The 72,089-nt window shown below is 35.7% G+C and overlaps 2 protein-coding genes across 2 annotated transcripts; both read right to left on the bottom strand.

Moving 5' to 3' along the window:
- Nucleotides 1-21,007: 21,007 nt before the first annotated feature.
- Nucleotides 21,008-23,159, bottom strand: LOC139870947 (phospholipase A1-IIgamma-like). The gene is made up of 2 exons (XM_071858707.1): nt 22,557-23,159; nt 21,008-21,805 (listed from the first exon to the last, which is right to left on the bottom strand). Exons 1-2 carry the CDS (start codon nt 23,157-23,159, stop codon nt 21,008-21,010), a joined length of 1,401 nt encoding a protein of 466 aa, XP_071714808.1.
- An 8,201-nt stretch (nt 23,160-31,360) lies between these two features.
- LOC139873639 (protein trichome birefringence-like 39) lies at nt 31,361-38,399 on the bottom strand. Its single transcript, XM_071861578.1, has 5 exons — nt 38,086-38,399; nt 37,752-37,926; nt 33,241-33,416; nt 32,985-33,143; nt 31,361-31,995 (listed from the first exon to the last, which is right to left on the bottom strand). Exons 1-5 carry the CDS (start codon nt 38,358-38,360, stop codon nt 31,704-31,706), a joined length of 1,077 nt encoding a protein of 358 aa, XP_071717679.1. The 5' UTR covers nt 38,361-38,399; the 3' UTR covers nt 31,361-31,703.
- Between the last annotated feature and the right edge of the window lie 33,690 nt (nt 38,400-72,089).

The following is a 72,089-nucleotide window of genomic DNA, read 5'->3' as shown; positions in this document are numbered from 1 at the left end:
CTTTGTAATTTATTCAGAGTCTCCTTCATGGTTTGCTCAATCCGGTTTCCAGTTCCAACTTTTCTGAGCTTTGCCAATATACTATTCTTTATCTTTATACCTTCGACGGTTAAGGTCGTGTACAGTTTTTGCTGCTGTATTCAGCTTGTACAGTTTTTGGAGTATTGATTTGTAGACTGGGTGCTTTTCAGAATTTCAGAATGGAAGATCATAATTCTAAGAGATAAGGGTTATATGTATACTTATAACTGTTGATGTGGATATGCTGTGAGATTTTAAAATGCTAATTTGCTAATTCCCGGTAGTTGGTATAGTAGTTCTCGTTATAAGATGTAAATGAGTAAGTGATAGGGTTTCACTGAATATAGTGATTTTTCCGAAAGTCAAAGATCAACGGACTTGTTGGTAAATTTACTGCTAATGTGGTAAGATATAAACGGTTTTCCGGTAACATTGATGAAGGAATAATTTTTATAGTAAGGTTGATTCGTATTAAACAAATGAAGTTGATTTGCTGGAGCTGTCACAAAATTGGCTAATTTGAAAAGAAATTGCGTTGTGATTTTCGGAAATAACAATGCCAATAAACTAGCACAGATACATGTTAAACATTTATATAGATTCCGAGAATTTTTCAGGTGCATAACTATATGCGTAAATCTTCTCTTCCGTAGATGAAGTGCGGTTAATTCATCCTCCCGATTGAGGTGTTTTCAAGAATGATGAAAGGTTTGAACGCAGATTGTAATCGTCAAGATACAAATGAGGTTTAAGATGAAAAACAAGTGGCAAACTTGAAGAATTATTTAGTTTCATATGTTATAATCAATATTTTAATTCATTTTAATTGTCCACTGTTGGTAGTCCTCAGTTGATTAGTCCACAGTTAGCTAGGAACAGTTAGCTAGGATTTTGTTAGCGTGGATTCTTAACAAAATTTCTCATATTTAATTTGTTTGTTTCTAACAAATTTTATTCCGTCAAATGTTTTCTTCATTATGCCACTTGTTGGATTCTGATAGATCAAAATCCAAATATGAAATTTGAATTGAAATGGTTATTCTGTGGTGAACGGATTCATCTATCTGTGGATGTAAGTAAGATAGTAAATGACCGTTGAATCAGATTCGAAGAATGTACAGTGTAACTTATTAATGTGAAATCTTAAATATTCCTCGGGTATTACCTACCCGTTAAAATATTTCCAACATTAATAGTTTGTACGAAAGAATTTTTAATCACAATCCCTATGAAAATATATATACATATATATTTTCTTTAGATGTAATCATGGATTTAATGAGTCAATATAATATTAGACTCATTTGATTTTTGATTGGAGCTAGAATAAGTAATCTCTAAAACTATTAGGATCCACATATTCTTCGCAGAATATTGATGAAGTTATGGATCAATACTTCATCGTTAATTATTAGGATCCACATATTCTTCGCAGAATATTAATGAAGTTATGGATCGATACTTCATTGTTCATTACTGTTGGTACTCCTTGGTATCTATGGTGAGTATGATGTTGATATCCGAGGTACAGATTGTGATGTTGAGGTGTGTGATGCGGATATGATTGTTGGTGGTGGTAATGATACTGTTGATGTTGATGATGGTGGTACCGTTGATGCCGGTGATGCTGCTGGTGCTTAGGGTATTTAGCCTTGCGATGTTGATGTTACTGGTGGTACGGGTTATGCTGCTGGTGCTGCTGATGGTGTTTGTAATCCTTGCACCATAATCTCCAAAGCCGTCACGCGAGCGCGAAGTTCGTTAACTTCTGCTAGTACCCCGGGATGATTGGCGGTTGGAGCGAGCGGATGAATAAGATTCATAATATGGGATAGTATATAATCGTGACGAGATACCCTGGGGGTGAGAGAAAAAATGGTGTTTCAAACAGGTTCGCCGGTAAGTGCTTCAAGTTCGTCGCTAAGAGGTGATTGTGGTGGATGGAAGGGATCTCCTTCTTCTTGTCTCCAATGATTTAGTATATTACGAACCCATCCCCAATTCATCCAGAATAGATGATGGGAAATTGGTTGATCCATTCCGGTTACACTGCTTTCGGAACTTGTGTGGAAGTCCATATCGGCATAGCTGTCGGTATCTGAGGAGTTTGAACTGGTTGAGGGATCCATCCCATATGATCAGGGAAAGAAATTTTGGTATGAAATAGATTATAGAATTTAGATTTGGTATTCTTCAATTACATAATTTGAAAATGTACATATAATACCAAAATCCCATAAATTACGGAGAATCTTTGAAAGATGTTAGTCAAAGTTCACAGTAATAGATATGCTAGGATATTAATTAGCAGATATGTTAAGATATGAATTTTGTCTATACACTATTCATGCAATTAATGCAGTAAGATGTGTCGAGACTAAGAATGATAAGCAGGTAATTTTCGACAAGAATGATAAGCAAAACTTTTGACATGCGTACCAGGTTAAAGTCCAGACTCATTAATATAACCTAACAACTACTAGGTCAAAGTCCAGACTTCACTAATGCATCCTAACAACTCCTAATTAGACACACTAATGTTGCCTGGTTCGCTACGACCACCGCTCTGATACCACCTGTAGATCATGTGGGGACAACCACCGTCCCACCCAGTGCCTTCCCAGCTAACCGCCTGGTGACCACTGAGTGTACCTCAGATACTGATTTTAGGGTCTGCCTCTCGGCTACTGCCAACCCTCGTAATGGATCGCAAGGAGTAAGAGCCAATGCTTCGTCACAGGTAACACTGTGAGAACCTCCTTTATGACTAACCTGCCACACATGGACGGCGTTATACCAGCTCTGATGCCACCTGTAGTTCCCTGACCAAATCCATATGGACGAGAACATTACATATGATTACATCGCGAGGTATTTGACCTCTATATGATACATGTTACAAACATTGCATTCGTTTTTAAAAGACAACCTTTCATTTCATCCAAAGTTGACAGGTATGCATACTATTTCATAATATCCAAACTCTAAATGACCTAATCCGTCATTTACTTAATAATCTCTAATGAACTTCAACGACTCGAATGCAACGTCTTTTGAAATATGTCATGAATGACTCCAAGTAATATCCTTAAAATGAGCTAATGCACAGCGAAAGATTTCTTTCAAACATGCGAATAAACATGCTTTCAAGTGTCAACCAAAAGGTTGGTGAGTTCATTAGTTTATAGTAATAATTTTATTTTCATCATTTTAATAGACCACAAGATTTTAAATATTATAAAACGTGCAGAAGTCCCATTCCAACTGCACAAAAAATATCTTTCATATGAAGAACACCTGGTGAGGATTCAAAATATAATAGTAACCATCTGTGCCGGTCTTTCACCCCACGGCTGAATACACGTGCCTTCAAAATATAGAACCTCTGTGCCGGTCTTTACACCCCACGGCTGAACACATGTTTATAAAATATAGGACAACCGGTGCCAAAATGTCATGAATAATAAACCATCCACCCGGCTCGGGAGCTCATACGCTCTAACGGAAATAGGGGGCTAATGCGTGTCATAATAATCAACCCCAATCCCAGATAATTCTATCATAGAATGCAGTTAAGGTACTTATGTCTATTGCGTCAAACATTTATAAAAGCGCATGTATTCTCAGTCCCAAAAATATAAAGAGTAAAAAGGGAATCAAATGAAACTCACCGTATTGTATTTTGTAGTAAAAATACATAGAACGACATTGAACAAGTATAGAATTGGCCTCGGATTCACGAACCTATATCCATTATATATATTAACACATATAATTGTAATCGAACAAATTATATATGTATTATATCTTAAATTATATATTATACTTATCTAGTTTGTGTATATATATTCAAAATGTTTAATATTTAAATAGATATATTGATATATATTTGATTAGTATTTTAATAAAAATATCTTACATGTTATATATGAATGTTTATATAAACTTTGTTATTTTGATTAAAAACATACTTACAACCTTAATAATATCTTTAAAACTTCTATTTTCATAAATGTAATTAGTTTTGATGATATTAATATAGATAATACTGATACTAATAATAATAATAGTTTTAATGAAAATAAAATAATAATGTTTGTAAAAAAAATCATAGTACTAGTAATAATAACTATTTTAATAATGATAATATCAGTAATTTTTAATAGAATGGATAATTTAATAATAATAATGATAATGTTACTAATAATACTTATAATAATATAATTAAAATAACCCTAACTAATAACGATAATAACCGTAATAATAATAGTCTTGATAATAATAACAATAATAATAATAATAATAATAATGATAATAATAATAATAATAATAAAAACTACCTTTAAAGCTTTCCTAAAAATAAAATGCCTCAAGCAGGGCTCGAACCCGCGACCTCCCGTTCATCTACTAACACCTATGACCGTCGCTCTATTTAAGTCTTTCTGATTTAATTTGAACCCATATGTATTTATCCTATTCTACTCGGCCCAACATTGTACATTAATCTCGGCCCAACAGTTCTCAAATCACGGCCCAACATCAATAAATCGTTCCTGGCCCAACTTAGAAGAATATGGCCCAACATAAAATGAATTTGGATCTCGGCATTAACCAGCTGAATGTGGGATTCGGTAAAAATGAAAAGGAACACGAATGGGTGGGGTTCGACTTTATTTCATCACTACTTGCACATCATCATCTTTAATCATACTCGCATCATCTAACATAATCAACCTCATGTATCATCATCTATCTTAACATCATTACTTCCATTACATTTTCGTTTCTTTAAATCATCATCTTCTTTATAGTATGTGGGTCGTGACCAAGCAAACCACTATCATTACATCTAATATTGAAATCCACAAAAAAAATAAAACGCGTACTATTATGGAATAGTGGATCAATTGGCCCGTCACCTTTTCTTTGATTATGTGTTACCACTTTCTATTAATTGTATTCCTACCACTAACGAAAATAGATTGGCATGTGGGGTTTCGGTTTGTGAAAAAAAATATGAGAAGCAATCGATATTACCCAACTCCACTGGTCGGCCCAACCGAAAAGCAAAGAACTCGGCTAAAAAAAAAATTTGTGGCTGTCTAGATTAACAATCAAATTCCAAGTGTACCAATCTCATGTATATTCCCATGTCATTTTTAGGTGTCAATTTGTCTGCCATTTTCTTTTGTCCCACACCTCATTAATAATAACTAAAAGAAAATGTGTCTCCTTCTATAATACACCTGTTCCCACTACCTCTTTATCATCATCAATATTGGTGTCTTTCTATCCTACTCTTTTATCTTCTTTTGGTTGAAACAGAAATATAAAGACTGCAGTAGCCACGCTATTTACAAACGATGATGTTTACATGGAATTATGTAACAAGAAGAATAATGAATCAAGGTGGTGGTTGCAGTGGGAGTTTACGACTGGTTACACAGAAACATGAAGCAAGAACTGCAACAGTAGCAAGGAGCTGCCACCGGAACAGTATGGGACTGCAACAGCAGCCTGTGGTGATCATGTGTGGTGTCTAGTGGGTTTACGAATAAGAGAGGGAGGAGAGATGAAGAGAGAGAGAAAAGATGAGAGAGAGATGGTGGTTACTGGTTATTTATCATGGTGATGGGAGTGATCGTCATTATTTTAACAGAAAACAGCAGTTAGATTGTCATGGTGGCGAATATGGTGGAGATGATGGTTGTTACGGTTTGTTGATGGTAGTCGGAGGTGGTTCATGGTGGAAATGAGATTGGTTAACTGAGTCGTGGTCATGGTTCTTGATCAAACCAAAAATAATACGAAAGGGTGATGATGTTTCACTATGGCGAGTTGGTTTATGAGTTTGTTGAGTTCTTGAAAGAAGGGAAAGGAAATGGTTGATCGTCCATTGATACCTATGTCTGTATGTGTATAATATGTAATATATCTATAGATTAAAGATAGTTAGATGTTAAATAATATTATTACACTTAATTTGACCTAATTGAAACTTGTTTCTTAGCTTGGTTCGTTAGACAAGCATATATTGTGTCAGAAGGGAAAATAACAAAAAGATAAACTCAACTTTAACAACTCTTGTTTGTTATTGAGATAATTGGAATCATTTTGTACGAATGATAGGTAAGTTAAACTAATTCATATTCTTAATTGATTCATATGAGGTCATATTTTAATTAATAGTTAAATTTCTAATACTTTTAATAATAGAACTTATAATAACTAATATCATCAAAAAAAAATATGATTTCAATAAATTGTATTATTTTCTATAACTGTAAGAATTATAGTGATATTGTTAATACTGATAATAATATTGTAAAAGATAATACTAATAATAATGTAGCAAGTTACATATGTAACAACTTTTAATAATATTTATAAGACATATATTAATATCAATATTAACATTAGTAACAGTAATGAAAGTAGAAATTATAATATTAATGTTAATATATTATTTATATACTTGATTTATATTAATTGTGTATAGAATTCATATATATATATATATATATATATATATATATATATATATATATATATATATATATATATATATATATCTTGATTATTTTATATATTACTCTACATATTTAATTCGAATGATTAAATGGTATAATATTAATTCAACTTAATATATACACTTATACATATATAAATTTATGTAATTATTTATTTATACACAATTGTTCGTGAATCGTCGGGAATGGTCAAAAGGGCAAATGCATTTATGTAAGATGTTCTAAAGTTTTCGAGACTCAACATTATAAACTTTGCTTATCGTGTCAGAATCATGTAAAGATTAAAGTTTAAATTTGGTCAGAAATTCCCGGGTCATCACAGAATTGCTTCGCGGTAAGAAGAGAAAACGGTCTTGATTACTTCAAACACGCCATCGATTTCATGTAACATCCCGTTTCCCTGTACACATCTAAAGGTACATACTTAATCATTTGTACGTTTATAACTCGTTAGCTTATGCATAAATGTATGAATATATTAGTGTATATATATATATGTATACTTGATAATGTGTGCACGTATAAGTTTATACATGAGTTTTGATAGCGTTAAGTCTTGTGAGACTATTGTTGAGGGTTAGGCGAATATATGAAGCGGGAATGGAGTGTACAATTAAATAAAATCGAAAATTATTTAAGTTGGTCGAGCTGTTCAGATCCAGCCTTAGGCCGCGCCGCGACAATTGGGTCCGCGCCGCGGCATATCAAACAAACCAGGATCAGAAAGTGGGTTAAGAAAGGTTGATTTTCCCGTTGTACGTCGCGCCGCGACAAATTAAGCCGCACCGCGGCAATACTGCTGGACAGACTCCGATTTTAGCTCAAATTAAATAAATTTAAGGGGAAAATTGGTAATTTAATATGTAGATCTGATGGGAGCATTAAATCTCCACCACTTGTTCATTTAATTCATTTCTTTTCTCTTTTCATTCCATTTTCTCTCCCAAAACACAAAACCCATTTAGATTAAATTTAAGATTTGGAGTTGGAGAATTGTGAATCAAACCTTGGAGCAAGATTTAAAGTTGTTCCTTGCATCTCTAGCTACACGTTGATAGTCTCGGTAAGTTCTAACTCTAAGTTTTGAGTTTTAATTGGTTAATGGCTAGGGTTTTGGTTACTAGAGACTTGTATTAACCATTTGAGGGTAAAATGGGTGAATTTGGGTTATGTTGTTGTAATGAAACCCTAATAGCCACAAACTAGGGTTTTGGTCTTGTGATTTGGGGTTGTAAGTGTCAAATGGTGTTGCTAGTCACTAATACACTTTTAGATTTATGAAAGAAGTGTTAATGGGTAAGTTTGGCTTGATTGTGAGGCTAAGTAATTTATAATGGGTCAAAATGTACTAGTTGACCTAGTTTGGGTGAAATGGGTATGAATTACCCTAAGTTTGTGTTAATTGAGGTTAGTAGACTTTAATGCACTAGCTTTAGTGATTAAAGTCGGGTCTTGGCCATTTAAGGGCGGTATTGGTGTGGTTGAGTCATTTAATGCGAATTGGGTCATTAAATGCTCAAGTAGGTGTAATGTGGTTAATTCCACTAGTTTGTGTATTGAAATTGTACTTAATGTATTAGGTACATTGCTTTGAAGTCGGAAGTGCATAATCACCATCCTTGTGTCAAGGTGAGTGGAATAATTATGCGTGTACGTATATAATGTATTTATTTGTGTGTATGAATGTGGAATTGTCGCGCTGTTTAAGACACCACATTCTAAGTAACGGGTAGTATTGTCGCGGTGTTTAAGACACTACTCATTGTTTGATTGACATGTGGATTCATCGCAGTGTTTAAGACGCCACATTGTCATGAGGGTGAGTTAGTCGCGGTGTTCAAGACATCACCCGGGGGATTAGTGATTACGCGGTGGTTAAGTAACACTAGTGGATGTTATGAACTCTGACGGGCTTTCATGTATCGTTCCCTTGTATGATTGGTTAACCATGGTTGTGTGAATGTGTACTTAGCATATTAACTTATGAACTATATGCTATTGTTGGTTGCTAGCTTCTTGTGAATTGCGGATCTTGGTTTATGCTTAATGTTTGCATAGTTGTCGAATTGCTAGCTTGTGTACGGTATTGTGTAAGTGATGCAAGTAAGTAGGTTATATATGAACATGTATAATTATTGCATTCACTAAGCGTTAGCTTACCCCTCTCGTTGTTTATCTTTTTAGTCGCAGGTACGGATAAGGGCAAAGGGGTTATCGGGCATTAGGTGGCCCTTGATGATGTTTTGTTGAAGCTTGGGAGTTGGCCTAACGTTTTGGGTAGTTTAGTCCCAAACCATGCTCAAGTGTCGTTTAGATTATAAACTATCATTTGTAGTGGGTCAAACTTGTATTGAACTTAATTAATGGCCTTCGTGCCTTTTGTAAACATTTAAATTGTTGTACGTTTAAATGGACCTTGTGAAATGGTTTACATATTTAATTGGCGCGTAAATGTGTATTAAAAACAAAAGTTTATCGTATGGAATACGGGTTGGGATGTTTCAAGTGGTATCAGAGCATGGTCTAAGGGATTTAGGCGACTTGAGATAGGTGCCTAGACTTAGACTTTATTGTGCATGCGCTTTTATGCGGGACTTGTTGGACTTTGGGTCTAATCAGGAATTGTTAGTGCTTTGGTTATGTGAACTAACCTCGTTCTAATTGAATTGTGTTGTGTTTAGCAATCATCAAGCGAGATGGACGTTGTACTAGCAAGTTAATGCGACGTGCTCGCGTAACAATGATTAGCTACCATTGTTACGGGTGCAAATCGTATCAAACAAGTAATGTACGACGATTGTTGAGTAAGATGGAGTAGTGTGGGGTATACGTATATGCATACGTGTTATGTCCTTTTGTTTCGTTCGTTGTTTAATCTTTTCCGTTTTATAGAATGAAGATGAGAAACGGACACGACACCGAAAATGGGGGCACTAGTGAGGACGCCGAGTTGACGGCCAAGATTGAGGCCATTCTTAAAAGTCAAAAGGCGGAGTACCTTGTGGATATCAAGAAGATGTTCCTAGACTCAATTGACGAGCAATTGGTCAATGTAGTCAAAGAACAAGTTAAGGCCGTCCTACATGAAGATAATGTGGGAAGATGTGACTTTTTCTATAAGAACTTTAAGAATGCTCAACCACCTACTTTTGAGGGCGAAAGAGACCCGTTAAAGAGTGCCCGGTGGATCTCTGATATGGAGGGGGCTTTTCGTACGTGTGAATGCCCTCTCGATAAAAAGACGAGATATGGTTGTAGCATGTTAAAAGGTGATGCTAAATTGTGGTGGGACGCGAAAGTTCCGACTTTATGGCGAAGAACAATGCATGGAGTTCACCTGGGATGAATTCAAGAAAGAGTTTTTCGACGAATACCGAACTTCGGCCGATCTTACAAGGCTTAAGGATGAATTATGTTCCCTGAGGCAAGGGTCGATGGATTTGAACACTCTCAAATTCGTGTTTTTGTCCAAGACCCAATTTTGCCCGGAGTATGTCGGGAATGATAAGATGTTGAAAGAAGATTTCTATCGGATCTTGAATGATAGTTATCAAGAGAAGATAAGTGTGAATGTAGTGAAAAGCTTTGATGAGTTGTTTAACCTGGCCAAAGGTTTTGAGGCACTTGTGTTGAGAAAAAGTGGCTTTACCTTGGGCAAAAAGAAGTTTGAAGCTACTAGTCAATCGAATTTTTCTAACAAGAAACAGAAGAAGGGCTCCGAGAGTGTTGGTAGCATGAAGAAAGGTGCTTCGAGGGATTTTCCTTATTCTTGTCACAATTGTGGGTGAAGGGGGCATATGGCCCGTGATTGCACCAAACCATCTTCCACAACCAAACTCACTTGTTATAATTGTGGTAAGGAAGGGCACAAGAAGTCGGAATGTCCCGATTTGAATAATGATAATGTTAAGAGGTTAGAGAAGGCGGCGGGTACGGCCCGGGGGCGAAACTACTTGATGACAATGAAGAAGCCAAACAATCAAACGAAGTTGTCTCAGGTACTTTCATGGTTAACTCTAATCCGGCAAGGATTCTATTTGATAGTGGTGCAAATTTATCTTTTGTGTCACCTTGATTTGTACCTAAACTTAACAAGCCGTTAGCTAAGTTAAGTCGTCCGGTAGAAGTCGAAATAACGGACGGCAAGACGGTGCTAGTGGTTGACGTATGTAAAAATTGTGATGTTGTGTTTGGTGCCGAAAACTTTAAAATTGATCTCATTCCTATGACTTTGGGTGATTTTGATATCGTTGTGGGTATGGATTGGCTCGATCGAAATAGAGCCAATATTGCATGCCATGAGAAGTCTATTCGTGTGAAGACCCAAGTGGGGGAGAGTTAATTATTCACGGCGATAAACGAAGAAGGCTTATACCGATATGTTCTTATGCACGGGCACGTCGTTTCCTCGTTAGTGGTGGCATGGCGTTTCTTGCCCATGTTGTTGATACTCGTGATGAGCCACCACCTATACGTGAAATTCCGGTGGTGAGTGATTTCGAATATGTTTTTTCGGATGAGTTACCGGGGGTTCCGGAGGAAAGGCAAGTAGAATTTCGCATTGAGTTGGTTCCGGGAGCTACTCCCATTGCTAAAACTCCTTATCGTTTAGCGCCAACGGAAATGCAAGAGTTGTTAAATCAAACCCAAGAGTTGCTTGAAAAGGGTTTCATTCGACCGAGTTCCTCGCCATGGGGTGCTCCGGTTTTGTTTGTAAAAAAGAAAGATGGAAGTATACGGATATGCATCGATTATAGGGAGTTGAATAAAGTGACGATCAAGAATCGTTATCTATTGCCACGAATTGACGATTTGTTTGATCAACTCCAAGGTGCGACGTATTTTTCTAAGATCGACTTACGGTCCGGCTATCATCAAGTGCGGGTCCGTGAGGAAGACATAGAGAAAACGGCTTTTCGAACGCGTTATGGGCATTTTGAATTTGTAGTTATGCCTTTTGGTCTTACGAATGCACCGGCGGCATTCATGGACCTTATGAACCGAGTGTGCCAACCTATGTTGGACAAGTCAGTAATAGTGTTCATTGACGACATACTTGTCTATTCTAAGAGTATGAAGGAACATGAGCACCATTTGCGTGAAGTGTTGAAGACATTGCGGAAGGAGAAGTTGTATGCAAAATTCTCCAAATGTGAATTTTGGCTAAGGGAAGTTCAATTCCTTGGCCATATTGTGAATCAAGAAGGTATTCAAGTAGATCCGGGGAAGATAGAAACGGTGAAGAGTTGGGGACGACCGACTACGCCTACGGAAATTCGAAGTTTTCTAGGGTTGGCCGGTTATTATCGTCGGTTTATCCAAGACTTTTCTAAGGTTGCTTCTCCTTTGACGAAGTTGACGTGGAAGAACATAAGGTTCAATTGGGAAAACGAGCAAGAAATTACTTTTCAATTGTTAAAAGAGAAGTTGTGTCAAGCTCCGGTGTTAGTGTTGCCGGAAGGAGTGGAAGACATGACGGTTTATTGTGATGCTTCGTTAAATGGACTCATTTGTGTTCTAATGCAAAGGGGTAAAGTCATCACTTATGCCTCTCGACAATTAAAGGAACACGAAACGAGATATTTGACTCATGATCTTGAGTTGGCGGCGGTTGTTCATGCGTTGAAAATTTGGCGCCATTACTTGTATGGTGTCAAGTGCACGATTTATTCGGATCACAAGAATTTGAAACATCTTTTTGATCAAAGAGATTTGAATTATCGTCAACGTAGATGGATGGATGGATGTGGTGAAAGACTACGATTGTGAAATACTTTATCATCCGGGCAAGGCAAATGTGGTCTCGGATGCATTAAGTCGAAAGAGTCAACATCCGGCTTTACGATTGGGATTGTTACGTATGATTATTACTAACGATTTTCTTGAAAAACTTGGTGTGATTCAAATAGAGGCTTATGTTCACAACAAGCATGCGGAACGAATTGTGGGGCAATCGGAATTCATTACTATGGGTTCGCGTGGGTTGTTGTCTTTTCAAGGAAGAGTGTGGGTGCCTAAGATGGGTGATTATCGACAAGTACTACTTGATGAAGCACATAAGTCAAAGTATTCCATTCATCCGGGCGCAACGAAAATGTATCTTGATTTAAGGAAATATTATTGGTGGCCGGGCATGAAACGTGATGTTGCGAAGTATGTTGAGCAATGCGTCACGTGTTTGCAAGTTAAAGCCGAGCACCAAAAGCCGTATGGTAAGTTACAACCGTTAGAAATTCCGAAATGGAAATGGGAGCACATTACCATGGATTTCATCACAAAGTTACCTAAAACAGCGAGAACCCAGTTTGATTCGATTTGGGTTATAGTTGATCTACTGACGAAGAGTGCTTTGTTTCTTCCCATTAAGGAAGCGATATCGTCAGAGACCTTGGCTAAGTTGTTTATCATGGAAGTTGTCTCTCGACACGGTGTTCCTATATCTATTATTTCGGATCGAGATACCCGTTTTACATCTCGGTTTTGGGAGAAATTTTATGAAGATATGGGTACGCAATTAAAATTAAGCACGGCGTATCATCCTCAAACGGACGGTCAAACCGAACGTACAAATCAAACTTTGGAAGATATGTTACGAGCGTGCATTATTGATTTCGGTGGTAGTTGGGATGAGCATTTGCCTTTGGTGGAATTCTCGTACAATAATAGTTATCATACTAGTATCGGGATGCCGCCATATGAGATGCTTTATGGGCGTAGATGTCGAACCCCGATTTGTTGGAGTGACGTGGGACAAAAGGAAATCGGGAGTACCGATTTGGTTTTAGAAACGAATAGCAAGATTGATATGATTCGAGAGCATTTAAAAAAGGCTCAAGATAGGCAAAAGTCGTATGCCGACAAACGTAGACGAACGATCGAATTCCAAGAAGGTGATATGGTGATGCTTAAGGTTTCGCCATGGAAATGTATTATTCGATTTTGAAAACGGGGAAAGTTAGCTCCTCGGTTTATTGGACCATTTAAGGTTTTAGCTCGTGTGGGTGAAGTCGCGTATCGTTTGGAATTACCCGAAGAGCTTGCGGGGATCCATAATACATTCCATGTTTTCCATCTCCGTAAGTGTCTTGCGGATGATTCATCTTGGGTGCCATTAGACGAGATCGAGCTAAACAATAAGTTAGAGTACATTGAGGAACCGATTGCCATACTTGATGAGAAGGTCAAAAGGTTGAGACATAAAGAGGTTAGGACTTTTAAAGTTCAATGGCGTCGTAGTAAGGGTTCCGAGTTTACTTGGGAGCCCGAAGAGTTCGTATTGGTTTATCTTCCAGCTTGTCATGCGGCTTGGATCGCGAGGACGCGCTCCGATTCAAGTGGGAGAGAGTTGTAACATCCCGTTTCCCCGTACACGTCTAAAGGTACATACTTAATCATTTGTACGTTTATAACTCGTTAGCTTATGCGTAAATGTATGAATATATGAGTATATATATATATATATATATATATATATATATATATATATATATATATATATATATATATATATATATATATATATATACATACATACATACATATATGTATACTTGATAATGTGTGCATGTATAAGTTTATACATGAGTGTTGATAGCGTTAAGTCTTGTGAGACTATTGTTGAGGGTTAGGCGAATATATGAAGCGGGAATGGAGTGTACAATTAAATAAAATCGAAAATTGTTTAAGTTGGTTGAGCTGTTCAGATCTAACCTTAGGCCACGCCGCGACAATTGGGTCCGCGCCGCGGCATATCAAACAAACCAGGATCAGAAAGTGGGTTAAGAAAGGTTGATTTTCCCGTTGTACGTCGCGCCGCGGCAATACTGCTGGACAGACTCCGATTTTAGCTCAAATTAAATAAATTTAAGGGGTAAATTGGTAATTTAACGTGTAGATCTGATGGGAGCATTAAATCTCCACCACTTGTTCATTTAATTCATTTCTTTTCTCTTTTCATTCCATTTTCTCTCCCAAAAAACAAAACCCATTTAGATTAAATTTAAGATTTGGAGTTGGAAAATTGTGAATCAAACCTTGGAGCAAGATTTAAAGTTGTTCCTTGCATCTCTAGCTACACGTTGATAGTCTCGGTAAGTTCTAACTCTAAGTTTTGAGTTTTAATTGGTTAATGGCTAGGGTTTTGGTTACTAGAGACTTGTATGAACCATTTGAGGGTAAAATGGGTGAATTTGGGTTATGTTGTTGTAATGAAACTCTAATAGCCACAAACTAGGGTTTTGGTCTTGTGATTTGGGGTTGTAAGTGTTAAATGGTGTTGCTAGTCACTAATACACTTTTAGATTTATGAAAGAAGTGTTAATGGATAAGTTTGGCTTGATTGTGAGGCTAAGTAATTTAAAATGGGTCAAAATGTACTAGTTGACCTAGTTTGGGTGAAATGGGTATGAATTACCCTAAGTTTGTGTTAATTAAGGTTAGTAGACTTTAATGCACTAGCTTTAGTGATTAAAGTCGGGTCTTGGCCATTTAAGGGCGGTATTGGTGTGGTTGAGTCATTTAATGCGAATTGGGTCATTAAATGCTCAAGTAGGTGTAATGTGGTTAATTCCACTAGTTTGTGTATTGAAATTGTACTTAATGTATTAGGTACATTGCTTTGAAGTCGGAAGTGCATAATCACCATCCTTAAGTCAAGGTGAGTGGAATAATTATGCGTGTACGTATATAATGTATTTATTTGTGTGTATGAATGTGGAATTGTCGCGGTGTTTAAGACACCACATTCTAAGTAACGGGTAGTATTGTCGCGGTGTTTAAGACACTACTCATTATTTGATTGACATGTGGATTCGTCGCAGTGTTTAAGATGCCACATTGTCATGAGGGTGAGTTAGTCGCGGTGTTCAAGACATCACCCGGGGGATTAGTGATTACGCGGTGGTTAAGTAACACTAGTGGATGTTATGAACTCTGACGGGCTTTCATGTACCGTTCCCTTGTATGATTGGTTAACCATGGTTGTGTGAATGTGTACTTAGCATATTAACTTATGAACTATATGCTATTGTTGGTTGCTAGCTTCTTGTGAATTGCGGATCTTGGTTTATGCTTAATGTTTGCATAGTTGTCGAATTGCTAGCTTGTGTACGGTATTGTGTAAGTGATGCAAGTAAGTAGGTTATATATGAACATGTATAATTATTGCATTCACTAAGCATTAGCTTACCCCTCTCGTTGTTTATCTTTTTAGTCGCAGGTGCGGATAAGGGCAAAGGGGTTATCGGGCATTAGGTGGCCCTTGATGATGTTTTGTTGAAGCTTGGGAGTTGGCCTAACGTTTTGGGTAGTTTAGTCCCAAACCATGCTCAAGTGTCGTTTGGATTATAAACTATCATTTGTAGTGGGTCAAACTTGTATTGAACTTAATTAATGGCCTTCGTGCCTTTTGTAAACATTTAAATTGTTGTACGTTTAAATGGACCTTGTGAAATGGTTTACATATTTAATTGGCGCGTAAATATGTATTAAAAAAAAAGTTTATCGTATGGAATACGGGTTGGGATGTTTCATTTCAAAACGCTACTGTACTTTGAGATGAAGGAACTTGCACGCTTATCGTTGTTATACTGGGAAACAGATAGTTGGGGTGAGTGGATGCATTTTAAGATTAAGAAAGAATTCAAATTACGGTTGGTCGGTGTTAGAACCGCAGTTTTTGAAGATTTCGTATCGAATTGATCAAGAAACTGGAAGGAGAATAAAGGTTGTGAAGTATAAACGGGCGAAGACAATGAAATATGCTTCGGTTCGCAAGATGCCGCAGAACTTTGGTAAAAGATTCAAATGGTGGTATTATGATGGGCGAATTGAGGAAGCTGTGATTTTGTTGGAATCTGGTGGTACTTTGGACCAGATTATAATTATTGATCCGAGTTGGATCAGGAATCTTTGCAGGGCGGATATCAAAATGTTACGACGACACCCGACTTTTCACGATTTGCACAACATGGAACATGCCATTCAGTTCAACATGGCCGTTCACATTTGTTATGCATATGATCTTTGCACTTAATGTCTTTCTTTAGATCATAAACTTTGGAACTCTGGACTTGAACGTTTATTTTGTTTAAATTTCGATTTGGTTGTAATAACGTGACGTGAATGTATGAACTATTTGTTATTTGATTCGATAGAATGCTTGTTTGTTTGTCAATTGCATGTAAATGTCGATTTCATTGGTTAAGATAATGAACTGGGTCATATGGGGAGTTTTTTGGTGCATAATGTTAGTCCCCGAGTTCATTATATTAGACGGTGTGTAATAGTCTACGAGTTAATATGAATTAACGTTTAATTTACACACTTGGAGTGCAACCGCATGGATGCAAAATGAATCCGTACGGGTCCATTGGGCAACCGCACGGTTGCAAGCTGCAATCGCACGGTTGCACGTGCTGAATGTATATAGAGGCCAATTCGGGTTCATTGTTACATGTATCCTAAACCTCTCTAAGTGTCATAACCGAATCCATGGTCGTCTAGCACTCTTATGGGTTGATCTTAATCATCATAAAGTCGATTAACAACATAAGATCATTGTTTGCTTTATTGTTTTTGATATAAAATCCAATATCGAGTTCTTCCGCACTAGATATTGAAGTCTAGATAGTTTAATCCTGTTTACACGATCCTACAAGAATTAACATTTATTATCTGGCATATGTATTGTTTGAATCATTTAATCATGTATATTTCGTAACTTTGTACGAATCTTAGCGAAAAACAAAAGTGTAGTTAAAATGAGTACAAATAGTTACGAGTAATTAAGATATAGATCGAGATAGACATTAGTCAATCTGTTTGACAAAATCAAACGTTCCATTTGATACAAACTCTTAAACAGGATCCCATCAATATTACACATATACTACACATACACAAACCAATACGATTGACTTTTAACAATAATCATGTTTGTAACTTCGCATTCCCTAAATGTCCATCTAAAATAAAACGCATGCTTGCAATTGCTGACGAATATGATGAAAACAGGACGACAAAGTACGAAAAAAGTAGTCGATGTGAAACCAATAAACTAGCCATATGAAAATCCCGAAGCAACTGACGCCTTTAAACTACCAACAAGCACCACCGACAACCCTAAATCGGCATAAGAAGCCGAAAGTCGCTTACAACAACCACCACAAACAACAACAGAACCAAGACATGAATCACTCCATAACAATATCAAATCGTTAATTCCATAACCAAAACCCAGACATCAAATCAAAACAAGCATTTAACTTCTTCTAGCCAGGGTCAACCCGGAATTCACCATTGAAGGTGACCTTTAACAAAAGAAAACTCACCAAAGCAAATTACCAATGACATAACGTGATGGTGACAACAACGAGAATGACTATATGTACATGAATAAGATTAGTGAATAGACAATGTTGAAGATGCGCTATCCGACACCAAATGTAAACAACAATCATGTAATGTAAAGTTAAAACAGAATACAAAAAAGTGAAACCGAGCTCACCAGAGGACAGGAGCTACAACCACTCAACACCTAATGAACTAGAACTTTTTGTATTGTAAACATGAAACTTCTAGTAATATACGACAAATAAAAAAGTTACTATGCCCGGAGGAAAAAACGTTTCGTCTGCACAAACTGACCCGGAAAAATTGACAAAGAACTTAGGTGAGTTTAGTCAGCAAAAAAATTTATGTAAACTTACCTAAACGTCAACAACTCCGGCGACAGGAAAAACAGGTGAGCCATCAACCAAAACCTTGAACAAACCGATACAAGTTGGACATCCGTCACTTAAGGTAAAAACACTGCCATTGAAGAACCAAGCGACTTAAATCGTGAACCACCAAACCACTATAAAGCAACAACTAATATCTTGGTTGAAGTCCGGTGATCAACATTGCCGGTTGAGTAATTTGCTACCTACTCCAACAACGGCAATACTTAAACCTCATCATTAACGAATACACACCCCCATAAGACATAATACTCTGACAAAAAAAGGGGAAGTATTCGTCGCATGTTATTTGACTGGAGAGGAAGAAAGGTGGCTCGAAACACCAAATCGATCGAATAGGAAAGTGAATATATGATCTCGAAGGTGGAAATCGAGTCACTGGCGGCGTCGGTGGTCAGAGAAGAAATAAAAAGCTTGGGATGTATAATTTGACTTCTTAGGTATCGAGCTCTAACACAACTTCACTTGATTGACCACTTTGAGTTACCATGATGGTTAATACGTAACTTTGTATGTTTTGTTAGAGTATAGATTAGAATCAAGCCCGGCCCATTTGTGAGTTTAGGGTTTCCTAGGGTTTTATGTACTCTATATATAGCGTCAAATGTAATGAATAATAATACGGGGTTTACATTCATTAACATGATATCAGGCTAGGTTTTCTAACTTTCTGACCTATCACTTCCTCTTCAAGTTTGTTATCCTCCGGTCACCGACTACTCGTTGGTGAACCGGAGGGATCCATATTTTCTAATTCATCTTTAATAGCCGTCGAACAACAATTTTTTTCTAGTTTATGAAAACAAGCGTCTCAAGTTGATCTCCTTTTAGCCACTTATTTTATGTTTTTTCAGCCACCCCTTTTATGATGTTTTGCCATGTGTTTCTACCCACAAGCCTTCGCCGCATGTTAGTATTTTGTTAGCAACTGTTATTTTAATCGTATCTACTCATGTTTATTTCCAATAATTTTCCAGTCCTTTGTAGGCGTATTTCCATCGCAACTATTTATTTTAATTTGGTTTTACTATAATAATCGGCGTGGGGCTGAGCCGCCTAGTATGACTAGGTTCCAAACCCCGAAAAAAAAAAGAAGATTTTGTCAAAAATTCTTATTTGCAGCATTGAAGAATATTGTCATCGTCGACAAAAGTAGCATATCTAAGCGGTACTTGATCCTTAGGCACAGCAAGCCACGGCGTAAAAAGAAAAGAAAAAAACGCTACGGAAAAGGAGAAGCCGTCAAGAAATCTGCACTCAATCAACGAATATCAGGCTATTCGGTGCAACGAATGAGAACAAAAAAAAAAGTTTCGTTTTATGTCTTTATTTAATGTTTATTGATTTGTTCCAGTCCGAACTTTCGCGATTTCGCCGTTCGGACTGCGGGGGAGTGTTAGAGTATAGATTAGAATCAAGCCCGGCCCATTTGTGGGTTTAGGGTTTCCTAGAGTTTTATGTACTCTATATATAGCGTCAAATGTAATGAATAATAATACGGGGTTTACATTCATTAACAAAAAAATGTTTTTAATGAAATTTTAATTTTATTTGTATTTTGGTTGAATTTGTTTCCATTTCAACATATACATTTGATTTGCTACGGAATTTTGATTTTCATTGAACTTCAAAAATGAAAGGTGATACTTACACACCAGCTTTTGATCCATACATATTTTTCATCATAAAACTTACAATTAGAACTTTAAGTTTATTTTAGGACTTGAATCTTTATTATTGTAATAAATAAAAACATAACCGTCAATTAAGTGTGTATGGATGAATATTAATATTGTGTCATAATTGATATTGAGTGTGTGACTATACCCTTCAAAAATTAAACAAACTTAACCGATTAAACTGAACAAAAAACCTACGCGATGAACACCAAACATCACCCCTCATTTTGTTTACTTATTCAAACTGATATCCCTTTCATTTTCCTCCATTCTCACCACTTGAACAACGACAACATCCATTATGGATTTATGGTCCTCTCCTGAAACCTGGAGGGCACACTTCTATTAAGCACAATCGCTTCCCGGCACCTTCTAATTCCCATTCCCAACCCTAACCCACAAAATCATTACTTTCTCTATCTTGCTTACACTGAATCTGAATGGCGCACAAATAACCTCCCTACTGAAACCACCTCCTACACCTGCTCCGCCCCCAAACCACAATTGGTTCGTTTCTTATTCGTTTTTGATATTTTTTGTTTAATTTAAAATGGAGTTTAATTAAGATTGAATTTTTGTGATTCGGGTAACCCTTTTCTACTTGTTAGATATGTGGGTTGTGTGTATTTATTAATTTTAGCCCAAATTTATAACACACTGATGATTTGTAGGAATTGGGATTATTCATTGATCATTGCTGTGCCTGTGAATTTTGATTAATGTGAATATAAGGTTCTTTTTATCATAGCTTAAGCTAAAAGTGAATGGATTCCTGGTTAGTGGGTAACTCACAAAACAGATGGATCACATTGTCATTATCTATATGCATATCCAAACATGAAGGGGGTGTTTGGTTAGGGGGTTTAGTAGTAATGGTAAGCTTATAGGCTGTTAGGAAGGCTATAATAGTGTGACCCATTTGCTCAAAGTGAGTAGTGAAACAATACAACAAAGAATGTACAAATCATCACTTGAAATCCTTTGTTAAAATCCTATGTGCGTCGCGGGACGTAATTTAGCATAAAATTTCGAGACGTTAATGGTATTCATTTTCGTCATCCAACACACTTGGGTTTGATTTGACTCTATGTATAGCGTCTTCATCCTCGAACTCGTGCTCGTTTTCCTCCCCAAACTCGTCCTCGTCCTCGTCCTCGTCCTCATCTACAAACTCATCTTCATTTTTGTCCTCATACTCATATTCGTCTCGATCATCATTCTTCTTTATAGGGTAACCCTTAAGCTCGAACAACTTCCACGACCCATTAGCTCGTTGACTCATTCCCTTATTTTCTTGAATCCACCAATTCGAGGGTATCATATACTCTTCTTTCAACAAATCCGAACGCTTATTTATAAGCGCAAGGTCTCTATCAACCACCAACTTAAACTCACCGTCGATTCCATGTGCCCCCGCAAGTCCATGCAAATAAGACGCTTCCATATTATGTCTTTTCGCGTATTTTTCAGTAGCATTCATGTACTGAGATTTTTTAGTACTAAAGAATAATTCGGTACCAACATGTACGTAACCTATAAGTGGTGGTAACAAAGGTATATAGTCTATTATGTTCACAGTTCGTAAGATACGAAGATTTTCTTGCTTTTCAAGAAGTTCGCGAAGACATAAGTTTCCAAGTTTAGGGTTTCCGTAAGCAAAAACCGTTACGGGAACTGTTATTATGGGTTCCGATATCGTCTTGTTGTAGCCGTTGACTGCTATATCGCCTCCGGTTAGTGTCGCTAGGGCCCCGCCTAGACTGTGTCCAACTACAGTTATGCTCGTTTCTTCGTCCTTGTATTTTTCAACCAGATTCTGGACTGTAGTCATAACCTGAAAGTTTTTTCATAATAAGTGACCATAGTTTTTGTGAAGGTAAGAAGAACATTTTGGGTCAAAAAAGTACTTGCTTGAATGTAATATGTATCATGGGTTCAGGTTGACCTGTAAACACCTTTTTTATTTAAGAAATTTTAAAATTTGGTAATCCGGATGATTCATGTCATGATAATGTAAATAGATAAATTAGATTACCTGATAATATAAAAATAGTCAAACGGATTAAATTTTATCTATTCAGGTTATCCGGAAAAGGGGTATATGTTACTCAGATGTACACAATGTAATCAAGTTATTTCGTGACCGTTTCTAACCCTCTTAGCTAATAATATATGAAGTTTTCATTTTTATATTTCTAATAAAATAACGCATAAGGTTTTATGGTTTTATAATATAACCAGATAATTTCTAACACATTTGACTCATTTGACATGTATCTCTTTAGATTTAAAACCTTCATGGGGATACCAGTGAGAACTGTTATCCACATTCGTGAGGAGTATCTGTTACTCAGATGTACGCGGTCTAACCGGTTATCCCGTGTCCGTTTCGGACCCTTTTACCAGATGATATAAAGTTTTCATTTTTATGTTTCTAATAAAATGATTCATAAGGTTTTATGCTTTTACAATATACCCACTTGATTTTTGACCCATTTGATCCATTTTGACATGCACCTCTTTATTTTTTAAACTTTTCACTTTAATGAGAGTGAGACCTGATTTTACTTATGCACTAGACTAACCTGATCTCGAGCACTAGTTTTATTAAATCTAGAATTCGCATGACTCGAAGTATATATCGCGAAATACCCCGAATGCACTTGCACACACGTTGCGTCCTTAAATACCTTGGACGCCGATACCAACGGGAAATCAAAATTCTCGACCCATTCGGCTATCTGTATAGTTCCTCTCCAAGAAACCACAATATCTCTCCTTCCTAACAAATGTTTCGACTTGTTCGTAGATACTGCAACGTACCCCATCCAATTTGACTGCCCTAACCATGGGTCCTTTGCAAGAGATTTCAAAAGGAACGATTGAGGAGCATCTGGAGAAGTCGAAGTTGCGTAAATGTACTTAACGACGTTATACTTTATAGGGTTTCCTTTATCTATACCGACACCTGAAAACAGTTGTCTTCGTGAAAATTTGCTTGCACCGGCGTATCTTGAGCGGCGGTCAACGCAAAAAGTGTCGTAATTAGCTTGAACTCTCTCGCCGTAATGAATTAGGTAACGTCTTAAGTCGAGATCGAGAGGTTCTAATAGGGTTTTCCAGTTATCTTCTCCACTTAATTTTCGCCATTTTTTCGAGAAATTGTGTTCTTTTACCTTGTTCTCCATGTCTTGATTCTTGAAATGGAAGAATTTTGCTAGTATGAATGGATATTTAAACTCAAGGATCCAAGTAATGTAGCACTGAATCACACCAATGCTGTGTGATGGACAATTTTGTCACATAAAACTAGATTAGAATGAGAGTTGTATGACACGTAACGTAAGAACATGATTAACCTGATTTAGTTATGAAATAACATAACATTGAACACTAACCTAAGATAAAGCTTATACAAAAAAAAAAAGAACAGTGAAACTTTAATTCAGGAATGTACGTAATAATAACATGAATGAGATTATGAGAAACAATACAAGAAATAGTAACAACTGATTTCATTATTTATCTCAATATTTACAATAAAAACATACAACAGGCAAAATTACAACCAACACAACATTACAACATTGCACACTTACTTTACTACTGATCTCATTTATTCACCAAACTAGTTGCCGTTACTCGTAACACATCGCGTATTCTAACCTAGCTATACCAGCGCTTCTCGGTCACCCGTGTCACACCAGTAACACCTTTATTATCTACGCCAACTCGAGCTTGCATTGCAGCACCATTACCTCGACACTCGATACAACGTTCTATGATCAAAACCCCTTGAGGTTTAACGCCACCTTTCTCGATCACACCTCCCGTCCCTTGACGTTCATAATCTTGTTCTTGTATGCGCTTACCACAAGTTTTACAGCTGCCTTGTGCTTGATTCTTGATATCCATCCCAACGTCTCCTACGGTCTGCGTCCCTGATTTGTACCCACGGCCTGATTCGCCTTTAACCTAGAAGTTCACAAATAGACACTTGATTAGAATTCGCGTTAACAAGAAAGTTTTAAATCTGAAATTACGTAAGTTTAAAAAGTAGTTAATACTTTATATTCACCAGCTTGCGATTGTTTCCCCATTTCGGTTGCTGCACTAGCTACGACATCCCTAGTCGCACCAGCAGCTTCACTAGCAAATTCAGCTGCATTGTACCCGGCTGATTTCGCTACATCCGTTGCCATACCTGCCGCCTTTCCGACATACCCGGCGGTAGCTTTTCCCGTTTCCAAAGCGATATCAGTTCCCGCAACAACAGTGTCCCCAAGATATCTCGCCCCTTTTTGCCCTACATCCGCCGTTGTATCTACTACTCCCACTGCTGCATCCTTTACCAAACCAGCCGCCTTTCCCGCATACCCGGCGGTAGCTTTTCCCGTTTCCAACGCGATATCGGTTCCTGCAGCAACCGCTTCTCCTAGATATCTCGCCCCCTTTTGACCTACATCCGCCGTTGTATCTACTAATCCCACAGTTGCATCCTTCACCAAAGCAGCCGCCTTTCCAGCGTACCCGACCGTTGCCTTTCCAGTTTCCAAAGCGATATCTGTTCCGGCCACAACCGTGTCTCCTAGATAACGCGCACCCTTTTGGCTCACATCTGCCGCTCCCACAACGGCATCTTTCGCTACATCCTTCGCCATACCGGCCGCCTTTCCCGCATACCCTAAGGTGGCTTTTCCAGTTTCCACCGCAACGTCTTTTCCTGCCACAGCCGCCTCTCCCAAATAACTCGCCCCCTTTTCGGTCGCACCTGCCGTCCTGTCTATTACTCCCCCAACCGCACCTTCTGCTTGACCCGACAAATTTTTGATATTATCTTTCACGCCCGTCGCCGTATCACTAGTTAACTCAGCCGCCTTCCACCCCGCTACAACACCTACGTCCTTCAAAACACCCGCCGCCTTACCAACATACTCCGCCGTTTTTCTTCCCGCTTCCACCGTAACATCTTTTCCTGAAACAGCCGTTTCCCCAACGTAATTCGCCCCTCGTTTACTCATATCCACAGTCGTACCAATCAACCCGGTCGTGTTATCAACAACCACATCTCTAGCTTGACTGGACACCTCTTGCAACGTATCCGACGCACGTGCCGCCTTATTAGTAGCAAACTCAGCCGCTTCCCACCCCGCAACTACACCCACATCTTTTGCAACTCCGGCCGCCTTACCAACATACTCCGCCGCCGTTCTTCCCGTTTGAACCGTAACATCTTTTCCCGCCACCGCCGTTTCTCCTGCATATCTCGCGCCCTTTTCACCCACATCCACCGTCACATCTATCACTCCCCCAGCCACATTTTGCGCTTCACCGGTAACATTTTCTAAATTCTGTTTTACACCCGTTGCCGCACCGCTTGCCAACTCAGCCGCCTTCCACCCGGCTACCATCGCAACATCTTCCAACACACCCGCCGCCTTCCCTAAATAACCGACCGCAGCCTTCCCCGTCTCCAAAGCTGCCTTACCCGTCTCCACCGCCACATCCTTCCCCGTAACCGCCGTTTCTCCTACATAACTCGCGCCTTTCTTCCCAACGTCCACCGCCGAACCGATCAATCCCGCTGCGTTTTCCGCCACCACGTCCGTCGCTCGATTTGACACGTCCTCCAAAGTCTCCGTCACACCGGTCGCTGTATTACTCGCCAACTCAGCCGCCTTCCAACCGCCTACCACGCCTATATCTCTCGCTACACCGGCCGCCTTTCCGGCATACTCAGCCGCAGTTCGTCCCGTTTCAAACGCAACATCTTTACCCGCAACAGCCGTTTCGCCAACATAACTCGCCCCTTTTTTGGTTGTATCTACAGTCGTATCCATTAAACTTGTAGCTACATTTTTCGCTTGACTTGATACATCTTGTAATGTATCTGTCACACCTGATGCCGTATCACTAGCCAGCTCAGCCGCCTTCCAACCGCCTACTACGCCTACATCTCTTGCTACACCAGCCGCCTTTCCAGCGTACTCCGCCGCCGTTTTTCCAGTCTCCATGGCAATATCTCTGCCTGCAACAGCCGTTTGGCGGACAATGTTGGCGCCTTTTTTACCAACATTCATTGCTGTATCTGCTAACCCAGTTGTCTGACCAGAACGATAACCTTGTGCCCCTGTCATTGCAGTTGGTTGGGTTCCTGTTTTCATGTGCTCACTAATTTGTTGTGCACTTCTTCTCTCTGCTGAAGTTTGCTGACCCTGTTTCGTTTGTTGACCAGTTTGTTGTTGACTTCTTTGTTTGACTTGTTGACCACTTTGTTGACTAATTTGTTTAGCCTTTTGGTGCGACTTTTCTTCAGCAGCTCTAATGGCTTCCATTGAGTTCTGTTGTGCAGTTCCTCTTAGCTTTGAGATCTCTTCAAGAGAAGGACCTCTGTATTCACCACCTTTTTTCTGCTGCATGTGTTGTGCAGTAGTACTTGTACCTTTCTGTTGGTGGCCTTGAAGTGTTGTACCTTCAATGGTTTCAACAACCTGGTGAACTACACCTGGTGGTTGATCTACAACAGTAAATGACTCAAAATGGCTAGTCACTTTAGGGTTCTGATCCACTTGATTCTTTTTCTCCTCACTTTTGTTTTCTCTCCTCAGTTGCTGTTGTGATGCCATGATTTAACGTTTCTGTTTGTATTTGTTGATTGATGTTTTTTTTCTGATAGTGATGGTACGAATATACAAATAGTGTGTGGGAATTTTTTATATGATAGTTGTAGATTTGATAGATATATGTTTGAATATCACGTTTGTTTGGTTGATGATGAATTGCATTTTGAGTTGACGGGTTTTAAAGGAGAGAGGTGTCGGTTTTAGTGAAATGACGTGGAGAGAAATGAAACAAGGAATGGATGAGTCAGCAATCTGACGGTTTGTCGTTGTTACATATGTTTGGGTCAAGCTGATCGGTAAATAGCATCTGCTTAATTAACTGGAAAAATAATTATCCTTAATTGTGTAGTTTGGTTATATTAAAGTTACGGTATTGTATACAACACTTGATTATGAAAATAGTCTCCTTGAGACGACGGTATTGTGTATCACATATAAGATTATAAAGGTGATTCACATACTTCATTCTTGATCCATAGACACATAATACTTGATTGATTTATTTATATAACCTTACTCCAATCAAGTGTTTTCCTGTTTTAACTTTCTTTAACTACTAAACTTCTATCATTCACATTCACATTCACATCTTTAACATTATCTAACTTAACTCTCCATATCTTAACATTTTCTCGTACCCAACTTTAAACTACTCCGTATTTTGATAATTAATAATTAAAAAAATAATACAACAATAAACTTAAAATAATCACATTAAAAATAACATTACATTATTATGATTGCATTTTTAGAAGATAAATAATATAATTAAATAATACATTACTAAAAATAAAATACAATAGACTAAGCAAATTTCGAGAGCATGAAACTTTTTCGAGAAGTTTCAAATATGTTCGATCAAATTTATGCGATCATTAAGTTTTAAATCTGAATTTTCCGTGCATAAGAGGTTATTTGTGGTCTGATAATCTATTCATAATGATATCGTAATCATAACTTCGCATGCCTTCCGGGTTTTAACCTTTAATGTTTGATTTTGTTTTTCGCAAATATTATAAAAAAAGTTGATTGAATACGGTGAATTCATAATGTACGTAGAAACGTGGAGGGCACACAGGCATGCACCGGGGTGAGTCAGCAGTCGGCGAGTGGTTGTTATTCACAAGACATGGATATATCGGTGCATCATCTTAGTCCATATTTCTAACACTATCGTAAAAATCCGTACCCTTGTATATGTTATTTTTTTGTCAGTCTGTATTGAATTGAATCCATGCAATTGGAAAGTTTACACGTATTTAAAACTGATAAGATATCGATCCACATTCCAATTCGAAATCGTGAATATAAAGTAATACGTAGTATAAAGAAATACAGTGTTATCGTGAATATAAAGTAATACGTAGTATGAAGAAATACAGTGTTTGGGTACGTGTCACAAGCTTGTGATTTGGATATAAAAATGAACTTGACTACTCGTTAAGTTTCACATTTTTACAAGATTATTATATATTCATATAAATGTCATTCTATCGTGTGAGAAAATAGAACTACAAAATATATATAAATTAATATCACATTCACATTGTAAATTGTAGTGGAGTGAGGGTGAACCTGGATTATCGTATATCTCAATTAAATCCTACAAATTTTGTTCGTTGTATGAGATTTATTTTTTAGTAACTAAATAAAATATTGTAAAGCTGTTTACATATGAAAAAATGATGATGTAATCGCTTTTCTTTGAAAATGCCCGGCGATAGCTTTTTGTGGCACTACAACTAAGGATAAGGTGATGCCATTTGGTCTAGAAGTCTCTCAATATAACCATGTCAATATGTCATCGATCCTAATTATTTAGTTTCATTAGTAAAAGCTATATTTTTCCATTATCTTGTTTTCGAAGTAGGTTCCAATTTCCAAATATAAAAGTTGTGTAATGTCTTGACAGAAATTAGATGATCTTGAAATAGTAACTCACTATATGTTTGTCAAAACCACAAAGACAGATATATGTTAATTGGACTTATGTTGGAATCCTCAAACCCGCCCATTAAAAAGTATTTAAACTGGCTTTTCGATCAAGTTGGGCGTTTCAGGCCTAAATTAGGGCAGTCTTCACCAGCACTGTTTGGACTTAAAATGACACCAAAGTAAACTACGCTCCCAACCCAAGTGCTTTCTTTCATAATCGTCTTATTAATGAGAAATTCATCAACCAAGATCATACGGGGTAACCCGGTTACATTGCGTACTTCAAAGACAAATTTTAGTGAGGGCATTGGATCACAAAACAAAAATGAAATTCGTAGTCTTTTGAGTTATGAACGTTTGGACTTTTGAATCAATTTAATCGGAGTTCGTATGAAGAAAGAGTGGTGAAAGTGGCGACAACTCGTTTTTTGGAAAATAATGGTGACATCTCGCAGATTCAACGAGCCTTCATCAACAACAACAACAACAACAAAACTCAATACCACCTGAGTGGTGTATGTGGGAGGTGAGATGTAGACAATTCTTCCCCTACCCGAGAATAAAAACAAGTCATTTCTCCATCCAGAGTGAAAACACTTTCAAAAGTAGAGAAAGTCACCCCTTTCTTTATTCGGCGGATAAAGAGATTGCTTTCGAGTGGACCTCCGACCAATAAGTAGAGAATTTTTTTAAATAAAAATAGTAAAATAAAAATAAAAATAAAATTAAGACGCCATGAAAATGGTATAATCAGATTTTCATAGGTTTAAAAGCCTGCCTGAAAATCAATTTAGGCTCTAAGCGGCAGTCAAGACGCCACTTAATCGACGCTTGATGTTGCTTCAATAAATAGAGCCAAGGGACCTTGTAAACAGAACTCGAAAGGCATGCCAGGTGGGAGTTGTTGCTCAAGCAAAGAGCCAACCACCCGTAACAAACCAAACACCACTCATGCGTCTTTACGGTAGACATCCCCGAAGACACACAGCTAAATGAATATCAATCAAGCTCAGGAGCAAAGAATGTCGTCCTCAGCCATAATGATCCCATGATGCACCGAACTATACGAGACGCACATACACACACCCACACCCACCACAAACATACGCACCCACCCATACACAACCACCCACCCACACACACACACATAAGTACATAAACCTATATACATGCCAACAAACATCCGTACATAAACATAGCTACATACCTACATGAAAACATACCTACGTACATAGATACACCTACAAAACAAACAAAAACCTACATACATACCTACAAAAACAACCTAACATACATACATAGAAAAAACATACATACACAGACATAAATACCTACACTACAAAACCTACATACATACATCCATAAACATACGTACATACCATGCATACATACATACAAACAAACATGCATACATACAATAAATACAAAAGATACTCGTCTACTAGTAATAGTGGTTGTACATAATAATAATAATAATAATAATAATAATAATAATAATAATAATAATAATAATAGTAAATAATAGTTAATAGTATAGTATTAATATTAATAATTAATAATTAATAATAATAATAATAATAATAATAATAATAATAATAATAATAATAATAATAAAATAATAGTAATAGTAATAGTAAATAATAATAGTACTGCTAAGAGTAATATAGTAGTAGTAGTACTAATAATAATACTAATACTAATAGTAATAATAATATCTATAATAATAATAATAATAATAATAATAATAATAATAATAATAATAATAATAATAATAATAATAATAATAATAACGCTAACGCTAACATTAACTAATACTAATACTAATATACAACAGTATTATTTTTCATACCGACTTTGACTTTGAATGATTTTAAATTGAAAACTTTCTTAATAGTGATCTTACCCCCAATGAACAAGTTCAAAAAGCTTGTATTTATATTCGTAATTCAAAAAGCTTTTATATTCGTATTCATAATCTCTTTTAAAAATTTAATTAAATATAATAGTGGTCTTACCCCCAATGAACAAGTTCAAACCCTAAGTGAAGTGCATAGCAGGCTATAAAACTAAACCAAATAAGAAAACGTTTCTGTTATAACTTCTAACCACACTTTGATGCTTTTTGGTGATATTTTGAGCCAGTTCCTAGATCAGGCTCATAACTGGTCCATCCTTCTTCATTAGGCAAGGGGTCGGGACCATGTGGTTAAAGTACAACTGTACAATCCATTGCAAACACTGATTATGTGTATAAATAACAAAGTGGTGATGCAATATGACATATGGAAATGAGGAAAATAAACAATTAGAAAAATAACATGCTCATTTAGATATTATAGCCACCAAATATCCTTTCAAAGATGGCGTCTATGAGTATCAGTTGCCTTCATCTATGTTACTTTTGTGGTCCATTCTACATCATAGCACATATCCCCACCACTATACCATATGTTTGTAAAAGTTGTCACCAATTTCAAAATGGACAAATTGCATATGCAATGTAACAAACATATTGGTAATTTCAAAGCCAGTATCATTTAGTTTTTTCTAATTTGACGGTGTCTGATTTATTTTGTGAGCCGAATAATCTGGTGACACCCACTTTAGTGGCAGCTTGAATCGTCGCAAGCAAACTTCGATGGCCACAACTGGGTATATTTTTTTCTCATTGGATTCGAACATGAGACGGTAAAATTTTCACGCATAGAAATTAAGTTTTACTGCTAGGCTACCACCTATATAGTGAAACAAGTAAATAATTAAATCAGTTAGGACGTTGTTCTAATGAAAATACGCAATTAATTATCAAGAACATTACTCTTATACGGAGTAATTCTTTATATATCGTAAAATATAAATACAATCAAATATCAAGCTTTACAAATGAATCATCAGTGTGCTTTCCTTATTTGACAAACAATTATGACCCAAAATGTGTAAAAATTAAAACTAATGAATAAGTCATTTAGACTATGACAAAGAATAATTCAAAATAAATCACAAACACTTACTTGAAGAAACCTAAGCAAACAAACGAATCATACTTTGTCCAAGACTAACATACCATGTTTTTGCATTATACAAACATGTTATGTTAGTTGACGGCCGGACGTATATGTATTATTTGATTGTATACCAATAAATTTTACTTTGAAATCAATCAGTCTGTACGATTTAGCCGGAAAGAGCTGCATTAAGAAGTATGTTCCAAGTATCAGGTAAACCAGGTAGACACCAATGACTACAATCTAGACCAATGTGGTTGCCACTATAGTATACCGGATGAGCATCTTTTCGGTATTGTGAAAGTGTGGTGATGTCTAGCAAGTAGACGGGTTTTTTAAGTCGAGCCATAACTTTATTGAGTACAACCGAAGCCATTGGTGTACCAGCAGGGTACCTTAAACCGAAGAATGGTTGAGTTTCGCTCTTGCAAGAATTTCCTGGTTCATTCCAATCTTTTCCCCTATGAGAATCATGAAAACAACTAGTATTAAGTAGCTTGTAAGGTAAAAAAAGGACAATTTCACTATGTTTTTTCAAACTTACACCTACATTTTCCTTGTGTAATATTTACAAAATTAGTCCCATAATTACATTAAGAAGCGAATAGCTAGGGGTGTTGGTCGTTATGCTATTTGGTTATCTGTTTATTCGGTTTAGACATTTTTGAAAGCAAAAAATGAAAATTGAATTCGAAACCAAATTCAACCGAATTTTAGATTCAAAACCAAATCTAAAATTAAATTTGAATTTGATTCGGTTTCGGTAGAGTTGATATATATTTTTTTAATCTTAACAAGAATAAACAATAAAAAATTAACTTTGAATTCGTTTTCAATTTTGAAATCGGTTTGCGGTAATTATTTAAATTTAGTTTCGGTGTAATTGAATTAAAAAAAGTAAAATCAAAAATCAAAGTGATAACCGATTTCATATATGTTTCCATATAAAACGAAATCGAATCGAATCGAAAACAAATTTTAAATTCGATACTGTATGTTTTTTCTATAGTTTTTTCAGTTTGTTTTATAAATTAAACGGTTTTAAAACTGAATATTGAACACCCATATTATCAGGGCGTACTTATGTGTTGTTACTATAGTTATATATTATATATCTTCTAAATCCCGTAATTTTTTCAAACAAATGATTGGTCAAGAAGGATGGTTAAAGTAATGCCAATGATATATCCACTCACACTTTTGATAAATTCACAACTTTTATGCATTATATGTGTGTACAGTACAAGTCTGGAATGTATAAAATGAGTGGATCTATCAAATTCATGCGTGGATTTTTCATTAGCCAATAAAAGTAAAACCGAATGGTTGAATTGGATAGTTTTATCTATGTTATGATAATGAATAATGATACTGATACTCCTTGATTGATAATACATACATATGTAATTAATTCATAAATTAAAAAAATCAAAATAGGGAGAAGGCATACTCATAATGGACAGGAGAAATGCCTTGAAAGAAGACTTTAGTCTTTGAAGGGTCAACAAAACGATTGACCCATCTCGACCATGTTGTCATCCCTTTATAATATGCTACAAGTCTATTCATATCTTTATACAATTTTCCTCCTTCTTCCATGTAATCCCATCTGAAATATTTCGATTTTATGTCATTTTACTATCATAAAGTAAAAGGATTCAAAACATTGTTTACAACCATTTGAATATGGGATTTAATGGTCTTACGGTTGGTCACGACCGGTGTGAGTCCACCAATGCCACGAGTTAAAAATTAACATGTCCATTCCCTTCCACGCGTTTCCTTGTTGAATCGAATCTAGTTTTAGTAATCGATTACCGTTTTCGTTCACAAGGTCAACTATAGTCGTTGTACGGTATATCGACAATTTTAATCCATAATCCTGTCAATTAGTAGCAGCATACATTAACTCTATATTCAAAAAATTATCAAATATGTTAAATGGTTGATGTTCATACAAATGCATTGATTAGTTACCCGTAACTCTAAATTTTTAAAATACCAAATATGTTGAATGGTTGATGAGTTTTTACCTGAATTTATTTTAGTATATATGAAAAATACATAAATCTAGATAATCTAAGAAATCATTTTTAAATATCATTGATCTACATAAAATAATTTGATACTCGTATATTTGAATACTATCTAAATATATAACGTTTAGAAATTATAAGTACACATAGGAGCTAACAAATTCAAATAAAATGAACGAATGTTAATTGGTGGTAACGTAACTCGTGAGGTTAGGGAGTAAATGCCAAATAATGGGTTATTAATAATAACTGATATCCCACTCCCACATGCGAGTCACGTGACGTATTTTTGACCTGTGCTTCATTGCGACAACCTTTTACGTCAATTTCCTACTTAATTTTTGTTTCTATTTGTTTATAAAACCAAACAACAAAACATTATTCGAGATTCATAAAAATTTAGGATATTATTGTTATTTTCCTGAACATAATAAAGTAAAGTACTATACTACTCATGACAGCCTTTTACTTCAATTTCCTACTTAATTAATTGATGTTTCTATCGTTCATAAAAACAAACAATAAAACATGATTTGAGACTCATAATATTTTGGGATATTATTGTTAATTTCCCATTACGATAAAATGAAGTACTACTACTACTGCCCTTTCTTTTAGATATTTAGACCACAAACACACTCCCTTTATTATGTCCACAAAAAGCCAATGACATAGCACCTAATATTTTTTATTTATTTAATTTTTTTTTTTCAGAGCAACATATATTTTGTAAAAACTAACAAAGAGCTTAAAAATCAGAAAATAGAGATATGTAATCACATAGTTTACTGAATCTTAACTTTTTCTATCTATTTAACAATAATAATATAAAGAAATTTAGGTTTTTTTACAAAATTTGGAATCTCGAAAGAGGCCGCTTTTACGGCACCGTAACATCCTTCATCCTTCTTCCACTTCTTCTCCTCCCACATGTTAACCGTACGACCCGTGAGTGTGTGGGACCAGTAGAGGGTCGATTTTACCCCTTCTTCCACTTCTTCGTTTTACTTGAGACGGACGAAGGCGAACATAAAATTTTTATTTTTTTTGTGTGTAAAAAATATATTATTGGTAATTGTGAACTTCTATTCCATTCTTCAATTATCTAAGTTCAATGTTCAATATTTACTCAATTTTTGGTAGAAAATTAAAAATGCTGACGTTGCGTTGAGCCCAGTTCTTCAATTATTTAACGTGAGTTGTCTAAAGATTTATGGCTTTCTACTTTGGGCCTAATCTACATTTTATTTGTTACGCTATTCATTTATTATTATTTCTTTTGCTTTTCTTTACTTGTAAACTATATTTTCATCATATTACTTTACTATATTATATTTCTTTTATAGAAAGAAATAAATAATAATCAAAAGGCAGGAAAGATGATTGGAAAATTAAGCAACAAATGAAGGAGGAGTGTATGATGATTAGAGATGACAATGGATCGGATATGGATCGGGTGAGCCTATATCCATTTATTTTTTAAAATCTATATCCATATCCATATTCATTTAAATATCTTTCATCAATCCATATCCATATCTGTTGAATGAAGCGGGTAAATGGATATCCGGTGGATATTAAGTTATTCTAAGAATTTTCTTATCATGAAATGAAATCTTCAAAGTATTTTTAACAAAGATATATAATATATGTAAGATATACAAATTTAATACTATTTCACGTAGTTGTGTCTCCACAATCTATATATTCGATAACATTTTAATAGTTTATAGTGTACATATATAAGGATATGTAAATGTAATGCATATATTTAAGTAAATATGTATATATTTATATGTATATATGTATTTCGGGTGGTAAATGGATATATCCATGGATGACAAATTGTCATCCATACCCGATCCACTAATTTTTCTCATTATCCATATCCATATCCATATTCATTTATCATCCATTTAGATCATCCATATCCATTTAAATAGATCGGATCGAATGAATATCTGATGGATCGGACATCCATTGCCATCCCTTATTGATGATTGGTTGAATAACTTTAGTAATGGGCTTTAATCAAAATTGAATAATGAATAATACAACATGCTTAATTGGTGGTACCTTTAATTTGTTAGGTATAAAGGAAGACAGCTCGAAGTGTTTTTGTTTTTAATCTTACTCATTTCTGTCCAAGTAAGAAATGAAATACTTTTTTTTGTTAATCTTTAGTCACATTTTCAAAAAATAAAATTAAAAGAATTATATTTCCGTGACTTGTAACTTATGCGCGATTACTTTTTTTTCTTAGTATAGTTATTTAAAATTGTTATTTGTAAAGTACCAATGTTGTTTTTGTCTTGACAAAAACAATATGGTGTAATAAAAACAGAAAGTCAATCCTGGGTATGATTATAATATGAGGAAAAGGTAGACCACAACAACCAATAAAAAAATTGTAAAATAAAAGCAAAAAATATAAATTTAGTTTTATTAAGTTACATAAATCTTAGTCAACTAGTATATTGAAATTCTAAGATATAAGTGCTTATATAAGTTGGAAAATTAAGTTTAACAGCAATAAACACGGTAATATTATTTTCAAATTCACATAAAAATGTACTCCGTAACTTTATATGCAAAAATATACGGAGTATGTTGAAAGCCGCCGAGTAAGCGTGTGTAAATTTATTGTGCATGCACATTAAATAGTCTACGTATTTGTTTTTTGTTTTCTCCAAATATCCGTACTAAGTGATATTTGGATAACTTAAATTATTTATATTACATATTACATATAATAATTTTGTAAACATATTATTTAGATAACAAGTATCGTTATAACAATTAGTTATGATTAATGTATCGTTTAATTGTACTGTATTAGCTAACGTTAGTTTTTTATGTTACGTTAGAACAATCCTACATATAACTCTATTCTATTAACATTTATTTAAATTATATAAAATACGTTTATATATTTGGACAAGAACAAGGAAAGAAACCCTTTAAAATTAAATTTTTAATTTTGTATAAATCTAAAAGAACTAAAAATACTTTTATCTTTTTAAAATTTTTGAAACCAATAGTGAAGTGGAGTACTATAACTGAGGCACAGTTTACATGCATTGAATAACGTAAGTTCCTGAAATCAAAGAAAGACATTTGCTTTCGCAGCTAACGTAGATAAATGGACACTAAAGGCGTCCCACCAATATCCAATCATCATTATTTTGTTTAAGCTGTTGATAATTTTACGTATTTATTTATTTATTTATTTATTTATTCATTTATGGAGTATGTTTTATAAATTTATCATAAATTCTAAATGATACGTAACTCATATAATATATTTTATTAATTTATTTATATTTTTTTATTATTGAACATCAGTTTGGGATCACCCAAGAAACTAAATCACCACACGATCATCTCCGGCCATCAATTATGAAGAAAACTCGGACTAATCCGAAAGCATGACCGGTAAAAACACCCTCCCGCAGCCTCGCAGCTATGTGCGAAATGCGATATTGGGTGGATTGCAAGATCAAGGAATATCCTTGTATGCAATGTTGTCGGCCCAAAAAATCAAACTCTCAATTTGATATTGACTATTACCACTTGATTATAGTAATGTTTGTAAAGATAGTGAATTTATCAATGTCTTTATTCAAATAAGTTATACTCCGTATGTAAAAGTACAACGAAATTTTATATTCATCATGTTAAAACTAAAACTAATTAATGAAAGTAAAATTAGCCAATTAGGTAATGTTAAATTGATTTGATATCTAAAACTTAGTTATTAATAAAAAGGACTTCACATAATTTTATTTACTTTGATTTCTAGTTTAATACAAGCCTTCCCCGCCGTTACTATAAATATCAATATCATGTATAAAATAATAAATTCCAAATTTACCTTTTAAATAGCATATAAATTGTTCACATACATATAATTCCCCTTTAATTACTAGTCTGTGGTAATCTTAACCCGTCTGAATCGCCCAATTAAAAACATACATAAATACTAAAACTCTTTAACATTCAAATTCCATTGCTTTATTACTATTTCATCAAATCAAAAGAACTTCTAAATGGTTTGAACTTAGACTAAAAGGAATAATGAAACAGTAACAAAGAAAAAAGTAGAAGGTAGTTGAGATGATAATCATAATTGACCACATGAAAAATAAAAATAAAAAATAAAAAGGAGGAAGAAAACTAACCAGAAAAGTAAGATCAGTGAGAGAATTTCCAGTTTTAACAAGTGTATACTTAGCATTTGGTACCCATGAATGAATCATGCAACTCAATGAGATCCACATATTAAAACTCAACGAATCACCAACAAACATAATCTTCTTCCCCCTCCATTTTTGTAAAAAATCTTGCCCATTAAATCTACACAAAACAAATTCTCTCAAAATTCAAACCAAATCAAAACAGTCACTGAACATGATCAAAGTCAAATCTTGATCTGATCATGTTCAGTATAACAGGTGCATATTATTTATATGCACCTATTAAACAGAACAAGAAGAAGGAATAATTAATACGTACCTTGGGACGTTGCAGCCAAAAGGCTGCCACCTGTACTTAAGATACGATTTATCGGGTCTTCCGTACTTGACACAATCGAATTCGGGATCAATAAAAGGACAAGAAGCAGGGTTGTAAAGAGGGTAAGATGGATCATAGACCCATTTGCCTTTGAATAAGTTGCAAGAAGTTGCCTTTGAAGAATTAAGAAAAGAAGTGGCATTTATCTGGTAGAAAAATAAAGGCAAATACAGTGACAAGTTTAATACTAATAATAATAATGAGGATGAACCCATTATTTGTTCTTGGTTTTCGATCCAAATTGTTGATGTTGTACGTACTGATATGTTTAAATGTTACGTATATATAGTGAGAGAAGAGGGAAAGAAACAGGGTAGAAATTGGATCAAGTCTGATAATTTAATACGGATTAGTTTAATTAAGTTTTTACTAATTTAATAATGTGCAATCATAAATCATAATAATGTGCTCGTAACTAACTACAAAAAGGAAAATAATTAAATATTGAGAAAAATATTCATTTGAGTCCCAAAATTAAGTTGAGATTGAAGGGACAACTCTCATCCATTGGATTCACTTTGATCAATGGCTCAGATTAAAACTTACAACATATAATGATTTTGGGCGGAGGGGTATTTTCGTCCTTTTACTAGCAAAATATACAACCTATACCCACACTCTGGTAGTTCATTCGTTCCATCCATTATTCACACACAAACACACAGTGCGTTCTAGGGTTTCAATCGCTAGCTATTTTCCTTCAATCAACACCAATCAAACATGCCATTATCAATAATCAACATCAACGATCAACAATAATCGATCATCATCTATCAACAATGGCAAAATCTAACGATTCTCTGACCAAAAAAGCATCATCAGCTAAAAAACAAACTCCGGCCATAAATCAAGCTCAGGCCAAATCTACTGGTAATTTTTACTAGTTTTATTGATCTTTGTTCGTTTATAATCAATCAAGTGTGTTTGTATTCAATCACTTGTAATTTTTATACAATTTTTTGATCAGATTGTAATTTTTATGGTTTTCAATCACTTGTGATTAAACTGCATGTTCCGACATATGATGACGTATGACGTCTAGCTCGTAATTCACCATGTATGTTTCTTGCTTTTTTGTTACTTTTTTATATTAAAATATATACATTAGGTTAGGTTTTGATTGTTGTGATAAAGTGTTATGTTTCAGAACATTGAATAGAGTAAATGATTCTTGCAGTTTCCGTTAATGAAGTGAATTCATTGCGTGAATTGTTTGATAAGTTGAGCAATTCGATTACAGATGATGGACTGATACATAAGGTATGCTATGGTTATTTTGTCAAAATTTTTATGGTTAACTTGCTAGTTGCTAACGAGTATTATTTAAAGTCTCTGATGTGGAATCCGATCAGACAGCAACAAGATCATCATACACGAAGCTACAGGTTACAGATCATGTTCCAACCGATGATATCATTCCTGATGAACTACAAGTAACATATGAAAGTTTTGACAACGCTAGAGGAAAGTTATATCATAGTTACGTGAAGAAAAGAAATGCACGATTAACAGAGCTATGTGATACTAGTGGACTAGAGAAAGAAGCTAAGATGAAAGCTATGCATGATAGCCTTGAACGCCATAGTACCGAAATGAACACCAAACTTTCTTCATGGTCTGCAGGCAGATGAGACTATGTCTCTAGTCGTGCAGAAAGGCTCAAGTCGTGCAGAAAGGCTCAGGTCGAAGTCTTATTCTGCAGCTCGTTCTTAGGTAACAAACTATACTCGTAACAGAAGTACAAATGAAGAGATGCCACCTGTCAAGGATGAAAATTCACGGCGGTCTCATTCCTTGAAAAACAGCACAGAAGTTGTCGTATAAATCTAATCACATGTGATTGTAAAAACTTCAGATTGTATTTATTTAAAATAATTTCTTATGATTTAATATATATGTATTTTGGTACATGATATGCTAATGGTTTAACATATGTATTTTTTTTTATGGTTGGTAACATGTAAATGATATGCTAATGGTTTAGATGTGAATATATGTATTTTTTTATGTACTATGGTTGATGGTTGATTGAAATTATTAACAACTGCAGGAGATTCTGCAAGTCAATCACATGTGATTCGGAAAGCCAATCACATGTGATTCGGCATGCCAATCACATGTGATTGTGATTCTGCAAGTCAATCACATGTGATTGTGAAGACCCATCACATGTGATTGTGAAGATCCATCACATGGTTTTGGGTTTAGGGACTAAATGATTCTACAAAATGATTCAGGGTTTTAGGGTTTAGATTTTAGATTTTAGGGTTTAGGGTTTAGATTTTAGAGTTTAGGGTTTAGATTTTAGAGTTTAGAATGAATTTTTTACACGAAAGGTTTAGAGTTTAGGGTTTTGGGTTTTGAGTTTAGGGTTTTAGGTTTACGGAATAAACCTAAAACCCTAAGTGATTATATAACAAGTCAATCATGTGATTTTTACCAAGCAATCTAAAAAGAATGATTCATAAGTCAGCCAATAACTTGTGATTGTGCATTGCTAATCACTTGTGATTTTGCATGGCCAATCACATGTGATTGGCTTATCTAATCACATCTGCTTGGCTTATCCAACCCCATAGATCATATACATAACTGTTGATTAACATTATGTACTATGATTGATTGAATTTATTAAACAGCTACAAGTGATTGTGCAATTCAATCACTGGTGATTGTGACAACCAATCACTTGTGATTGTGAAGTCCAACCCATTCGATTTTGAAAGCCAATCTTGTTGTGATTATATAACAAAGGCAATCGTATGATTCTCCCAATCAATCAAATATGATTCTGCAAGTCAATCACATGTGATTCTGCAATTCAATCACATGTGATTATGCAAGCCAATCACATGTGATTTGTCATGCTAATCACATGTGATGGTAAAAGCTAATCATTGTAAAAGTCCATCACATGTGTATATATGTTTTTTTTGTTTTATGTACTATGGTTGATTGAAATTATTAAACACCTTTAAGTGATTTCACAAGTCAATCACTGGTGATTGTGAAGGTCGATCACATGTGATTGTGAAGGCCAATCACTTGTGATTGTGAAGGCCAACCCATGCGATTTTTGAGAGCCAATCTTGTGATTATATAACAAAGACGATCATGTGATTCTACCCAACTTGTGATTATATAATAAACACATGTGATTATATAATCATTTTATAACAAAGATGATTCTACAACTATTGGCTTATCCAATAGCATAAATCATTAAAACAACTGTTGACTCACCAATCACATGTGATGGATTATCTAATCAAATGTGATTGACTAATCTAATCTAATCACATGTGATTAGCTTATCTAATCAGATTGCTTGGCTTATCCAACCACATAAATCATATACACAACTGTTGATTAACATTGTGTGAAACAATAACAATAACAAAAACTAAAAAATATTTCTCTCATTATCAACTTTTGCAAATACATGTAGTCAAATCAGATATCATAATCACCAACAAATCAAACAATTTGCAATTGCATGCTGCCATAATAAAACAGACTAGCAATATGAAAGATTAGTATAACAGACTAGCAATATGAAAGATCGTGCAAGCAAATCAGCAAATCTAAGCAGTAAGCGAATCAGCACAACCAGCCTCCTTAATCTTCTTCTCTGCAGTGTTTGAAATAAGTTTTGCCTTAACAACCATTAGTTGTGAGACTAGAACCATTCCATTTCCCAAAACTTTGAAATAACCAAACTGAGTAATATCAACAAGTGGTACCTTATCACCAGAAGCTTTCTCTTTCACATCTTGTGGGACCATTTACCAAGCTTATCGACATTAATCCAACGCAAGCCAAACAATTTCTAAACCATGAGTTCAATCAGCACATCAGTGTCACATCTAATAATTGATGAACACAAATTAGGTTTCTAAACACCTAAATATGTAAAAAAATAACAATAAAAATAAAGGCATCATGAGTTTGATCAACTACATCTGATAAATACAAAAATATAATTTTAGAACTCCTACAAATAACATCAAATGCAATCACATGTGATTGAAAAGGAAAAAAATTAACATACCTTCAGCAGTTTCATCTTCATTAATTTTTTCATCACTCATATCGTATTCCGGTTCCATTCCTTTAATTGAAGGTGAAGATGAATTGATTAAACAATGAATTCGCCTGAGTGAACGATTATTTAGCAATCAAGAGTGATACAAAGTTAGCGATTTAGAACAAACAAATTGCATAAGTTATAGTGATTGAATAAGTTATTTGCATAGTAAATCACATGTTATTATCATTCATATCAAAGATTACTTAACAACAAAATACATATCATAAAACTCAATCACATGTGATTGACTAACTGGAAATTTATAACAGTTCAGTTTCTATCTTCATTCTATTAATCATTATCACTTTATATCACAGTAATGCATATCATAAAACACTTACATGTGATTTTTCAATTTTCTAACTTGAAATTACATGTGAGTGACGAAGAAATTACTCAAATTCAAAGTAAATACTGTTTCATCCAAATGTAATCACATGTGATTGAAGAAGAAACAATACACATACCTTCAACATTCTGGATTTCGATTTGTTCTTCGTTACTGATATCGATTTCTAGTTCCATTTGCTTAAATTGAAGGTGAATATCAATTGATTTTGAGAATGAATTCGTATGTCCTGCAATTTTTGAGTGATCGACTGCTTTTTTGAATCAACGTTAAAACCGTTATGGAATCGTATGATCATCAATCGGAGCAATAACGGTGTTAACGAGGTTGAAGATGACTGATCGTTCGCCGGAGAAACGTTAATCGTCGATCGCCAGGAGCTCGTTAGTGTTTGGATTTGAACGATAGCCTTCGTGTTTTGTTACGTACGTAAGGGTGTATTGGAAAATGACGAAAATATCCTCCCTGTACAAATTGGTGGTTTAATCTGGTGCATTGATCAAAAAATATCCAAGGGCTGAGATGTGCTCCTTGGATCTCAACCTTTTCCTTATTTTCTCCTGATTACAACTCTTAAATATTGATGATTATATTTCATATTAAGGTATATAGTTAAAAACAAGTTACCGGCCGTAGGTTGGGTTGGGTTATGTTATTTAACACAATGTACATTTGAATGGTTTATGAAACGAGTCCATGTAATGTAATTTGAGTTTTTGCTTGAAAATACGTGTGTATATAGAATATAATTTGGTAGATGAGTCATTCCAGTAAGTAATTTTAAATACTTGTATTTAGAAAAAAAATGATTTATTTAATGTTTCAGATGAAATTTTAATATATATATATATATATATATATATATATATATATATATATATATATATATATATATATATATATATATATATATATATATATATATATATATATATATATATATATGACCAATCCATAGCTAAGCACTAAATGGGGTACAAACCAGATAAGTGAATATAGGCCTCACATTTTAGAAATTCTAATTTTGTACTAGAAAAACACGGAGGGGTATTTTGGTCATTTTCATAATTTAATTTCCCTTGGATTTTTTTCAGTAGCAATAAAAGAAAAGAAAATAAAAGACTGCAGTAGGGTTCATACGTTCTTCAACTTTCATCTCCTTCATCTCCTTTAATTGATATCTTATCCAATCTCAGATCCTTGTAACACAATTTTGATTTCACGTTGTGGTGATGGGTAGTGTTGGTAGTGGTGGGTGGTGGGTGGTGGTGATGGTTGGTGATCGTGGTGGTTGGAGGTGGTGGTGGTTGGTGAAGGTGGTGGTGGTCGGTGGTGGTGGTTGGTTGTGGTGGTTGGTGGTTGTGGTGGTTAGTGGTGAGTGGTGGTGGTGGTGGTTGGTGGTGGTGGTAGTGGTTAGTGGTGGTGGTTGGTGGTGGTGGGTGGTGGTGGTGGATAGTGGTTAGTGGTGGGGGTGGTGGTTGGTGGTGGTGGTGGTGAGTGGTGGTGGGTGGTAGTGGGTGGTGGTGGTGGTGGTGGTGGGTGGTGGTGGTTGGTGGTGGTAGTGATAGTTGGTGGTGGTAGTGTGTGGTGGTGGTGGTGGTTGGTGGTGGTGGATAGTGGTTAGTGGTAGGTGTGGTGGTTGGTGGTGGGGGTGGTGGTTGGTGGTGTGTGGTGGTGGTGGTGAGTGGTGGTGGGTGGTGGTAGTGGGTGGTGGTGGGTGGTGGGTGGTGGGGGGTGGTGTGGTGAGTGGTGGTGGTTGGTCGTGGTTGGTGGTGGTTGGTGGTGGTGGTAGGTGGTGGATGGTGGTTAGTGGTGGGGGTGGTGGTAGGTGGTGGGTGATGGTGGTGGTGGTGGGTGGTGGTAGTTGGTGGTGGGTGGTGTTGGTGGTGGGTGGTGTTGGTAGTGGTGGGTGTTGGTGGTGGTGGTTGTGGTGGGTGGTTGTGATGGTGGGTGGTGGGTGGTTGTAATGGTGGGTGGTGGTGGTGGTTAGTGGGGGTGGTTGGTGGTGGTGTTGGGTGGTGGTGGTGGCGGTTGGTGGCGGAGGGTGGTGGTGACAGATGGTTGTGGAGGTTGGAGGTGGGGGGTGGTGGTGGTTGGTGGTGGTTGGTGGTGGTAGTGGGTGGTGGTGGTTGGTGGTGGTGGTTGGTGGTGGTGGTGGATGGCGGTGGTGGATGATGGTGGTTAGTGGTGGGGGGTGGTGGTGGCGGGGGTGGTGTTGGTGGTTGGTGGTAGTGGTGGTGTGGGGTGGGTGGTGGTGGTTGGTTATGGTGGTTGGTGGTGGTGGTGATTGGTGGTGGTGGGTGGTGGTGGCGGTTGGTGGTGGTGGCGGTTGGTGGCGTCGGGTGGTGGTGACGGGTGGTGGTGGGTGGATGTGGGTGGTGGTGGTTGGTGGTGGGTGGTTGTGGTGGGCGGTGGTTGTTGGTGGGTGGTGGTGGTGGTTGGTTGGTTGTCGTTGGTGATGGTGCTTAGTTGTGATGTTGGGTGGTTAGTTGTGGGTGATGTTGGGTGGTTGGTGGTGGTGGTGGGTGGTAGTTGAAATGTCCCGTTCTTATAGATTAAAAACGTTCCATATTAATTGATTTCGTTGCGAGGTTTTGACCTCTATATGAGACGTTTTTCAAAGACTGCATTCATTTTTAAAACAAACCATAACCTTTATTTCATAGATAAAGGTTTTAAAAAGCTTTACGTAGATTATCAAATAATGATAATCTAAAATATCCTGTTTACACACGACCATTACATAATGGTTTACAATACAAATATGTTACATCGAAATCAGTTTCTTGAATGCAGTTTTTACACAATATCATACAAACATGGACTCCAAATCTTGTCCTTATTTTAGTATGCAACAGCGGAAGCTCTTAATATTCACCTGAGAATAAACATGCTTTAAACGTCAACAAAAATGTTGGTGAGTTATAGGTTTAACCTATATATATCAAATCGTAACAATAGACCACAAGATTTCATATTTCAATACACATCCCATACATAGAGATAAAAATCATTCATATGGTGAACACCTGGTAACCGACAATAACAAGATGCATATATAAGAATATCCCCATCATTCCGGAACACCCTTCGGATATGATATAAATTTTGAAGTACTAAAGCATCCGGTACTTTGGATGGGGTTTGTTAGGCCCAATAGATCAATCTTTAGGATTCGCATCAATTAGGGTGTCTGTTCCCTAATTCTTAGATTACCAGACTTAATAAAAAGGGGCATATTCGATTTCGATAATTCAACCATAGAATGTAGTTTCACGTACTTGTGTCTATTTTGTAAATCATTTATAAAACCTGCATGTATTCTCATCCCAAAAATATTAGATTTTAAAAGTGGGACTATAACTCACTTTCACAGATTTTTACTTCGTCGGGAAGTAAGACTTGGCCACTGGTTGATTCACGAACCTATAACAATATATACATATATATCAAAGTATGTTCAAAATATATTTACAACACTTTTAATATATTTTGATGTTTTAAGTTTATTAAGTCAGCTGTCCTCGTTAGTAACCTACAACTAGTTGTCCACACTTAGATGTACAGAAATAAATCGATAAATATTATCTTGAATCAATCCACGACCCAGTGTATACGTATCTCAGTATTGATCACAACTCAAACTATATATATTTTGGAATCAACCTCAACCCTGTATAGCTAACTCCAACATTCACATATAGAGTGTCTATGGGTGTTCCGAAATATATATAGATGTGTCGACATGATAGGTCGAAACATTGTATACGTGTCTATGGTATCTCAAGATTACATAATATACAATACAAGTTGATTAAGTTATGGTTGGAATAGATTTGTTACTAATTTTCACGTAGCTAAAATGAGAAAAATTATCCAATCTTGTTTTACCCATAACTTCTTCATTTTAAATCCGTTTTGAGTGAATCAAATTGCTATGGTTTCATATTGAACTCTATTTTATGAATCTAAACAGAAAAAGTATAGGTTTATAGTCGGAAAAATAAGTTACAAGTCGTTTTTGTAAAGGTAGTCATTTCAGTCGAAAGAACGACGTCTAGATGACCGTTTTAGAAAACATACTTCCACTTTGAGTTTAACCATAATTTTTGGATATAGTTTCATGTTCATAATAAAAATCATTTTCTCAGAATAACAACTTTTAAATCAAAGTTTATCATAGTTTTTAATTAACTAACCCAAAACAGCCCGCGGTGTTACTACGACGGCGTAAATCCGGTTTTACGGTGTTTTTCGTGTTTCCAGGTTTTAAATCATTAAGTTAGCATATCATATAGATATAGAACATGTGTTTAGTTGATTTTAAAAGTCAAGTTAGAAGGATTAACTTTTGTTTGCGAACAAGTTTAGAATTAACTAAACTATGTTCTAGTGATTACAAGTTTAAACCTTCGAATAAGATAGCTTTATATGTATGAATCGAATGATGTTATGAACATCATTACTACCTTAAGTTCCTTGGATAAACCTACTGGAAAAGAGAAAAATGGATCTAGCTTCAATGGATCCTTGGATGGCTCGAAGTTCTTGAAGCAGAATCATGACACGAAAACAAGTTCAAGTAAGATCATCACTTGAAATAAGATTGTTATAGTTATAGAAATTGAACCAAAGTTTGAATATGATTATTACCTTGTATTAGAATGATAACCTACTGTAAGAAACAAAGATTTCTTGAGGTTGGATGATCACCTTACAAGATTGGAAGTGAGCTAGCAAACTTGAAAGTATTCTTGATTTTATGAAACTAGAACTTTTGGAATTTATGAAGAACACTTAGAACTTAAAGATAGAACTTGAGAGAGATCAATTAGATGAAGAAAATTGAAGAATGAAAGTGTTTGTAGGTGTTTTTGGTCGTTGGTGTATGGATTAGATATAAAGGATATGTAATTTTGTTTTCATGTAAATAAGTCATGAATGATTACTCATATTTTTGTAATTTTATGAGATATTTCATGCTAGTTGCCAAATGATGGTTCCCACATGTGTTAGGTGACTCACATGGGCTGCTAAGAGCTGATCATTGGAGTGTATATACCAATAGTACATACATCTAAAAGCTGTGTATTGTACGAGTACGAATACGGGTGCATACGAGTAGAATTGTTGATGAAACTGAACGAGGATGTAATTGTAAGCGTTTTTGTTAAGTAGAAGTATTTTGATAAGTGTATTGAAGTCTTCCAAAAGTGTATAAATACATATTAAAACACTACATGTATATACATTTTAACTGATTCGTTAAGTCATCGTTAGTCGTTACATGTAAGTGTTGTTTTGAAACCTTTAGGTTAACGATCTTGTTAAATGTTGTTAACCCAATGTTTATAATATCAAATGAGATTTTAAATTATTATATTATCATGATATTATCATGTATGAATATCTCTTAATATGATATATATATACATTAAACGTCTTTACAACGATAATCGTTACATATATGTCTCGTTTAAAAATCATTAAGTTAGTAGTCTTGTTTTTACATATGTAGTTCATTGTTAATATACTTAATGATATGTTTACTTATCATAGTATCATGTTAACTATATATATATCCATATATATGTCATCATATAGTTTTTACAAGTTTTAACGTTCGTGAATCACCGGTCAACTTGGGTGGTCAATTGTCTATATGAAACCTATTTCAATTAATCAAGTCTTAACAAGTTTGATTGCTTAACATGTTGGAAACATTTAATCATGTAAATATCAATCTCAATTAATATATATAAACATGGAAAAGTTCGGGTCACTACAGTACCTACCCGTTAAATAAATTTCGTCCCGAAATTTTAAGCTGTTGAAGGTGTTGACGAATCTTCTGGAAATAGATGCGGGTATTTCTTCTTCATCTGATCTTCACGCTCCCAGGTGAACTCGTGTCCTCTACGAGCATTCCATCGAACCTTAACAATTGGTATCTTGTTTTGCTTAAGTCTTTTAACCTCACGATCCATTATTTCGACGGGTTCTTCGAAGAATTGAAGTTTTTCGTTGATTTGGATTTCATCTAACGGAATAGTGAGATCTTCTTTAGCAAAACATTTCTTTAAATTCGAGACGTGGAAAGTGTTATGTACAGCCGCGAGTTGTTGAGGTAACTCTAGTCGGTAAGCTACTGGTCCGACACGATCAATAATCTTGAATGGTCCAATATACCTTGGATTTAATTTCCCTCGTTTACCAAATCGAACAACGCCTTTCCAAGGTGCAACTTTAAGCATGACCATCTCTCCAATTTCAAATTCTATATCTTTTCTTTTAATGTCAGCGTAGCTCTTTTGTCGACTTTGGGCGGTTTTCAACCGTTGTTGAATTTGGATGATCTTCTCGGTAGTTTCTTGTATAATCTCCAGACCCGTAATCTGTCTATCCCCCACTTCACTCCAACAAATCGGAGACCTGCACTTTCTACCATAAAGTGCTTCAAACGGCGCCATCTCAATGCTTGAATGGTAGCTGTTGTTGTAGGAAAATTCTGCTAACGGTAGATGTCGATCCCAACTGTTTCCGAAATCAATAACACATGCTCGTAGCATGTCTTCAAGCGTTTGTATCGTCCTTTCGCTCTGCCCATCAGTTTGTGGATGATAGGCAGTACTCATGTCTAGACGAGTTCCTAATGCTTGCTGTAATGTTTGCCAGAATCTTGAAATAAATCTACCATCCCTATCAGAGATAATAGAGATTGGTATTCCATGTCTGGAGACAACTTCCTTCAAATACAGTCATGCTAACTTCTCCATCTTGTCATCTTCTCTTATTGGCAGGAAGTGTGCTGATTTGGTGAGACGATCAACTATTACCCAAATAGTATCAAAACCACTTGCAGTCCTTGGCAATTTAGTGATGAAATCCATGGTAATGTTTTCCCATTTCCATTCTGGGATTTCGGGTTGTTGAAGTAGACCTGATGGTTTTTGATGCTCAGCTTTGACCTTAGAACACGTCAAACATTCTCCTACGTATTTAGCAACACCGGCTTTCATACCCGGCCACCAAAAATGTTTCTTGAGATCCTTGTACATCTTCCCCGTTCCAGGATGTATTGAGTATCTGGTTTTATGAGCTTCTCTAAGTACCATTTCTCTCATATCTCCAAATTTTGGTACCCAAATCCTTTCAGCCCTATACCGGGTTCCGTCTTCCCGAATATTAAGATGCTTCTCCGATCCTTTGGGTATTTCATCCTTTAAATTTCCCTCTTTTAAAACTCCTTGTTGCGCCTCCTTTATTTGAGTAGTAATGTTATTATGAATCATTATATTCATAGATTTTACTCGAATGGGTTCTCTGTCCTTCCTGCTCAAGGCATCGGCTACCACATTTGCCTTCCCCGGGTGGTAACGAATCTCAAAGTCGTAATCATTCAATAATTCAATCCACCTACGCTGCCTCATATTCAGTTGTTTCTGATTAAATATGTGTTGAAGACTTTTGTGGTCGGTATATATAATACTTTTGACCCCATATAAGTAGTGCCTCCAAGTCTTTAATGCAAAAACAACCGCGCCTAATTCCAAATCATGCGTCGTATAATTTTGTTCGTGAATCTTCAATTGTCTAGACGCATAAGCAATCACCTTCGTTCGTTGCATTAATACACAACCGAGACCTTGCTTTGATGCATCACAATAAATCACAAAATCATCATTCCCTTCAGGCAATGACAATATAGGTGCCGTAGTTAGCTTTTTCTTCAATAACTGAAACGCTTTCTCTTGTTCATCATTCCATTCAAATTTCTTCCCTTTATGCGTTAATGCAGTCAAGGGTTTTGCTATTCTGGAAAAGTCTTGGATGAACCTTCTGTAGTAACCAGCTAGTCCTAAAAACTGGCGTATGTGTTTCGGAGTTTTTGGGGTTTCCCACTTTTCAACAGTTTCTATCTTTGCCGGATCCACCTTAATACCTTCTTTGTTCACTATGTGACCGAGGAATTGAACTTCTTCCAACCAAAATGCACACTTTGAAAACTTAGCGTACAATTCTTCCTTCCTCAATACTTCTAACACCTTTCTCAAATGTTCACCGTGTTCTTGGTCATTCTTTGAGTAAATAAGTATGTCATCAATGAAAACAATGACAAACTTGTCAAGGTATGGTCCACACACTCGGTTCATAAGGTCCATGAACACAGCTGGTGCATTAGTTAAACCAAACGGCATGACCATAAACTCGTAATGACCGTAACGTGTTCTGAAAGCAGTCTTTGGAATATCATCTTCTTTCACCCGCATTTGATGATACCCGGAACGTAAGTCAATCTTTGAATAAACAGACGAGCCTTGTAGTTGATCAAATAAGTCGTCGATTCTCGGTAGTGGGTAGCGGTTCTTGATGGTAAGTTTGTTCAACTCTCGGTAGTCGATACACAACCTGAATGTACCATCTTTCTTCTTGACAAACAAAACAGGAGCTCCCCACGGTGATGTGCTTGGTCGAATGAAACCACGCTCTAAAAGTTCTTGTAATTGGCTTTGCAGTTCTTTCATCTCGCTGGGTGCTAGTCTGTAAGGAGCACGAGCTATTGGTGCAGCTCCTGGTACAAGATCTATTTGAAATTCAACGGATCGGTGTGGGGGTAATCCCGGTAATTCTTTCGGAAATACATCGGGAAATTCTTTTGCGATGGGAACATCATTGATGCTCTTTTCTTCAGTTTGTACTTTCTCGACGTGTGCTAGAACAGCATAGCAACCTTTTCTTATTAGTTTTTGTGCCTTCAAATTACTAATAAGATGTAGCTTCGTGTTGCCCTTTTCTCCGTACACCATTAAGGGTTTTCCTTTTTCTCGTATAATGCGAATTGCATTTTTGTAACAAACGATCTCCGCTTTCACTTCTTTCAACCAGTCCATACCGATTATCACATCAAAACTCCCTAACTCTACTGGTATCAAATCAATCTTAAATGTTTCGCTAACCAGTTTAATTTCTCGATTCCGACATATATTATCTGCTGAAATTAATTTACCATTTGCTAATTCGAGTAAAAATTTACTATCCAAAGGCGTCAATGGACAACTTAATTTAGCACAAAAATCTCTACTCATATAGCTTCTATCCTCACCCGAATCAAATAAAACGTAAGCAGATTTATTGTCAATAAGAAACGTACCCGTAACAAGCTCCGGGTCTTCCTGTGCCTCTACCGCATTAATATTGAAAACTCTTCCACGGCCTTGTCCATTAGTGTTCTCCTGGTTCGGGCAATTTCTAATAATGTGGCCTGGTTTTCCACATTTATAACAAACTACATTGGCATAACTTGCTCCGACACTACTTGCTCCGCCATTACTCGTTCCGACACCATTTGTTCCTTTCGTTCTATTAACCCCTGGTCCGTAGACCTCACACTTCGCCGCGCTATGACCATTTCTTTTACACTTGTTGCAAAATTTGGTGCAGAACCCCGAGTGATTCTTTTCACACCTTTGACATAGCTGCTTCTGATTGTTGTTGTTGTTGCGGTTATTATTGTTGTTGGGATGATTGTTGTAGTTGCTGTTGTTGTTGTTGTTGTTGTTGTTGTTGTTGGGCCGTTTGTTATAGTTGCGATTGATGTTGCGATTGTTGGGATAATTGTTGCGATTATTGTTGTAATTGCTGTTGTTGTTGTATTGGTGATTCTTATCACCGTTTTCCTCCCACTTTCTTTTGACTTGCTTCACATTGGCCTCTTCAGCAGTCTGTTCTTTAATTCTTTCTTCAATCTGGTTCACTAGTTTGTGAGCCATTCTACATGCCTGTTGTATGGAGGCGGGCTCGTGTGAACTTATATCTTCTTGGATTCTTTCCGGTAATCCTTTCACAAACGCGTCGATCTTCTCTTCCTCATCTTCGAATGCTCCCGGACACAATAGGCACAATTCTGTGAATCGTCTTTCGTACGTGGTAATATCAAATCCTTGGGTTCGTAACCCTCTAAGTTCTGTCTTGAGCTTATTGACCTCGGTTCTGGGACGGTACTTCTCGTTCATCAAGTGCTTGAATGCTGACCACGGTAGTGCGTACGCATCATCTTGTCCCACTTGCTCTAGATAGGTATTCCACCATGTTAACGCAGAACCTGTGAAGGTATGCGTAGCCTACTTCACTTTGTCCTCTTCAGTACACTTACTTATGGCAAACACCGATTCAACCTTCTCGGTCCACCGTTTCAATCCGATCGGTCCTTCGGTTCCATCAAATTCCAAAGGTTTGCAGGCAGTGAATTCTTTGTAGGTGCATCCTACACGATTTCCTGTACTGCTAGATCCAAGGTTATTGTTGGTATGTAGCGCAGCCTGTACTGCGGCTATGTTTGAAGCTAGAAAAGTACGGAATTCCTCTTCATTCATATTCACGGTGTGTCGAGTAGTCGGTGCCATTTCCTTCAAAATAGTTAAATGGAACAAGTTAATCATACAGAATATTAAGAGTAGTTAATAGTATTTCGTAGCATAATATGAACTCATTTATAAAAGCTTTTTCTTCATATTAGCGTTTTATAAGTTTAAATTCGGGTAGTACCTACCCGTTAAGTTCATACTTAGTAGCTAATATACAATTCAACTACTACAATTCTATATGAAAAACTGATTATAATAATATTTCGCGTTCAAACTTTTATACAATATTTTACAAACTTACAATACCTCTTATTTTACATAAAGCATGAAATATAGCACACAATAACTTTGATACAAGATAGTTGTGAAGATAATTCTAGCTAGTACACAAGTCGTTCAGCAAAGGCAATAAAGACACGTAATTCATACGTCCAGAAACAAGTCATGCATTCTGGTTTTACTAGGACGACTTCCCATCCTTGGTCTTGTGCAACATAACCGTTATGGCCGTTGATAAGACAACATGTTGTAACGTCGTCAAAGGGACGAGGGTTACGTAATGTCCAACAGTCCCGTAATAATCTAAAAACCTCATTTCTTACCCCAATTACCGACTCCGTCACTTGTGGAAACGTTTTGTTTAATAGTTGTAGCCCGATGTTCTTATTCTCACTTTGGTGAGAAGCGAACATTACTAATCCGTAAGCATAACATGCTTCTTTATGTTGCATGTTAGCCGCTTTTTCTAAATCACGAAGTCCAATATTCGGATATATTGAGTCAAAATAATTTCTTAACCCGTTGCGTAAAATAGCATTTGGGTTCCCCGCAATATATGCGTCAAAGTAAACACATCGTAACTTATGGGTTTCCCAATGTGATATCCCCCATCTTTCAAACGAAAGTCTCTTATAAACCAAGACATTCTTGGAACGTTCTTCGAATGTCTTACAAACTGATCTCGCCTTAAATAGTTGTGCCGAAGAATTCTGGCCGACTCTAGACAAGATTTCATCAATCATGTCTCCGGGTAGGTCTCTTAAAATATTGGGTTGTCTATCCATTTTGTGTTTTTAAACTGTAAAATAGACAAGAGTTAGATTCATAAAAAAATACTTATTAATACAAGCAATTTTTACATATATCATAAAGCATAAGAACACTATATTACATATATTACACCACACGAATACAACTATCTTATTCCGACTCGCTCGTTTCTTCTTCTTCGGTTTTGGTTCGTTTTGCCAAGTTTCTAGGGATATATGATGTTCCCCTAATACGAGCCGTCGTTGTCCACATTGGTTTAGAAAAACCTGGTGGTTTAGAGGTTCCCGGGTCATTGTTACAACTTAAGGACTTCGGGGGTTGACGATACATATAAAGTTCATCGGGGTTGGAATTAGATTTCTCTATTTTTATGCCCTTTCCCTTATTATTTTCTTTTGCCTTTTTAAATTCAGTTGGGGTAATTTCTATAACATCATCGGAATTCTCGTCGGAATCCGATTCATCGGAGAATTGGTAATCCTCCCAATATTTTGCTTCCTTGGCGGAAACACCATTGACCATAATTAACTTTGGTCGGTTGGTTGAGGATTTTCTTTTACTTAACCGTTTTATTATTTCCCCCACCGGTTCTATTTCTTCATCCGGTTCCGATTCTTCTTCCGGTTCCGATTCTTCTTCCGGTTCCGACTCTTCTTCCGGTTCCTCTTCGGGAACTTGTGAATCAGTCCACAAATCATTCCAATTTATATTTGACTCTTCATTATTATTAGGTGAGTCAATGGGACTTGTTCTAGAGGTAGACATCTATCACATAATATCAAACACGTTAAGAGATTAATATATCACATAATATTCATATGTTAAAAATATATAGTTTCCAACAAAAATGTTAAGCAATCATTTTTAAAGAAAACACGGTCGAAGTCCAGACTCACTAATGCATCCTAACAAACTCGATAAGACACACTAATGCAAATTTTCTGGTTCTCTAAGACCAACGCTCGGATACCAACTGAAATGTCCCGTTCTTATAGATTAAAAACGTTCCATATTAATTGATTTCGTTGCGAGGTTTTGACCTCTATATGAGACGTTTTTCAAAGACTGCATTCATTTTTAAAACAAACCATAACCTTTATTTCATAGATAAAGGTTTTAAAAAGCTTTACGTAGATTATCAAATAATGATAATCTAAAATATCCTGTTTACACACGACCATTACATAATGGTTTACAATACAAATATGTTACATCGAAATCAGTTTCTTGAATGCAGTTTTTACACAATATCATACAAACATGGACTCCAAATCTTGTCCTTATTTTAGTATGCAACAGCGGAAGCTCTTAATATTCACCTGAGAATAAACATGCTTTAAACGTCAACAAAAATGTTGGTGAGTTATAGGTTTAACCTATATATATCAAATCGTAACAATAGACCACAAGATTTCATATTTCAATACACATCCCATACATAGAGATAAAAATCATTCATATGGTGAACACCTGGTAACCGACAATAACAAGATGCATATATAAGAATATCCCCATCATTCCGGGACACCCTTCGGATATGATATAAATTTCGAAGTACTAAAGCATCCGGTACTTTGGATGGGGTTTGTTAGGCCCAATAGATCAATCTTTAGGATTCGCATCAATTAGGGTGTCTGTTCCCTAATTCTTAGATTACCAGACTTAATAAAAAGGGGCATATTCGATTTCGATAATTCAACCATAGAATGTAGTTTCACGTACTTGTGTCTATTTTGTAAATCATTTATAAAACCTGCATGTATTCTCATCCCAAAAATATTAGATTTTAAAAGTGGGACTATAACTCACTTTCACAGATTTTTACTTCGTCGGGAAGTAAGACTTGGCCACTGGTTGATTCACGAACCTATAACAATATATACATATATATCAAAGTATGTTCAAAATATATTTACAACACTTTTAATATATTTTGATGTTTTAAGTTTATTAAGTCAGCTGTCCTCGTTAGTAACCTACAACTAGTTGTCCACACTTAGATGTACAGAAATAAATCGATAAATATTATCTTGAATCAATCCACGACCCAGTGTATACGTATCTCAGTATTGATCACAACTCAAACTATATATATTTTGGAATCAACCTCAACCCTGTATAGCTAACTCCAACATTCACATATAGAGTGTCTATGGGTGTTCCGAAATATATATAGATGTGTCGACATGATAGGTCGAAACATTGTATACGTGTCTATGGTATCTCAAGATTACATAATATACAATACAAGTTGATTAAGTTATGGTTGGAATAGATTTGTTACTAATTTTCACGTAGCTAAAATGAGAAAAATTATCCAATCTTGTTTTACCCATAACTTCTTCATTTTAAATCCGTTTTGAGTGAATCAAATTGCTATGGTTTCATATTGAACTCTATTTTATGAATCTAAACAGAAAAAGTATAGGTTTATAGTCGGAAAAATAAGTTACAAGTCATTTTTGTAAAGGTAGTCATTTCAGTCGAAAGAACGACGTCTAGATGACCGTTTTAGAAAACATACTTCCACTTTGAGTTTAACCATAATTTTTGGATATAGTTTCATGTTCATAATAAAAATCATTTTCTCAGAATAACAACTTTTAAATCAAAGTTTATCATAGTTTTTAATTAACTAACCCAAAACAGCCCGCGGTGTTACTACGACGGCGTAAATCCGGTTTTACGGTGTTTTTCGTGTTTCCAGGTTTTAAATCATTAAGTTAGCATATCATATAGATATAGAACATGTGTTTAGTTGATTTTAAAAGTCAAGTTAGAAGGATTAACTTTTGTTTGCGAACAAGTTTAGAATTAACTAAACTATGTTCTAGTGATTACAAGTTTAAACCTTCGAATAAGATAGCTTTATATGTATGAATCGAATGATGTTATGAACATCATTACTACCTTAAGTTCCTTGGATAAACCTACTGGAAAAGAGAAAAATGGATCTAGCTTCAATGGATCCTTGGATGGCTCGAAGTTCTTGAAGCAGAATCATGACACGAAAACAAGTTCAAGTAAGATCATCACTTGAAATAAGATTGTTATAGTTATAGAAATTGAACCAAAGTTTGAATATGATTATTACCTTGTATTAGAATGATAACCTACTGTAAGAAACAAAGATTTCTTGAGGTTGGATGATCACCTTACAAGATTGGAAGTGAGCTAGCAAACTTGAAAGTATTCTTGATTTTATGAAACTAGAACTTTTGGAATTTATGAAGAACACTTAGAACTTAAAGATAGAACTTGAGAGAGATCAATTAGATGAAGAAAATTGAAGAATGAAAGTGTTTGTAGGTGTTTTTGGTCGTTGGTGTATGGATTAGATATAAAGGATATGTAATTTTGTTTTCATGTAAATAAGTCATGAATGATTACTCATATTTTTGTAATTTTATGAGATATTTCATGCTAGTTGCCAAATGATGGTTCCCACATGTGTTAGGTGACTCACATGGGCTGCTAAGAGCTGATCATTGGAGTGTATATACCAATAGTACATACATCTAAAAGCTGTGTATTGTACGAGTACGAATACGGGTGCATACGAGTAGAATTGTTGATGAAACTGAACGAGGATGTAATTGTAAGCGTTTTTGTTAAGTAGAAGTATTTTGATAAGTGTATTAAAGTCTTCCAAAAGTGTATAAATACATATTAAAACACTACATGTATATACATTTTAACTGATTCGTTAAGTCATCGTTAGTCGTTACATGTAAGTGTTGTTTTGAAACCTTTAGGTTAACGATCTTGTTAAATGTTGTTAACCCAATGTTTATAATATCAAATGAGATTTTAAATTATTATATTATCATGATATTATCATGTATGAATATCTCTTAATATGATATATATACATTAAACGTCTTTACAACGATAATCGTTACATATATGTCTCGTTTAAAAATCATTAAGTTAGTAGTCTTGTTTTTACATATGTAGTTCATTGTTAATATACTTAATGATATGTTTACTTATCATAGTATCATGTTAACTATATATATATCCATATATATGTCATCATATAGTTTTTACAAGTTTTAACGTTCGTGAATCACCGGTCAACTTGGGTGGTCAATTGTCTATATGAAACCTATTTCAATTAATCAAGTCTTAACAAGTTTGATTGCTTAACATGTTGGAAACATTTAATCATGTAAATATCAATCTCAATTAATATATATAAACATGGAAAAGTTCGGGTCACTACAGTAGTGGTGGGTGGTAGTGGTGGTTGTTGATGGTGGTGGGTGGTGGTGGTGGTGAATGTGGTTCATAATATGTTAACTTTTGTATAATTAATTTTTATTAATTATAATTATTAAAATTACTTTTTTCTCTTCGATGCATTTTAAGTTAAAATGAAGTTTTATGATATTTCGTGGTACACATTTATTTATCCGGTTTGTACTCGTTTTTAGCTTAGCCACAGATCGTGCCTATATATATATATATATATATATATATATATATATATATATATATATATATATATATATAGTGGATCAATCCAGGGATAAGCACTAAATGAGGTACAAACTGGATAAGTAAATATGGGCCTCACATTTTAAAAATTCCAATTTTATACTAAAAAACACGGAGGGGCATTTTGGTCATTTTCATAATTTAATTTCCTGTGACTTTTTTCAGCAGCAATAAAAAATACACCCAATCCCAAAAATTCACACTTTACGTATTTTCTTCTAAAATAATGACTTCAACCACCACCACCACAGCCACCGTAAACACTGTCACCGGCACCGCCACCGCCACTGACATGGACCGCCGCACCTACTGGTGTCACGACTGCGATGAGCATCTCTCTCATCCCTATTGTTATAGAAGGTATTAATTCTGTTACGGTTACAGCATCATCACTTGAAATCGATCCGGTTCTTATTTGTGATCTCTATCATGTTCTTCAATTAAACCTACATTCAAGTCAAAAACTGTATAATTCATCTGACTATGTCATCAGAGATCGAGGTCGTTGAAGAATCTATCAATCGTGATGCTGCCACAGGTAATGATAACGGTAACGGTAACGGAACGATAGACGGAGCAGTAGATGAAGCTTGTTTGAGAGATGATGTATACAGTGCAGCAGCATATGGTGATTTAGAAAAGCTTCAGCGATTGGTTGAATCAGAAGGTTGCTCTGTTTCTCAACCCGATAACTTAGGTTATTACGCCTTGCAATTGGCGACTCTTAATAACCGAGCTGCCGCTGCTCAATATATTATTCAGGTTTTATTTTTTTTTAATCTATATCTAATCTATACATATATAGACTGGTTCTATATTGTTAACTGTATTGGACTGATTGTGATATTTATGATGAATATTGATGAGTTAAAAATGGTTGTTCGAATTAGAATTTAGGATGAAACCTGTTTGATTGTTGATGTGTGGATTTAGCTTAGAAATAAGAAGCATCTTTTCGTGTGCAATGACACTTAAGGGTTATGGATTGAAGTTCGAGACGACTAGAAGGTTAATCATATAAATGTTACTACTTGTAACTTATAAATGGAGGATTTGGTACAGGTTACGAGTGTCATTGATTTGTTAAATATAATAACAGCTAACGATAAATGATCACCTCAGCTGAGATGATATAAAGTATGAGTTCCGAATCACAACACATCATGTTATAAAGAGGGAAATGTGTTCTTTTTTACTTGATTGGTTGTTGATGATTCCGTTTTATAACTGTTATATATTTGAGTTGGTGGAACTTCTGAAAATATACCGGATGCATCTTTAAGATTTGTGGGTTGTGGTAGTAATGTTTGATGTTATCAATGCTCTCATTTGATTATTTGAAGTATCACAGTGTTTGCTTTAATTCGTATTAGATATCTTTCAATTGAAACAACTTGGATATGAAAGTACTTTTTAGATTAAATGCAAAGTTGGATATGAAAGTACTTTTAAATATACTTCACAAAGGATTTATTATGATGATATCACTTTTTATAGCTATAAATGTTCCAATGTATGTATTTAGCCTTGTATTAGGACACTTTGAAGAGAAGGAACCAGAAAACGAGTCCTGGAATATTGATAAGGCTCGCGATAGCTGCTGGACTGATTGGTATAATACCTTGAAAGAATTTATCTTGACTTTGACTTATAAAAATTGATAATACTTTGATAAGTCAAAGTATGATAGCTGTTGATTTAGTGTTAAAAAAAGACTTAGGAGCTAAGCCTTGAGTATGATAAAGGAGTCCACTGATCAATATTACTACAATTATAAAAGTTTATATGTTTTTGCTGTTCAACTTATGTATTTAAGCATAGTGGATACGTTTGTGAAACCTTTTGCAATCACATGATATGTTGCAGGAAATAATGAAAAGCATCGAGGCAGAGCTAAATGCAGCTGTTGAGTTCAGTGAGAATAAGTCCCAAATCAGCACCGATTCGGCAGTAGAAGGAATAGCGTCTGCAGCTGTCACCAAGAAACTTGAAGAAGAACGCCTGAAACGTGATGCACTAATCGAGGTATGCTACTTTTGTGGTTACGGGAACACCCAAGTTTGTCTTTGACTGATCTTGACTGAGTTTTGACCTATTTTGACCTAGTTTATCCAATGTTGACTGATTTTTTGAATAATCCGGAGTTTTGACCGATTTTTCAAGTAACCATGAGTTTTGGCCAAGTTTGACCAAGTTTGACCGTGTTTGACCAACTTACTATTTATTTGGGTTGTAAAAATTTACAGAGGTTGCATGAAGAAAATGAGAAGCTTTTTGATAGATTGACTGAGAAGGCTTCTTCGGTTGGAAGTCAACAGGTATATTAACTTTTTTGACCAAAAATTATGCACAAAACATTATTTCGAATTTCTCACTCATTTGTTTACTCAGGCATTAGCAGCACCACCCAAAAATCTAATTCAAGCCCATGATCTTGGAAGGTGAAATCATTATATTAATTGAGAATAATAAATAATATTACTACGTAATATTACTGTAATCAATCTCATCGTTATTTTTGCTCTATTTTCTTACAGTAATTATAAAGACCGTACAATGGATGTTATACCTTTATCCAATGAAAAAAAGAACGATAGTACTCTAGCTTTAGTCAAACTAGGTCAAGATAAGTCAAAGTCACCTCAATATTCCAGCAGCTATCATTCATCACCTCCAGAGTCACCTCAAAGTCCCCTGAATGATAAAATTGAAATATTCATCACCTTCTTTTTTTTATCATTCATCACCTCTTTTTTTGTCATTCATCACCTCTTTTTTTGTCATTGATCTTGTTTTTTTATCATTCTTCACCTAATTTTTTTGCAAATCTTTTATCATTCATTATATCTTTTTTTACCGTTCATTAAATCTTTTTTAATCATTCATTAAATCTTTTTTTTTATCATTGACCTCCTTTTTATCATTCATCACCTAATTTTTATCATTCATCACCTTCTTTTTTATCATTCATTACCTCAATTTTATCATTCATCACCTCCTTTTTATCATCCATCTTCATTTTTATCATTCATCGCGTTATTTTATCATTCTTCACTTATCATTCATCAGCTATCTTATCATTCACTGGGTATTTTTATCATTCATCTGATACTTTTATCATTCATCAGGTACTTTTTATCATTTATCACGTTCTTTTATCATTCATCGTTTATATTCATCAACTACTTTTATCATTCATTTGGTATTATTATCAATTATCGGGTATTTTGATGAATGATAAATACTTGATGAATGATAATGTTTTTTGATAAATGAGAAATTTTTGATGAATGATAGCATTATGATGAATGATAACCGTATTCTGATAAAAGATAAGTGTTTTTTATATGAATGACAACAATTAGATGAATGATAATTGTTTGATAATTGGGCATTTGGTCTAGTGGTATGATTCTCGCTTTCGGTGCGGGAGGTCCAGAGTTTGATTCTCGGAATGCCCTATTCTTCTATATAAAGCTAATCATATTATATCAACTATTTGAAATTCCTCTACTTTTGTAACTCTATTAAAATGTTTGATGTTATAAAATATTTTAATGCAAGATAATCATTTTGTGATTAATGGTTATTGTTTTCTTATGAATGAAAACCGATTTTTAAAAAATGATAACTATTTGATGAAAAATAATTTAGATAAATGATAATTTTTTCTAATGAATGATAAATGTTGTATGAATGATAATTGTCTGATGAAATGATAACTATTTGATGAATGATAATTGTTTTTCGATGAATGTTAAATGTTTTTCTATGAATTATAAATTTTTTTCGATGAATGATAATTTTTTTTCGATGAATGATAAATATTTTTCGATGAATGATATATGCTATTAGATGAATGATAAAAGTTTTTCGATGAATGATAAATATTTGATGAGTGATAAATATTTTTCGATTAATGATAATTGTCCAATGATAATTGTTTTTTGGTGAATGATAAATGTTTTTCGATGAATGATAAATGTTTTTCTGATGGTTGGTGGTGGTGGTTGGTTGTGGTGGGTGGTTGATGGTGGTCGTTGGTGGTGGTTGGTTGGTTGTGGTGGTCGGTGGTGGTTGGTGGTGGTTGGTGGTGGTGGTTGTGATGGTTGGCGGTGGTTAGTGCTGGGTGGTGGTAGGTGGTGGTCGTGGTGGTGGGTGGCGGTGGTTGGTGGTGTTGATTGATGGTGGTGGTTGGTGATGGTGGGTGGTGGGTGATGGTGGTGGCGGTGGTAGTTGGATAATTTTTTCTAATGAATGATAAATGTTTGATAAATGATAATTGTCTGATGAATGATAATTTTCTGATGAAATGATAACTATTTGATGAATGATAATTGTTTTCCGATGAATGTTAAAAGTTTTCGATGAATGATAATTATTTTTCAATGAATGATAATTATTTTTCGATGAATGATAAATGTTTTTCGATGAATGATAAACGTTTTTCGATGAATGATAAATGTTTGATGAATGATAAATATTTTTCGATGAATGATAATTGTCTGATTATAATTGTTTTTTGACGAATAATAAATGTTTTTCGATAAAATGATAAATCTTTTTATGATGATTGGTGGTGGTTAGGGTGGTTGGTAGTGGTGGTTGGTTGTGGTGGTTAGTGGGTGGTGGTGGTGGGTGGTGGTGGTGGGTGGTGGTGGTGGTTGGTGGTGGGTGGGGGTGGTGGGTGGTGGTGGTGGTTGGTGGTGTAGGTGGTGGTGGTCGTTGGTGTTGGGTGGTGGTGGTGGTGGTTGGCGGTGGTTGGTGGTGGGTGGTGGTTGGTGGTGGGTGGTGGTGGTGGTGGTGGTGGGTGGTGGTTGTGGTTGGTGGAGGGTGGTTGAGGTGGTGGTGGTGGTGGGTGGTGGTTGGTGGTGGGTGGTGGTTGGTGGTTGGTGGTGGTGGTGGTTGATGGCGGTGGGTGGTGGTGGTGGATGGTGGTCGTGGTGGGTGGTGGTGGTGGTTGGTGGTTGGTGGTGGTGGTGGGTGGTGGTTGATTGAGGTGGTGGTGGTGGGTGATGGTTGGTGGTTGGTGGTGGTGGTTGATGGTGGTGGGTGGTGGTGGTGGTTGGTGGTCGTGGTGGGTGGTTGTGGTGGTTGGTGGTGGTGGTTGGTGGTGGTGGTGGGGGTGGTGGTGGTGGTTGTGGTTGGTGGTGGTTGTGGGTGGTGGGTGGTGGTGCACTGGTGGTGGTTGGTGGTGGTGTGTAACAACCCAACCCGTTAACCAACCAATTACGCGGAATAATTTTTTTTTTGCTGGAACAGCACATGGCGCGGCGCGCCATATGGCCGCGCGGCGCGCCATATGGCCGCGCGGCGCGCCAAACTGGCCTGTCCAAAAAGTCATAAAATGCGAAAATGTTTGACCACTTCCCGACGTATCTAGACAAAACGCTTTTCACAACCTATTCATATATGAAAAACTAACACGTTCCATTCATAAAATAAGTTTTACGAGGCCGGGCCCACATCGGCCGTTTTACGACTTTCATACGAAAATACAAGTTTTCAATCACACGACTATTAATACAAAATAAAGCCGAGCATGGCGATTGGGGATACGCTACCCAATCCTAATCAATCCAAAAGCAAGCCTTCTAAAGCAACTACGCGAGTCCACTAGTCCCACGCTTACCCGAGCCACCGCATCCATGCAAATCTATAAAAAGGTAAACAACGAGAAGGTAAGCTAACGCTTAGTGAGTGAGAATATACTACATACATATATATGCATAAAATGGACACGCCACACAAAACCAAATACCGCATACCGGAGCATCCAAGCATAAAGGCAAGCTAGTCTAAGCATACCGTAAGATCACTAAGCAACAAGCTAAAGATATATCAACAAAATATAAGTTCACCAGCAACGATGTGAACAATGCCAATAAACTACACCCGGAGGGTTAGCTACATCACGACAATACAACATTATACGTATTCAATATTTAACATGCTAACAATATCCAACAACATAATACGATACGTCACAACATATACATAAACAACTATATGGTTAACCATAAACGCGTCATGGTGCTACCGGCTCCGTGGTTCACACCGTACGCAATGCTATGAGGCTACCGGCTCCGTGGTTCACGTCACTACGCATTTGAGTCATACTCTTTTATAGTGCTACCGGCTCCGTGGTTTACAATTTGGTGCTACCGGCTCCGTGGTTCACACCTCATTTTATAGTGCTACCGGCTCCGTGGTTCACACTCCGATGCTACCGGCTCCATGGTTCACATCTCAAACATGCACTATGGTGCTACCGGCACTGTGGTTCACATCATAGCACATTCACACACACACACACACACACTATGGCATTCCCGGCTCCATGGGTCACACCATAGCTTACAAATAAATATACCATATACATACATGTATAATTACTCCACTCACAATAATAACCCTTCGCCATTGGGGTTATATAATCCACATCACACTCTCATGTGATAACGTACACACAAAGTGTGCACCTCGCCAAAGGTGGTCAACTAAAACGCACAACCGTGCCAATTGGACCTATACACAAGTCCATCAAATCCACCTATATGTGAAGTGAGCTCTATAACCGAGAACTACTTCACCCGACCCGCACCCATCCTACACATACATATGCATATAGGATATTAACACTCGCTTGTCGTCTTGAAAAATGCCACCGAAATAAACCGCAATCGCCGATGGAATGTACCTATTCCATTTATCACATAACAAGTAACACAATTAGGGTGGATATACAAATCAACCCAAATTGACTACTAGTGCAATTTTGACCCAAAAGCACTTCCAAGCACAAAACGCGCCCAAACTAACCAATAATCACTAACACAAGTGAGAATGGTCCTAATATGCCAAACAAACCCAATCATAGGTGTTAAACACCTATCTTGCCCAAAATGATACTTAAACCCTACTTTTGACCCAAAGGAGTCAACATCGCGCCATTAGCAAGTTTTGACACCAAAACATATTTAACTCGGTTTTATACTTCAACTTAATCCATTTTAAGTTTATAAACCTTACTAAATTAACAATTGGGTCATAACCGTCACCAAACCCTAATTTTGACCCATAGTCAAAAATAGTCAACCAAATAACCCTAAATGGGTTCCAATACTTCCATAATCACTAAACCTAGTGATTAAACCCAAATTTAAGTTCTAAACATAACCAATTTGTTCACCAACCCAAAATCCACCAACACTAACAATAAACCCGATTACTAGCATCACTAAACTCACTTCATGAGTTTAAATGGGTTTCTTAACAATTTAAGTTCAAACCCTAACTTTGAATATCAAATCAAACAATGAAATTCGGAGTTAGAACTTACCACAACAACCAAAACGTAGCTAGGAACGAGGTGAACAACTTTAAAACCCGAGACTTTGATCATTTCAAGCTCCTTCTTCTCCAATTCAAGCTCTCTCACTCTAGAACTCTTCCTCTCTCTCTATATGTGGATGAGAATGTTTGTGTGGGTGAGAAATGAGCTCCAATGGAGTTCTAGATCAGCTTTGATGACCCCAAACCGACCCCAAGTGAAAAGACCAAAGTACCCTTCATTTAAACCTTTAAAAAAGGCTGAAAATTGCATCAGACGGGTTCGGCGCGCCGCGCCGAAAGGTGGAGCGCCGCTCCAACCTACAGGTCAGTTTTCAGAAACTTGTTTTGGCCATAACTTTTTGACCGTAGCTCCGTTTTCGATGAATCAAATATCGTTGGAAACGTAATAAGATTTCCTTTCCAATGGTAAGGCTTTGAAACATCAACACAAACTTTATTTGGGGTTGAAAAGATACGTACACACCTTGTCACTTCAGACAACGTCCAGTTTCCTTCGGCGTTCGAGCAAGCAACAAGTACACTTCATACACACATCGTACACCATAAATACATTATGTACAATAAATATTTGGGTCTTACATGGTGGTTGGTGGTGGGTGGTGGTGGTTGATGGTGGTAGGTGGTGGTGGTGGGTGGTGGTGGTTGGTGGTGGTGGGTGGTGGTGGTGGTGGTGGGTGGTGGTGGTTGGTAGAGGTGGTGGTGGTAGTGGTGTTGGTTGGTGGTGGTGGTGGGTGGTTGGTGGTGGTGGGTGGTAGTGGTGGTTGGTGGTTGGTGGTTGGTGGTAGTGGGTGGTGGTTGGTGGTTGGTGGTGGTGGGTGGTGGTTGGTGGTTAGTGGTGGTGGGTGGTGGTGGGTGGGTGGTGGGTGGTGGTGGTGGTGGGTGGTGGTGGTTGGTGGTTGGTGGTGGTGGTTGGTGGTGGTGGTGGTTGATGGTGGTGGGTGGTGGTGGTGGGTGGTTGTGGGTGGTGGTGGTGGTTGGTGGTGGTGGGTGGTGGTGAGTGGTGGTGGTGGGTGGTGGGTGGTGGTAGTGGGTGGTAGTGATTGGTGGTGGGTGGTGGTGGTGGGTGGTGGTGGTTGGTGGACGTGGTGGTGGGTGGTGGTGGGTGGGTGGTGGGTGGTGGTGGTGGTTGGTGGTTAGTGGTGGGGGTGGCTGGTGGTGGTGGGGGTGGTGGATGGTGGTGGTGGGTGGTGGTGATGAAGGTGGTTGATAATATGTTAATTTTTGTACAATTAATTTTTATTAATTATAATTATTAAAATGACCTTTTTACCCTTCTATGCATATTAAGCTAAATTGAAATTTTATGATATTTTGTGGTCCATATTTGCTTATCCAGTTTGTACTCATTTTAAGCTTAGCCACGGATCGTGCCCCTATATATATATATATATATATATATATATATATATATATATATATATATATATATATATATATATATATATATATATATATATATATATATATATATATATATATATATATATATATATATATATATATATATATATATATGGCAAAGATTAAGCGCTAAGTGGTACTTGGTGGGATAAGGAGATAATTGATTTTGTGATTTTTATATCTTTAGTTCTAGAGCTCCGATTTAAAAAAAAAATTGCTGGTATCTATTTTCATTGTGTAGATTCAGAAAAAAAATAATTTTTCTTAACTGGATCGTTAAGATGCATCTGATGCATGTTATTCGCTGTTTGATGCATGTTAAATGTTTTTCATGCATCAGATGCATCTTAACAAAAAACAAAGAAAAAATGACTTTTGATTAGAAAAAACAGTGTTTAGGGTTTAGTAATTAAGGTTTAGAAATTAGGGTTTATGGTTTAGAAATTAGGATTTTAGAACGAGTTTTTAATACGAACGATTTAGAGTTTGGGGTTTAGGGGTTATGGTTTAGGGTTGAGGGTTTACGGAGTAAATTCGAAAACCTTAAACCCTAAACCCTAAACTCTAAATTGGGCTAAATCCTAAAAAAAAAAAAAAAACTCAAAAAAACCTCAAAACACGTTAACATACATCACATGCATTTTAAGCTCCTGTTAAATTTTTTTTTTTTATGAATCTACACAATGTCAGTTAATCACGAAATTTTTTTTTTTAAATTGGAGCTCTAATGTAAAAGATATAATAAAAATCACATTTTACATATCCCCTTATCCCAAAAATACCACTTATCCCTTGATCTTCCCATATATATATATATATATATATATATATATATATATATATATATATATATATATATATATATATATATATATATATATATATTGTTATTATTTAAAGGAAAATGATTAAAAGTATATAATTATTAACAGAACAGGATAAATAGCATTTTTACTCATAATATTTATGGAAGAATACTTTCCTAACAAATTTTAAACATATTTCTAAAAGTCTAAATTAATGAATAATAAAGTGTTAAACTTTTTTTTAGGAACAACAGAAATTATATTAAAAACTAGCTAAATGTCACGGACTTATCTCGATAAGCTCACGTGCGGCACTTAGTCTCTACTAAGTCAGCCTTACTCGGACCTTATAACGATTCAAGTAACCAAAAGAGAAAATATTATAGAACAAGTGGAATTGGAGAAAATACTTATATTGCTTGAGAATGCTTTACAAGAGAGAATGTTTGAGATTTGAGGTGTAGTGTGCCAAATGAGACCACCCCTATTTATACTACTTCTAACACAAAATGGATGGCTAAGATTAATCTAAATCAATGGTTAGGATCTAAGTACTAGAAACTTCAAGAATATACATGGAGATAGATATTTCCATGAACATTCCATACCATTCCATGGAAGAACTCATGGGAAAGTTCTAGGGAGCTTCCATGATGTTCTTGGGCCTTCCATGAAGTTCTTGGGTTAAAACCCTTAATTGGGTCATAATCTTAGTGGGTTGGGCCACAAACTTATTGGGTTGTGACATAAAGCTAACAAATATACAAGAATTACAAAGAATACAAATGATTTTTTGAAACCATGTCATTCAGTTTATTCTAAACTTATTGAAGAAAACTATCAAACAATGAATCACAATCACCAGAAATCTATTACACTTAAACAAAATCAAGAACTACACAATTTGAAGAAGAAGAATATGCTAAAGTCTCACACTAGAGAAGATCTCTCACACACACAAAAACAAAACGTGACTACTACAGTAAAGAATGAAACCCTAAATTTGCCTTATATATAGAGACTTTTCTTAAATTGCAGTTTAATCCCTTGAGAACGACTTATGGCAGAATATAATCCTATAATATGGAAACTTAGATGCAACTATGTCCCACCTGTGTACCAAGTGTATTAAGCCATGTACTAGGTACATTACTTTAATACAAATGATACATGATGCACAAAGCACCTGAGCCTTCTATCTTGGCTGCAGCACACTACCAGCTTGAATTCTCAACTCTAGCATACCAACACGAACACAGCTCTCAAACATTTACAAGAAGTAAACCATCATGAGTTCCCATTCAGTGTATACCTGCAAAACTTAACCCAGAAGTAAGAAGAAGCATAAATAAAAGTCATATGTTCCATGGCTATTTATCTTTTGAACATCCCCCCTTAAATTGAGCATGGAACATATCAAACATATTGAGCCTATCACAAAAATACTGATGTTGAGAAATAGAAAGTCCTTTAGTGGATATATCAGCAACATTTTCAAGAGAAGACACTTTGGAAATATTAATAACCTTTTTTGAAATTTTATCTCTTATGAAATGTAAATCCAATTCAAAGTGCTTTGTTCTTTCATGATAGATAGGGTTAGTATCTATTAACATGGCTGATTTGTTAGCACAATTTTGACCAGCAGGTACTAAACCTGTAACTCCCATGTCAAATAAAATTTTAATAATCCACATTATTTCACAAGTTACTAATTCCATAGCCCTATACTCAGCTTCTGTGGAAGATCTAGAAACAGTAGGTTGTTTCTTGCTCTTCTAAGAAACCAAATTATTACCAAAATAAACAGCATAACCTGTTACATAATACCTTTACCTGGTGCAGACTTCAAATATCATAACAACCTTAAAGCAACTTTCAAATGAGAAATAAGAGGATCATGCATAAACTGACTCAAATTGAACAACATATGAAATATCAGGTCTGATAAAGTAAGATAGATTAATTTGCCTATTAACCTTTGATACTCTATAATATTAGTAAGCAGTCTATCTTCTTTCAATTTATTAGAGTCAGAATAAAACAACACATTTGAGTCTAAAGGAGTAGACACATGTTTAGAACCAAGCAAACCAAAATCAGATAAAAGTTCCATGCAATACTTTCTTTGTGATAAACACAACCCTTTATCTGATTCTAGAACCTCAATACCCAAAAAATATTTTAGTTTTCCCAGGTCTTTTATTAAAGACTTGGAACTCAAAAAGCTTTTCACTTTCTCAATCTCATCAAAATCACTACCAGTAACAACTATATCATCAACATAAATAAGAAGCATGGTAATAGAACTAGTAGTTGACTTAACAAACAAAGAATAGTCATTTAAAGACTGACAAAAACCACATTCAACTAAAACCGAAGTAAGCTTTTCATTCCATTTTCTAGGAGTTTGCTTTAAGCCATATAAAGACTTAATCAACTTATAAACTTTATTATCACCTTTAGTATGATAACCTTCAGGAAGTTGCATATATACATCTTCCTCAAGTTCACTATAGAGGAAAGCATTATTCACATCAAGTTGATAAAGAGACCAAAAATTCTGAATAGCCAAACTAATTAAACACCTTACAGTAACCATTTTCGCTACAAGTGAAAAAGTTTTATCAAAATCAATTCCCTCTATTTGATTATACCCTTTAGTAACTAATCTGGCTTTAAATCTTTCAATTTCACCACTTGACTTATACTTTATCTTATACACCCACTTACAACCTATGGGTTTTCTATCTTTGTGTAAATCAGTAATTACCCAAGTACCATTTCTATATAATGCTTCCATTTCTTGATTCATAGCCTCTACCTAATTAGGATCTTGTGAGGCTTGAAAATAAGTTGCAGGTTCAAGCATTTTATTTAGCTTATATGTAAAACAGTAACAATCTTTGCTCAAATTAGAATAATTAACAACTTTTTCTATACCAAACTTGACTTTACCTTCTACAACATAGTCTTTTAACTTAACAGGTAAAATCACTTTTCTACTAGACCTCCTGACATCTGTACTTTCTGGAATTTCAATAGAATCACTTTCAATGTTAGAGTTGTTATGAATATTACCCTCAGTGACATATTGAGTTATATTCAACTCATTGTCATCCTTAGAAGTTGCAGATGTGCCCGCATCACTTGATTTATGACCAATGTCACTATCAAGGACACTAGCAACACTACCATCATCCTTAGACATGTCTCTCCTTTCATCATTGGGCTTCAGAAAATCATTTTCAATGGGTGTATTGAAAAATTTTAAATGATCTACAAAACTTTTTTGAAAAACACTTTGCTTAACAACATCATTGTTATTATTTAAAATAGAATCTTTTACTTTGTATGGAAAACTATCTTCATCAAATCTAACATCTCTTGAGAATAAAAAGGTTTTATTCTCAAGATTAAACAATTTATAAGCCTTTTTTACACTTGAAAAGCCAACCAAAACACACTTGATAGACTTACTAGCAAACTTATCAGTTTCATTTAAAACATTAGCAAAACATAATGTGACAACCCGAAAAATTCCAACCAAATTTAAACTTTATCTTTATATTATTCCGACACGATAAGCAAAGTTTGTTAAGTTAAATCTCAAGAATTTTAAACTGTGTTCATACATTCATTATAACCTCGACCAAATTCCGATGATTCACGAACCGTTATATATAAATAGATATGTATATATATGTATGTATGTATATATATATATATATATATATATATATATATATATATATATATATATATTATAACTTGGGAATATTAATAAAGTATTAAACATATAATACTTTACACGAACGTATTTGTTTCAATATGTTCATCGATGAAATTAGAAGATAATATCAAATGATTGATTTATCAGATACATTGTGATATGATTACGGGTCCATGTTATGAGGTCCACTGTAATTTAAGAAATCTATTCTTTTTGACAACATTCGGAAAATGGTAAAGTGATTTATAAGTAAGAACGTGGAGTGTAAATAACTTAGATGTTGGATATCGACAAG

This window comes from Rutidosis leptorrhynchoides, chromosome 10 (genome assembly GCF_046630445.1).
Source record: "Rutidosis leptorrhynchoides isolate AG116_Rl617_1_P2 chromosome 10, CSIRO_AGI_Rlap_v1, whole genome shotgun sequence".
Classification (NCBI taxonomy): Eukaryota; Viridiplantae; Streptophyta; class Magnoliopsida; order Asterales; family Asteraceae; genus Rutidosis; species Rutidosis leptorrhynchoides.
This window is presented reverse-complemented; position numbering and strand designations above follow the sequence as displayed.

What these genes read in the sequence shown, in the direction of transcription:
- LOC139870947 (XM_071858707.1), bottom strand. Translation starts at nt 23,159, where the DNA reads ATGGAGAACAAGGTAAAAGAACACAATTTCTCGAAAAAATGGCGAAAA. An exon ending in AAACTAGTGCTCGAGATCAG is followed by an intron (nt 21,806 to 22,556) that starts GTTAGTCTAGTG and finishes AAAAACTTTCAG; the next exon opens with GTTATGACTACAGTCCAGAA.
- LOC139873639 (XM_071861578.1), bottom strand. Translation starts at nt 38,360, where the DNA reads ATGGGTTCATCCTCATTATTATTATTAGTATTAAACTTGTCACTGTAT. An exon ending in TTTGGCTGCAACGTCCCAAG is followed by an intron (nt 37,927 to 38,085) that starts GTACGTATTAAT and finishes TGTTTTGTGTAG; the next exon opens with ATTTAATGGGCAAGATTTTT. An exon ending in TCACTGATCTTACTTTTCTG is followed by an intron (nt 33,417 to 37,751) that starts GTTAGTTTTCTT and finishes ACTAATTGACAG; the next exon opens with GATTATGGATTAAAATTGTC.